Consider the following 59,727-nt stretch of genomic DNA (forward strand, 5'->3'; position numbering starts at 1 on the left):
CTAGGGTAACACAAAATTTAAACGAGCTGCTTTTAAATCATTGTACAGAAATATTTTATTTACAAGACCTTACCATGTACTTTGGAATCCATTTAGGAAATTACAATGCAGAAGTATAAACAAAAAAAAAATTTGGATATTTACCGGGCAGTTTAAAGAACAATTTAAATGGGGTTTTTTTTGTCCTTGCACTCATGTTAAAGCAACAGGAAACATCTGATAATCTGCAATATTTGTTTTGACTGTCAGAAAGACAACAAATAACTAAACTGAGTTTGAAGCTTCAGGTTCCAGTAATAAAACATAACATACTTTGTCATTCAGACACATTTTATTTCCCACAATAAAACAAAATGTACACAAAAGTTAAAATACATTCATTGTGATAAAAATGAAATACAGACATACAACTAAAAAAATAATGTGCTAAGAAACAAAGTTAACTTTCAGTATAATATAACAGTAAACAAGCCTATATGTTGGCAATGTAGAAAAAAACTGACCCCCAAGAGGCCTCTTACCAACAGAAACCAGAGCAGGGTGGTTTCTATCTATTTTTTTATTTTTCTGCTTCCAGGCTTTAGAGCCACTAGAGTATATCAGGAGGCTTAAAAAACAAAACAAACAACTATATAAGCTTAAAATTCAAGCATTCTTTGATGGCTTTTGTAGAAAGGAAGAGCCAAGAAAATCAAATAAAGGATTAAGTTATTTAAATGAACTAAATTAACTATTTAAAACCAATCAAAAGCTTAAAACATCAATCACTTTTGTAAATGGACTAAAATATAAAAAAAGCGGCTCACTGAGGCCAAACATCAATTAAAACACCCGGGGTTGGGGGGTTATTGATGATCATCTCCCTTTCTTTGAGCTTTTCTCCAGCACCCAGTCAACAACCTGCAAACACAGACAATGAATCAAGCAATGGGATGGGAATTATAGAAAGACAATCCAACTGGTGGATGATGGCATTACCTGTTTTACGTTACTGCTGGCTGCTTTTTTCATTTCATCATGCAGACCCCGAGATGTCTTCAGATCCTGGGATCAAAGAAAGAATACAAACTGATTATAGGAGGGAAAACTCATTAGAGGTGAATTATTCACACTCGGTCTAAGTTAAAACAACATGTTGCGAGTAGGTAAAATAAATTGATGTTAGCGCAGAAGCATTTGTGCTTTTTTTTTCTCTCTCGGTTTACTTTTGATCCAGAAAGGTGATTATTTCACTTTGTTCATGCATGTCATTATGAAGCCTGTGGTCGGCCTCGTCCCAAAACATGTCATTCATTTTCTAAATTTAAGCCCCTAAAATGCCAGCTTTAGTGATGAAAGATTTATGTTTTCAGAAGAATTTTTTACAGAAAAGTCATGAATAAATTGTTTTACCTGCGTCTCTTAGACAAGCAAATGTGCCATTTCAGAAAAAGAGTACTGAATCTTAAGAGAACTAAATTTTTTCTCTTTTCTTTTAAAAATGCAAATGTGATGTTCAGCTTTACAATAAGTAACTATTTTGGTGTTTAAGAAGCATTCTTTTTTTGTTTTCATAAAACAAAACATCAATTTCTCCTGTTACATACAAATAAGTGAGCATTTCTGGGTGGGTATTATGTACTTTTATGTCCTTTACTGTGACCTACAGGATATTCTGCCATCAACTCTCCTTGAATCTGTTGAGCCCAAAGACTTTTATAAACACGTTCTGCCTGAATATGCTAACTTTTATATCTGTATAAAGGTGGATAGATGAATAAGTTTCCTGAGGAATCCCTTTTGCAGCTGTTACTAGGCCTCAGTCATGATTGTACAAAGAAAAAATAAATTAGCATTTTAAGCCTTTTTTTAAATAAACATTGCAAAACGCCATGAAAACACCTTTCAAGACCCAGGAAAAAAATAAACTGATTTTAAAACATCGTGACTATAACTGAAACAAATCACAACTGAAAAAATTGAAGGACATTATTTCCACAAAAGGTTTAGCAGGAAGTGTGCCAGGAGCTGCTGTCGTTTCGCCACTTTTATTAAGTGAAAAACACTTTTTTCACTAAAATGGAAATCTGGTCGAATAGAAGTACTGATTTCCACTGCAGGGCTCCTCCTGCAAATGGCACAATGCATTAGCATACGATTTACCCCATGACATAAAAATCAGTAAAATGAAAGAAAATGACCTGAATTATATCCGTTTCCCTCAAATATATTTAAATTCCATTATTTGAGTCGCTATTGTTTGCTGAATCAATGAATATGTGAATGACCTCATCGTCTCCTGAAGAAAACTGCAGAGTGAATAATTTTCAGTGAATAAGCCATGTCTAAAGCACAGTATTATCTTTATAGTAATTTGGTAACTTTTTCTAGAAATATTAAAGCCCAATTAAATATAGATAAAAAAAAATATTAAAAATGTGACTATGTTTTGTGTTTGACAATGAAAAATATCATCTCATAATGTGCCTGGGGGGGTAGGCGGAAGATGTTAAACAGGCTGAGATTTATTTTCCTAATCCGATTTCATCGACAGCAAAACCGCAGACATTTATTTTCTTCTAGTGATCATCTTTCTAGTAACTGATGAAACCAAGCTGATTCTACATGTTTTATATAAATATATGAATAAAAACAGACAATATTTGAGCACCAAAATGAAAAATGGCTGTGATAAAAGTTAATGGGGGAAGAAACTTTCTTCAGTTTCCACATGGGATCATACATGTTATGCATCAATTGGCATTTTCTTCCAAACATAAGTATATATTCATTCATTCAGCTGTTAAATTATTATAACTAAATCATTTTTTTTTAGCTTAACATAACAATACCTTTAATAAGGACCAGAGTGTTCATAGGACTTGCATTTATGTTAATTGTTCCATTAGACCTCATTGTAAAGTCTAACCACATGTGAATGAATATATATTATTAAAGTAAGGTAGATTGTCTTGATTTCCATAAGCTGGAGAAAGTGATAACAAGAAAATAGCTGCAACCCTAAACATGTCCATTTCAATGGCAGGGGGGGGGTTAAGCTGTGTAGGGCAGAAAAACATAAACCTCGACGGTTTGGAAGATTTTCTCCCAGTTGTTTATGAAAGTAATATAATTTTAAAGACAAGATTACTTGGAAGAAATGTATCCAAACCTGTGATACATGAAGCGACTAAATAATTTTTAGGAATAAATGTCTTAAGAGTTGCCAGGTAGTGGCAGTACAGTATGTTTGCATATTTTCTACACAATTAATAGCCTGACCAATCCGACTAATGTACAATGGGTACACAGGAGTTTATTTTTAGTCTGGGAAGGAGTGCGTAGAGCCCGATTTCAAAGATGGGACTAACAGAGTCAGTGAAAACTGTTTCGATTCAATATGATAACTCTGGATATGATGCATAAACATTTTTTTCGTTTAATAGAAAAACAGAGTTAATGAAACGTTAATGATCTAAACAGCTCTTTCAGGACATAATAATGGCCATCATTAAAAAATTGCTCGGTTGCATGCGCAATTGTTAATTGATCGTTTTGGTTACAAAAAGCACTGTTGCATTATGGGCCTTTCTTCTGCACTGTGACTGGTCCGAGTCTGAGCAATACAGGAACTAATTTCCACCATGTAGGCCAGTCTGGCTTGCAACGCTAGAAAGTTCTACCTTGCTGTGAAAAGTAAAAAGGAATAAACTTTTCTGTAATATTAATAGTGGGGCTCAAATTCTGGGATTTGATTAAATTGGGGTATTACAAAGGGCGCCACAACCTACCTAAAATTATATTTTTTATCTACTCACATTTGAATTTCCCTTTAATGTTGGATTAATGCTATAAGAATGTGAAAATACAAAAAGTTGATATATATATATTTCTCCAAAAGCTCCAGTTTCAAACAGTCTTCTAAAAGGATCCCAAACAAACAAGATAAAAGCCTTTGAAGTACAAGAGTCACATAAATAACGTTTTAAACAGAAGGAAACAATGGCACGATAAGGACAGCAACAAGACAAACCTTAAGGTAGAACTTGGAGATATCAAACAGCCTTTTGCTGCAGGCCTCAAAGCACTCATGCTCGCCTGTGATCCCATGGCTTTTCAGCGTTTTAGCTACAATCTCCTGCAGCATCTGAGGACAAACAAACAAGTATTAATACAACAGTGGGAACATAAAAAGTAGCTCTGTTTATTCCCCAACCACTGACTGCAAACTCAGTTCACAGAGATTAATTTTAGCACAGCTTTTCTTTAATAAAAGAGAGAATGTCAAAAAGTCTTTACTTTGGGGGGACGTCCATGCGTAAATAATCGCCTTTTACATTCATAGCCTGAGCTTGCAGGTACAAACATGGAAATATTTCACTGGTGGTCCTGACAGGGGAAAAACATTCCTAAAAGAAACGGATCCACCTTTTAATCTCGTCAGAGCAACGGCTCTGAAGAAGCACCATAAATTATTGTGAGAAATCATCAGTCGTTTCAGTCTCAGGAGGAGTGGAAAGGAAGCGTTTAATCTCTGTCCTGAATAAAGAGAGTGATCATTGTTTCCGAATGGGGCCAACTCTTCTCCTCTTCAGTTGCATTTTGGTGATAAGCGTGTTAGCATAGTAATCAGAAATCAAATGGAAGGGAGGTCGGGATGCAGGGTGTCCACTGAATGTGGGACCAGAGAATCCATGCAGAGTCCTGCCTGGATAGCAGTGGAAGCAGGGAGTAGGTGATGGTTAACTATATGCTGCAGCATTAAAATGCAACCCACACACTCAAAGTGATCGTGGAGGAATAAATGAAATATTTATTTCTACTGGAGCTGTTGCATGGCGCTCATCTGTAGCAGACAGACAGACTGTGGGTTTGATTGTGTGTCCATCTGCTACTAGAACCAGTAGCAGACTCAGGCTGGTGGGGGAGGAATATTCAGCTGTTTGCAAAACAACAAAAAAACAATAATATCAATGTAAAAAAAAAAACATTTAAATACTGTAGAAATTTCAAAGAAAACAAATCTGAATCTTAGATTCAAAATGACCACAACCAAAGAACAAATGAAGCTACAGGTTTTGCTTCAAGGTGCCAGGTTTTTTAAAACAAAAAGGGAGAGAATGTTTTCTTTGTGCTGCTTTAATGTACTGATATTACACCTTATATAGCTCGAAAGACTTACATCGTTTGAGGAGATGTTGTTAAAATCATCTACTAAAACTGTTTTTAAAATGCCTTTTTTTTTCTGAGAACATATTGCTGAGATAACAATAGGAGCAGAATGAGAGCCAGTTATTGACAATTTTAGTGAGATTCTATCAGACTCTTAATGCTGTAAAATCTAGTGATTTTCTTTCTATAAACTGAATATTGTTTATAATCTCTGTAGGTGGAAAAGAAAAATACTTGATTGATCTAGTGTTCAGTTTAAGGGAAAATGAAAAGGCTTTTTGTTTTCACCCACTGAAGTCTAATAACAAATGTGCTTCACAATTATATAAAAAAAAATAATAAAATGTAGGCCTCATTCTATGCTATTGTCCTTCCTAAACATATTACATATATTTAAGTTGGGCATTTTTAGTTGGGGACTTTAAATTATGTATTGAAGTGGCTATTTTTCAGGGCTTAATATTTACAAAACAAAACGTTCAACCTTTTTAAAAATCATAAACAAGGTGAAAGTGTTTTTTTTTTTGTGTGTGTGTGTGTGTGTGTCTTTCTCAAATAAACAAAAATGTAAATGTAGATAGATACACAATTAAAAAAGCCACAACAACAAAAAACTACTTTATGTAGCCTTTTGTAGTTTTAATGTGCTAGGATAACGGTTACATAATTATGAGTTTGGGAACAATCCAGAAAAAATAGCACTAACTGCTATAACCTAGTAAAATGCATTTTTTCCCGCTTAATGCGAAGAAATGTACATCTATATTTGGGAAAAAGACTCACAGACCGAGCATAAACCAATGGCTGCAGGAGATGTTATCTCTCCTCCCTCTGGAAAAAATCATGTATATATTAAAGGAAAAACATGACCTGTTTGAATCTATTTGAAACTCCTTCATTAATTATGTTAAGACTCTGAATATCTAAAAAAAAAAAGTGCAAGTGATTGAAGAACAAGTGATCCGCAGTTCCCCAAGACAATTTATTGGAGGACAAATACTGTCAAATTTAATTCTCATTATAAGAGGCTAAGCATGAAATGTGATGAGTCGCATTGGAATAAATGTTGTGTGAGGCAATTGTTGTCTGTATTTTATTTTGACTTGAACAGTAACATTACTGTTGCTGTGATTATATTCTGTATATTGTTCAAGATGTTTGTTTAAATTGCTAAAATTTGAATTAATATATTTGGGGATCCTTTTTTAGGGTCAATACGTGGTCTCTGCAAAATAGAAAATAGTCACCATTGTCATCATTAAGCAGTTAGCTTCAGTCTAAACTTTTATTTACTTCTTTCTAACATCTGCTAACTGCAGAGGCTCCATTTGTTGCTCTGTGAGTAAAAATCATCTTACAATGATAAATCATAGCAAAATAAAGAAATGCATTTAGATTTAAGCTAAAGTAAAGAGTATCTGTGAGCTCATAAATGTTGACCGGACAGCATAAGGACACATGTATTACTCACCCTATTGTGCTTTTGGGAGCGGGACTCTTTGGCAGCTTTGTCCTCAGCTTGACCCTGATTGACCTTCTGCTGCTGGACTTTAGGCCTCTCAGGACCTGGCAGACTTGCCAAACCTGCCCAGTAAAATTGGACATTTTAACATAAAGCAGCCAAAATGATAGAAGAAAAAGGACACAGTCTGGTCTCTAGTTTCTTCCAATGCTTCAGATTGACTTCTACCTGATGGCCGTCTGGTGGCTGAGGAGGTTGAGGCAGATTGGGATCTGTTCGCTTGCTGCCGTAAACACCTTATAGCCGGATGTGTACCGCTGCTGCCACTGCTCTGCGAACACAGCGAGTCACTGCTCTCTGACTTCACCAACCTGGATAAACACACAGCAGTACTTTTAATCTTATTCAATCATCTCATAATCCACCTGCTCACACTAGATCCAAATATGACATCAAACCTCTTGCGAGGGTAACCTCCTGCTATATCGGTGTCCCAGGACCTGCGTTTCAGAGAAGCTACATCATTGTTCTGCAGGCTCTCCCCATCTGGAACACTTCCTGGTTCTGACATAACAAAAGGTGAGGGGGCAGGACTTAGGGCAAAGGAGAGAGCACAGGGCTCCTTGGAACAGGTCGTCTGGGTCTCATAGCGAATCAGTCGAGACTGGAGACGTAAGAAAGCCTGGTCTCTGTCCAGGGATCGCTGGTTATCCAGGCAGAATCTATAGAAACAAGCTCTAAATCTAAGCTTTTAAAAGTGGTTTTCAGGAAATTGTGATGAGGGCTCTATAGAGACTTACTCTATGCCATGGTAATGAGCTGATGAGGCTTTGCTGAAGGGCATCCTGCTGATCCTTCTGGGAGACAGGTCTGGTGATAACTGGAACATGTTATTACTGCAGAGAACAAGAAGAGAGTAAAATTTTATGTCTTGTTTAGGCTTCATTTACACATCTACTGATGATGCTCAGTGTTTTTTGCCAAACCCTAAAGGCTGAGCATTTGTATTGAGTCCTCCTGATTCTGATACACTAAGAAAAAACAGGGAAAAAATCTGTACACTGCTGTAACACTGCTCAAACTGTGAGAAAGTCTGTGGAGTGTGCTTTTATATGAATATCTGGGAATGTTACGTATCCAAAACTGAAAGCTGATTTTAAAGCTTCACATTATTTCTAACTCTAGAGACGGTTTACAGCAAACCAGGGAAAAGAAAAAGAAAAAACAAAAATGATCTGAAACAGGATCACTGAAATCTACCCTCTGCTGATAACCAGCGGTTGTAAATCCCCGATAGGCAAGCCATCAGATGTGAAGTGCTTTAGAAGTTCTTTGGCATCTAGTAAAGCAGATGAGGCCCTCTGGCTGTCTTTGGGCCCCAACAGGCATTCACTGGATCCTGGGCCTAGCAGACCAAGCCTAAAACATGTATACATATCAATTATGTATACAGAATTATTAATTATGAGCTCATTTTAAAGGAAACTATGGCTTACCTCTTCCTCTGCCGTCTTTTCTGCAGGTTTTCGATGTTGTGAAGGACAGTTCTCTCAGGCCAGTCAGATGGCAGCTGGACACTGGCCTTTAAATCTGAAATGAAAATGTGGAATTTAGTTAGAACAAATGTAAAGAGTAGTAGGAGTCATCAAACCACATTTCACAATTTCAATAAGCTGAGTGGAAACCTATAAATGTATGTGGTCAGAACAGCTTACATCAAACAACTAGAGAGGAAATGTAGACTTGTTGATAAATATATGACATAAGTATGCACATTCCTTACCTTTTACCCCATTTGTAATATCACAAGTTCTACCTTTTTGGATTGTGTTTTGTTTGGGTATTTTCATGACAGGCTAAAGTGAAATGAGTACAAAATCTCAGAAGTGCAGTGCTGATTTGTAGAAACCCTTTCTGCTGGAATTAGTTTGCCTTGAAAACTTTAACGCATCTAAAAACTGAAAAATGTCCATTGTTTATTGGACAATAACTCAAGCTGATCTAATTTAAAGGAAGGGAGCCTGGGAATATGTTCTAAACTAAACCAATCCAATGCAAAGCCAGCAAAAGGTTTTAGATCATTACCTTTATTGAAGATGAACTTCCAACCTAGGCTCAAATCGCCTGCAGCCTTTAAAAAAGATTTTCTTGCAGGATTGCCCTTTGTGTAACCCCATCCATGGTCTCATCTACTTTCCTGTGCATGCTATAATGCATCCCCACATAGGATGCTGCAACCACCATGTTTCATAGAGTCCTTTTGCATATGGCATGCTAACCAAAGCACATTCTCTCACATGTAAATGAACATGTCTTTTAAGAGTTGAAGCCCTTACCTACTGTGATACCTATACCTGCAGCCACAGTTGGTAACCCCATGCACAAACACATTTTTATTTTTAGTTTGTTTTTTTTATATATATTGCACACTCACTGTGGTACAGATAGCATTTGCATTTTGATTTATTTTGCAGTATCAAAATACATTCGTTCTAATTGTAGCACCTTCATTGAGTTAATTCTATTAAACACCTTTCAATATTTGTTCTGTTTACTGTTTTGCCAGTGCTATGGGGGGGGGGGGGGGGGGGGGGGGGAGAATGAAGGACAGAATAAGAACTAGAAAAAGCTGTTTCGGAGAAACATCAAAGTGGGAATGCTTTTGCTGAATGAAAAAAGCTGAAATTACCTGAAGAACATATGAAAATGAGATAGGAAGTCATCAGAAAATTCAAACTGCAGAAAACAATTGAATCATCTGAAGATTTTGTAGGGTAGAATCATTTGGCAGTAAAATGGCAGAAACAAACTCATCTTAAAAGCTGCACAGCCAAACCATACATGATATCAAAAAATGTCTTGAATGTGGGCACTAGAAGGGTCTTAATATAATGTCTCCCAAGTTTCTAGAAAAATGTATAAAGAAATTTTGAAGGGGGGTTTACCTACTTTCCAGAAACATGTCAGGCGTGTTATGAATTAGCAGCAAACAGAAAAGCTTAATTCCTGTCCAGAAACAGAGCAGAATGAAGCCAAAGTTCACAACATAGGCTGAAAAGTATGAAATTAGCTGAAGTAGAAAAGAAATTACAAAGAAAAACTTTAATCTTATCTGGTTGAAGAAAAAATTAGTAGCTTAAGGATGGGAAGTAAAATGTTGAGGACGATGGTATTGAATAAGTATTAACATTTTGAAATCATATGTGGAAATGTCAAGACTTGGCAAAACAATTGGAAAATTATTTAAAATGTGTCGGTTGATCAGCATAAAGAAAACAGTGTCATCCTTAGAGGATTGAAAATCTACAAACCTATGTGCAAGACTGACCATGAGAAGCAGAGGAAGGACAGAGAGAGAAGCTTATAGAAAGAGAGCTAATACCACTTAAGGAGCTGAATTTATCAAAAAATTGAACCTGCATGTTACGAGCCGCTGTGGTGATGAAAGCACCGTTGGCAGGCTTAGGCTGCATGTTACAAGGTTAGCAGATGCTTTATTACAGTGTAAATCTTAGAACCTGATTAAGAAATATGCACTGAGGTGTGTGGTCAACAGGCCTTGGTAGTGTAATTTGAAGAAATTGGTTGACTTTGGGTCATAGCTACAAGCCATACGGCACAATGAATGAGTGTGCGTAAGGAAGAGGCTTTTATTTTGTAGGTTCCCTTTAGTCTTATTTTGAAAGTCTATCATGGATGTGTGTCAAGGGAAGGGTCATGCCCAGCAGTGATATAGAATCCATTTCCAAGTATGAAATCACTGGTTTTCCATGTTATTGGGTGAATAGATGCTGTATTAGAGCATAAATGGGAGACTTTTATTGTGAAATTTGCTCTGGGGTATGTTTTGAAAAGGTCCCTAGAGTCTAATAGAAACAAGCTGGTAGAGTTTGGGTCATAATGCTGAGCCATTTGCATCAATTAATAGGCGAGTATAATATAGAGGCTTTTATTGTGTAGGGTCACTCTTATTTTGAAAGTCTAGCAGGGTTGTGTGTTGAGAAAAGGGTCAGACCCAGCAGTGATACTTGATGACTTTCCAATCATTAAATCACTCTTTTCCCTTGTTATTAGGGCAGTAGATAAAGTGGCAATGGGAGGCTTTTATTTTGAAATTTGCTGTGGGGTGTGTTTTGAAAACCCCCTAGAGTCTCATTTTTAAAAAAGTGGTTGAGTTTGGGTCATAATGTTGAGCCATATGCTGGGAAAAAAATATGAGTTTAATTTAGGGGCTTTTATTTTGAAGGGTCCCCGGAGTCTTATTTTGAAAGTCTATCAGGGTTGCGTGTGAAGGGAAGGGTCATGGCCAGTAGTCATATTGTATCCACTTCCTAATGTTAAATCAGTGTTGTCTCCCTCCATTAGATTAAAATGTGCTGTTTAAAGTGGTGGAGGTAAAATCTCTTTGAAGCACGGTTACCTTGACGACGTTAACGAGCCTGTCAGTGAGAGAGAGAAACGCGCTTCACTTTCGTTCCTTTCCTCTCAGGCTTTTTTGAATGGGAATAGCAGCTCCGAACAAACGAGTGCTGAAGACAAACCGTAAATGGTATCTAAAAAATTCTTTCAGTCTAAGCGAGAGCTATCCTTTGTCTCCAATTGGGGTAACTTTCATGGCTGTAGCTCATTCACAACCTTAATGGGAAGGAGGAATATAAAGGTTTGAGAAATCCTGCTGGTCTCATTGAATAACATGGAGTTCCACGGTAGAGCAGAACTCTCAAAAGCAAAACTTTCCCTCCGAACAAACGAGCAGTGAGCCAAAACCGTAATAGGTATTCAAAAAATTCTTTCACCGTGAGCATCAGCCATCTTTGGACTACAACTGGTGTAACTTTCATATTTCTACAATATTTGGTCTAGGCGTGGTGACGATGTAAAAAAGTGTATAATTGTCAAAATCTTGATTTTGAGGTTCGGACAGATTTGTTACCCCCGAACAAACCTTTTTCCTAGCTAAACGATAAAAGATATCGACACACTTCCTTCAATGTGAGTGCTAGGAAGGTCTGAGGAACAACTTCAGCAAGGCTCATGTTGCTACATCGAACGGTGCCCAAATGGGAGCGATACGAAAAAGTCTGTTGTTTTGAATTTTCAGTTCGGATTTTCAGAGAGCTCTCATTGGATTTCTATTGGGGAAGTGTGGACTTCTTCGTGGTCTGGGCCAAACTGTCGGAAAACCGTAAATGCCACACAGATGAGAGTTACATTTCCTGAATCCTGACAAAAATCCCTACGTTTTGATGTAAAATTTATCTAGATAGAGTAAAAAATGAGCGAGTGAGTTGAAGCTGTTCGGCATGAGTGAAATGTTTGAAAACGCTAGAGTGGCACACTCTAGCTGCTGAACATTCCGTCCATAGACTTCCATTATAAATTTGAAAATCTGTAAAAATTGTTTAAAAGTTTGAAGCTTCACTGAAGCAAAACTGTAAAAGTTAGCTGAAAGCCGAGTTAAACAGTAATAGCAGAAAGATACGGAAACATTTTAAAAGTTGAATGGTGTTTCTAGCTGAAAGTATGCTGAAGTAGTTAAAGGGCAAAGTAGCTGAAGATTTAGTGGAATTTTTGAAGTTTTACATGTATTTCAATGGGCCAAAAAAAGTCATAAAAAGCTAAATATTTAAAAAAGTATAATAGCTGAAGTTACCAAAAGTCATAGCACACTAGCCCAGAAGAAGCTGAACGTTTTGATACCAAATTTGTTGAAATCGGATGAAGTATGAAGGAGTTGAAAGAGTCCAAAAAACGTACGGAAAGTATAATAATAACTAGAAAAAGCTGTTTCGCAGAAACAGCAAAGTGGGAATGCTTTTTTTGCTGAATGAAATAATAAAAATTAGCGAAAGAAACTGTGAGAAGGAAAAGAAGCACAAATTAGCTGAGGAACATATGAAAATGTAAAAGGAAGTAATCAGAAACTTCAAACTGCAGAAAACAATTGAATCATCTGAAGATTTTGTAGGGTAGAATCATCTGGCAGTAAAATGGCAGAAACAGACTCATCTTAAAAGCTTCACAGCCAAACCATACATGATATCAAAAAATCTCTAGAAGGGTCTAAATGTAATGTCTCCCAAGTTTCTAGAAAAAGTTCTAAAGAAATTTTGAAGGTGGGGCCACCTACTTTCCAGAAACATGTCAGGCATGTTATGACTTAGCAGCAAACAGAAAGCTTAATTCCTGTCCAGAAACAGAGCAGAATGAAGCCAAAGTTCACAACATAGGCTGAAAAGTATTAAATTAGCTGAATTAGAAAAGAAATTAAAATAGAAAAACTTGAATCTTATCTGGTTGAAGAAAAAAGTAGTAGCTTAAGGATGGGAAGTAAAATGTTGAGGAAGATGGTATTGAAAAAGTATCAAAATTTTGAAATCATATGTGGAAATGTCAAGACTTGGCAAAAAAATTTGAAATTATTTAAAATGTGTTGGTTGATCAGCATAAAGAAAACAGTGTCATCATTTGAGGATTGAAAATCTACAAACTTATGTGCAAGACTGACCATGACAAGCAGAGGAAGGACAGAGAGAGAAGCTTATAGAAAGAGAGCTAATATTACTTAATGAGCTGAATTTATCAAAAAAACTAACCTGCATGTTACGAGCCGCTGTGTTGATGACAGCACCGTTGGCAGGTTTAGGCTGCATGTTACAAGGTTAGCAGATGCTTTATTACAGTGTAAATCTTAGAGCCTTATTAAGAAATATGCACTGAGGTGTGTGGTCAACAGGCCTTGGTAGTGTAATTTGAAGAAATTGGTTGGCTTTGGGTCATAGCTATGAGCCATACGGCACAATGAATGAGTGTGCGTAAGTAAGAGGCTTTTATTTTGTAGGGTCCCTTTAGTCTTATTTCAAAAGTCTATCATGAATGTGTGTCAAGGGAGGGGTCATGCCCAGCAGTGATATGAAATCCATTTCTAAATATGAAATCACTAGTTTTCCATGTTATTGGGTGAATAGATGCTGTATTAGAGCATAAATGGGAGACTTTTAATGTGAAATTCGCTCTGTGGTATGTTTTGAAAAGGTCCCTAGAGTCTAATTGAAACAAGCTGGTAGAGTTTGGGTCATAATGCTGAGCCATTTGCATCAATTAATACACAAGTATAATATAGAGGCTTTTATTTTGTAGGGTCACTGGAGTCTTATTTTGAAAGTCTAGCATGGTTGTGTGTTGAGAAAAGGGTCAGACCCAGCAGTGATACTTGATGACTTTCCAATCATTAAATCACTCTTTCCCCTGTTATTAGGGCAGTAGATGAAGTGGCAATGGGAGGCTTTTATTTTGAAATTTGCTGTGGGGTGTGTTTTGAAAAACCCCTAGAGTCTCATTTTTAAAAAAGTGGTTGAGTTTGGGTCATAATGTTGAGCCATATGCTGGGAAAAAAATATGAGTTTAATGTAGGGGCTTTTATTTTGAAGGGTCCCCGGAGTCTTATTTTGAAAGTCTATCAGGGTTGCGTGTGAAGGGAAGGGTCATGGCCAGTAGTCATATTGTATCCACTTCCTAATGTTAAATCAGTGTTGTCTCCCTCCATTAGATTAAAATGTGCTGTTTAAAGTGGTGGAGGTAAAATCCCTTTGAAGCACGGTTACCTTGACGACGTTAACGAGCCTGTCAGTGACAGAGAGACATGCGCTTCACTTTCGTTCCTTAGTTCTCAGGCTTTTTTGAATGGGATTATCAGCTCCGAACAAACAAGTGCTGAAGACAAACCGTAAATGGTATCTAAAAAATTCTTTCAGTCTAAGCGAGAGCTATCCTTTGTCTCCAATTGGGGTAACTTTCATAGATGTAGCTCATTCACAACCTTAATGTAAAGGAGGAATAAAAAGGTTTGAGAAATCCTGCTGGTCTCATTGAATAACATGGAGTTCCATGGTAGAGCAGAACTCTCAAAAGCAAAACTTTCCCTCCGAACAAACGAGCGGTGAGCCAAAACCATATTAGGTATTCAAAAAAATCTTTCACCGTGAGCGTCAGCCATCTTTGGACTACAACTGGTGTAACTTTCATATTTCTACAATATTTGGTCTAGGTGTGGTGACGATGTAAAAAAGTGTATAATTGTCAAAATCTTGAATTTGGGGTTCGGACAGATTTGTTACCCCCGAACAAACCTTGTTCCTAGCTAAACGATAAAAGATATCGACCCACTTCCTTCAATGTGAGTGCTAGGAAGGTCTGAGGAACAACTTCACCAAGGCTCATGTTGCTACGTCGAACGGTTCCCGAATGGGAGCGATACGAAAAACTCTGTTTTTTTTTATTTTCACTTCGGATTTTCAGAGAGCTCTCATTGACTTTCTATGGGGGAAGTGTGGACTTCTTCGTGGTCTGGGCCAAACTGTCGGAAAACCGTAAATGCCACACAAATGAGGGTTACATTTCCTGAATCCTGACAAAAATGCCCACGTTTTGATGTAAAATTCATTTCAATTGAGTGAAAAATGTGGGAGTGAGACGAATTTGTTTGGAAAAACCAGAACAGCTCAAAAGCTAGAGCACGCACTCTAGCAGTTGAAGAATTCCGTCCATAGACTTCCATTATAAATCTGAAAATCTTTAAATTTTCTTTAAAAGTTTGAAGCTTCACTGAAGCAAAACTGCAAAAGTTAGCAAAAAGCTGAGTTAAACAGTAATAGCAGAAAGATACGGAAACATTTTAAAAGTTGAATGGTGTTTCTAGCTGAAAGTATGCTGAAGTAGTTAAAGGTCGAAGATGATAAAGTTTTAGCTGAATTTAGCTGAAATCTAAGAATTCTACATGCATTTCAATGGGACAAAAAAAACGCAGAAAAAGCAGAATATTGCGAAAACTACAAAAAATATCTTTACCAAAAGACATAGCACAATTCTCCTGAACAAGCTGAACGTTTTGATACCAAAATTGTTGAAATCGGTTGAAAACTGCCGGACTAGTTAGAGTCAGAAAAATTTGAAGTGAACAACAATAAGTGGGAATGCATAAGCATTCCCACTTGATAACTAGAAAAAGCTGTTTCGGAGAAACAGCCAGTGAGAATGCTTCTGCTGAATGAAAAAAGCTGAAATTACCTGAAGAACATATGAAAATGTGATAGGAAGTCATCAGAAACTGCAAACTGCAGAAAACAATTGAATCATCTGAAGATTTTGTAGGGTAGAATCATTTGGCAGTAAAATGGCAGAAACAGACTCATCTTAAAAGCTGTTCAGCCAAACCATACAGGATATCAACAAATGTCTTGAAAGTGGGCACTAGAAGGGTCTTAACATAATGTCTCCCAAGTTTCTAGAAAATTTTTAAAGAAATTTTGAAGGGGGGGTCACCTACTGCACAGAAATATGTCAGGCGTGTTATGAATTAGCAGCAAACAGAAAAGCTTAATTCCTGTCTAGAAAGAGAACAGAATGAAGCCAAAGTTCACAGCATAGGCTAAATAGTATTAAATTAGCTGAATCAGAAAAGAAATAACAAAGAAAAACTTGAATCTTCTCTGATAGAACAAAAAAGGAAAAGCTTAAGGATGGGAAATAAAATGTTGAGGAAGATGGTATTGAATAAGTATCAGAATTTTGAAATCATATGTGGAAATGTCAAGACTTGGCAAAACTATTTGAAATGATTTAAAATGTGTAGGTTGATCAGCATAAAGAAAACAGTGTCATCCTTAGAGGATTGAAAATCTACAAACCTATGTGCAAGACTGACCATGAGAAGCAGAGGAAGGACAGAGAGAGAAGCTTATAGAAAGAGAGCTAATACCACTTAAAGAGCTGAATTTATCAAAACAAACTAACCTGCATGTTACGAGCCGCTGTGGTGATGAAAGCACCGTTAGCAGGCTTAGGCTGCATGTTACGAGGTTAGCAGATGCTTTATTACAGTGTAAATCTTAGAATCTTATTAAGAAGTATGCACTGAGGTGTGTGGTCAACAGGCCTTAGTAGTGTTATTTGAAGAAATTGGTTGCGTTTGGGTCATAGCTACGAGCCATACGGCACAATGAATTTGTGTGTGTAAGGAAGAGGCTTTTATTTTGTAGAGTCCCTTTAGTCTTATTTTGAAAATCTATCATGAATGTGTGTCAAGGGAAGGGTCATGCCCAGCAGTGATATAGAATCCATTTCGAAATATGAAATCACTGGTTTTCCATGTTATTGGGTGAATAGATGCTGTATTAGAGTGTAAATGGGAGACTTTTATTGTGAAATTCGCTCCGGGGTATGTTTTGAAAAGGTCCCTAGAGTCTAATAGAAACAAGCTGGTAGAGTTTGGGTCATAATGCTGAGCCATTTGCATCAATTAATACGCGAGTATAATATAAAGGCTTTGATTGTGTAGGGTCAGTGGAGTCTTATTTTGAAAGTCTAGCAGGGTTGTGTGTTGAGAAAAGGGTCAGACCCAGCAGTGATACTTGATGACTTTCCAATCGTTAAATCACTTTTTTTCCCTGTTATTAGGGCAGTAGATGAAGTGGCAATGGGAGGCTTTTATTTTGAAATTTGCTGTGGGGTGTGTTTTGAAAAACTCCTAGAGTCTCATTTTTTAAAAAGTGGTTGAGTTTGGGTCATAATGTTGAGCCATATGCTGGGGAAAAAAATATGACTTTACTGTAGGAGCTTTTATTTTGAACGGTCCCCGGAGTCTTATTTTGAAAGTCTATCGGGGTTGCGTGTGAAGGGAAGGGTCATGGCCAGTAGTCATATTGTGTCCATTTCCAAATGTTAAATCAGTGTTGTCTCCCTCCATTAGATTAAAATGTGCTATTTAAAGTGGCAGAGGTAAAATCCCTTTGAAGCTTGGTTACCTTGACAACGCTTAACGAACCTGTCAGTGACAGAGAGAAATGCGCTTCACTTTCGTGTCTTTCCTCTCAGGCTTTTTTGAGTGGGAAAATCAGCTCCGAACAAACGAGTGCTGAAGAAAAACCGTAAATGGTATCTTAAAAATTCTTTCAGTCTAAGTGACAGCTATCCTTTGTCTCCATCTGGGGTAACTTTCATGGCTGTAGCTCATTCACAACCTTAATGGGAAGGAGAAATAAAATGGTTTGTAGCACCTGCTGGTCCCATTAAATAACATGGAGTTCCATGGTAGAGCTGAGCTGTCAAAAGCAAAACTTCCCCTCCGAACAAACGAGCGGTGAGCCACAACCGTAAAAGGTATTCAAAAATTTGTTTCACCGTTGGCGTCAGCCATCCTTCGGGTTCGACTGTGCCAACTTTCATGTTTCTACTAAAAACTATTTGGCCATGGTGACGATGTAAAAATGTGTTTTTTCTGAGTATGAGGATTTTTCGCAGAATCAATGTTTTCCCATGCCCGAACAAGTCAGCTAAACAGCTAAACCATAAATGATATTGAAAAAATTCCTTCAAAGTGAGTGCTAGAAGGGTCTGAAGATGTTCTATACCAAGTTTCATGTTAGTACATGAAATGGTTAAGAAATAGGAGCGATATGAAAATATGTATCGTTTTGGATTTTGTCTGTGATTTTTGGAAAGTCTCTCATTGGATTTCTATTGGGGAAGTCTGGACTTCTTCGCGGTCTGGGCCAAACTTTTGGAAAACCGTAAATGCCACACAAATGAGGGTTACATTTCCTGAATCCTGACAAAAATCCCTACGTTTTGATGTATAATTTATTTCAATTGAGTGAAAAATGAGGGAGTGAGAAGAATTTGTTCGGAAAAACCAGAACAGCTCAACAGCTAGAGCACGCACTCTAGCAGTTGAAGAATTCCGTCCATAGACTTCCATTATAAATCTGAAAATCTGTAAAAATTCTTTTAACGTTTGAAGCTTCACTGAAGCAAAACTATAAAAGTTAGCAAAAAGCTGAGTTAAACAGTAATAGCAGAAAGATACGGAAACATTTTAAAAGTTGAATGGTGTTTCTAGCTGAAAGTATGCTGCAGTAGTTAAAGGTCGAAGATGATAAAGTTTTAGCTGAATTTTGCTGAAATCTAAGAATTCTACATGCATTTCAATGGGACAAAAAAACCGCAGAAAAAGCTGAATATCGTATAAGCTGAATATATAAACTAAAAAATATATCTTTACCAAAAGACATAGCACAATTCTCCTGAACAAGCTGAACGTTTTGATACCAAAATTGTTGAAATCGGTTGAAAACTGCGGGACTAGTTAGAGTCAGAAAAATTTAAAGTGAAAAACAATAAGTGGGAATGCATAAGCATTCCCACTTGATGATGTCCTGTGGAAAGGCTCACTTTGATCCAAGCAGACCTGATTGGTAAAAGATCCACCGTTGGGGAGCAGTGAATTTTTGAATCTTTCCATAAGGGCTTTGGTTTTGTTATTTGCTTATTTGGTTACCTGTATAATTAGCTATTAGTCATTTAATTAATATTTAAGTTAACTGGGTGTTAGGTTCATTTTTGGTTACATATAGCATCAGTTGATGTTTCCCCTTCCTAAGTGTGTCAGTGTGCATCACTTTCTTTTAGATCCTCAAACACAGATTACTTTGGAGGGGTTTGTCACCTAAAAACATAATATAAATTATGCTGTTTCACCATCAGAAATAAAAGGCACTGCCCAGAGCTCTGCGAAACTCAACCTCAGGTGTTCACTTGATAAGTTATTCAAGGTTGGAGCATACAATACAGCAGACTAGAAAGAAAAAGGAAGCAGGACATATTCATCATCTTGAGATGTGGATAGATGGCCTTTCACAGCTCCTTACAAGAGATAAAATTCCTACTGTCACAAAGAATAAGTAAGGCATTATACAGGTGGCATTATATATCAGAGGTGAGAAGAAATCTGTCACAGATCATGAAAGCAGTTTCAAGGAGCAGAAGCTGCTGCATCATAAACAAACAGAGCGACTTTGCCATGAGCTGTATAATTTAAGCAACAGAGCTGCTTGATGGATTAGAAGAGTATCTGAACTTTCCCTAGATACATGTCAACACGCAGAGCTTTTGGCAGAATAGGGTTCTGAATGAAGGAATTCGGGGCATAATATTACTAGCTCTGCACATTTTCTTGTACTTGGACAGGAAGAGCATTAAACGGCATTGAATACGATGCTGGCAAACTGCTGGAATGTACGCAAGCGCAGGGAATTGCCTGAGGGAGGAAAGTTTTCTTGTTGGATGAAGAGATTACACTTTTCCCTAAGAGTTTATCAACCCACCCTTCCTCTAACAGAGGATGGAAATGGATATATCGGTAAATAAAACTCTGCCCTTTAGTCTGCTCATCTGTACGCACTGTCAAAATCTTATCAATAATGCTCTTTATTCTTACTGGTTGAAACATGACAAAAACTCAACTGCTTCTCTTGTGTGATGTTCAGGAAACACTTCATTTATGCAAGCGGTGCAGAATACAGAATATATAAGACACACATTAAAAAGGCTATTCCTGAGAGAAATTTAGATGATTAATTGCTCAGCTGAGGCGTTTTTTCTAAATGCCATCACACATGCAGAGTAAAGGCCTCAACCTGCAAGCACAGAAGATTACACAATAAAAATAATGATGGACAGTAAAGCAAAGGCTCATTTCCAACTAATGCAACACCATTTATGAAACGAAAACAGCTTGTCATCTGGGTCATACAGCCCTAAAGCGACATTTGTAGAACGAATGCTATTTAGCTTTAATTCCCTTCATTCCAGTTTATTTGAAAACCATAAAACCTTTCCTAAAATGGTCACCTGGAGAGCTAACATGATGTAAAGGCTGATGTGCTAATATGCATCCAGCATAGTAAATAATATGGTGGGCTTCTTGTGTTCTAGTTAGAGTAAAACCGACTGAACAAACTAAATCCTCATAAAGATAACTCAACTTTTTATACATGACAGGATGAAAGGACAAAAGAAGTGTGTAATTTTTGTCTGTGTTTTTCCCCTTGTCGGTGGGATTTCATTGGTTCGTACCTGCAGGTTCAGCTGACTCACTGTTTGACAGACATGTGGCCACTGTTGGAAGAGTGGAGTCCATAATCTTCAGGTACTGCTCCCTGGCAAGGTTCAGTATGGCCTTCAAGTGATTGATGGGGACCGAGCACACGCCAGAAGCTTCTGCTTTCTGTCCTGGTTAGAAATAAACAATCAGAAGCAGGTTTTGGTTCAGCCAACATGATAAAGTTAAATTCCTTTAAAAACATGTAGCTGCATGTTGGTGAAGATCATTCTCTACAAAGTAACCCCATTAAAAGAGTTTTTCCTTTTTCCTAAAATAAGTGCGTTTTCTTTTCTTGAACTGAAGAAGTGAGACACTTTGCCAATGGAACAAGATAATTTATATTTAAAATAAGAAAAAACAATTTTATTGTTTTATTTCAAGTGCATATTATCTAATTATCTTACTTTAAGAGTAAAAATACTAATTCAACAGGCAGATCATCCTATTTACCAACACAATTTAAGAAATGTTGACTTATATCTGGGTTGTTTTTGCATTGTACAGATTCCTCTCTCACACACAGTAAGATGTTTCCTCTGTTTTTAATACTGATAAGTAATGATGGACCTCAGTAAGCAGGCTAGAAGAAATTGACCTCTTTTAATAATAGTTTTTATAAAGAAAACAGAATCAGCTAAACATGGTATTAGCAGGATTAAACAACAACATTAAAGAGGAGGCTGCTTTAAAACAGTAGAGATGAAATAGTTTTTGCAACATAAAGATTATCTATGCTCTATGGACTTGCAAAATCTATAGAGTAGGAGTTAGAGGGATTTTTGTCATTTAATGGTTAACAAAGAGCTGGGAAAACATTAAGAGAATGGAAAATAAAGCTCTGGAAACACACAGGCTTCAGCTCTTCTCGTGAGCCCTCCCTCACCAAACACACACAGCAGAAATACGGCGATGAGCAAAAAAGGCCCATCAAAGATCGAGAGCTGCCATCAAAATCAGAAGCAAATGTCAGAACTTCTGCTACTTTACTATTTAATGTCGTGTCTGAAAGAAATGTGATAAATTTCATTAAATCTGGGAGTCTGTCAGAGGCTTGCATTCTGCCCATGGCCTTTTTAAAAAGCTCCAATGCTTTTTCCAAGGCATGAAGCTCAGTTTGCTTTAATCTTCTATAGTTGTATAGAAATGTCATCCAGTAAACAACATCTGTCATTTTTTCTTCAACCAGCTAAAATGAATAAAACATTCATACCAATTTTATACAAGCAGAACAATGGGGGCTTTTTATGTAATCTGACTGAAATTCTCCCTACAGTATCTACCAGCTGGTTTTACAAACTGACACCACTGTGCTGATCATGTTGATTTGCATGATTAGAATCAACATGATCAGCACAATTATCTCAGCAGAGAATTAAAAATGGCTCCAGCAGAATATTTTCTAAATAGATATCTTTTTTAACTTATACATTAAAAATAAAAATATTTGGTGCTGGAAGATAAGTACAGATTAATTTTGTTCTTTTTTTAATAATTGATAATGAAAAGATAAGCATAAGTTTATGTGGATCAAAAATGTTAAGATGTTTCTGTTATTTTGCTTAAGCTGCATCAATTTTGGGCTCTGATCAATGATTAAACTGATCCTCTACAGCAGCGCTTCCCTTTAATTCACAAGAGAAATTTTGTACATTACGTATTGCTAAAAACTAAACAACTATCATTTCGTTTACATCACAAAGCTAAACACTTTTAAAGTGTAACTATTGTTATTAAACTGTTCATTTCAATGTTTTGTTAAAATACCTCTCAAAATGAATCACTTATTCAAATCATTTCTATCATGCCTCCCCACTATACTTACATTGCAACCCCCTCATTTTGGGAACAACTGCTTTACAGGATTACTCAATAAATCGTTTCTTGGTTTATGCTGCACTATTTTTTTGTATTTCCATGTTTTTTCAAGTGTTCCACTTACTAAGATATTCTTTGAGAACCTGCGCCTGAACCTGGGCCACCTTTCTCTCCCTCTTCATGAGGGAATCTCCTTGGAGACACGTCAGAGGATGGAGGAAGTTCCCGTCGGCTTCTCCTGTTTTAAAAGAAAATAAACAGGAAATTAAACAAGAAGGGATTTAATAATGAATGCACTTGTGGATTATATTTTCTATCAAAGAAGGATTTGATTTTGTTGAAGTTTTGTCTTCAACTGCTTATTAAAGTTTATTTTATTGGGGGGTTTTTTGTTAGTTTTTTTTTTTTAAATCAAGGTGACCTGATAGTAAAAAAAAATACAACCTTGTCAGATGAGGAAACATTTAAAGAAACCATAATAAAACTTAAATCAATTAGGTATTACTACATTAAGACCCCTGCCTTACAGTGAGTGGTTTGTCTTTTTGCTGGCAAAGCAAGGAGAGACGAGAATATGCAATTTAATGTGAGGATTAGACTTATCAAGGAAATCAACGAGCTTAGATTCAGATCTGAGGATTGTCAATGTCATTTTAAGCATAAAACATTTGTTACTAAAAAAACATTCTTGCACCCTTAATCGTTTGTATTAACTGGCTGGAAATAGCCATGAAGTTATAGAGCAGTTTGACAGCAGAACAATAACCAAAGCAGCACACTTTCCACTCTGGAGTCCTTTAATTCACAGACAATGATTAAGATGATTAAAGAAGCAGGAAATATTAAGAGGGAGAGATGGTCACCTGGTTAAACGTGCATTCCATCCATTGAGCTTGTATGTTTGGATATTTTTTAAACAATAAGTTATAAATGTTATGAGAGTTTCATGGACTTGGCATAAAAATGTTCATAGGTTTCTACAGGATTATGCTTGAACCTTTCCTGGTGGCAGTTCTTCTGGGACTCACATCGTTTATAATGATATCTAAATTATATCGTATCAACAAAATGTTAAGAAATGTATCATCATATAAGTTTGGCTCTTGTCACCAGATGAGCCACTTTCTTCTACTCCTCCACAGTCAAGTTGTTTTCAGGTCCTCATAAGAAGGGATGGATTGTTGGGGCCATTTCAGATTAGAGAATAGAACAATAATTGGCCACTAAATATCCACAAAAAATTCAAGAAGTTTCAAGATAATTTCATGGACTTGTAAGTATCACTAAAAAAACAAAAATTAATGCCCCTGAAGAAATGTATTTCTGTAAGAAAAACTGCAAACCTGGCAAAAAAGTACAATTTAAACCATGCTTATTAATCTCAAGAGACATATCAGAACAGGCCAAAATCAGTAATGTCAGGTAAGGATTTAGGAAACCTGAGGTAGTGAATTTGACCGCAAATTATTGTAAAAATGGTACAGTACACAAAGAAAACTTCTGATTCAGATTTTTCCGGCAATCCCAAGGGCACCTTTCGTAGCCTCACTTTGCATTTCAAAGCATTCAAACTACAAAAGAATGTCTTCAAGGTTATATAAAATGTTAGCAACAGTAACAAGCCATTTGGGGAACTTCACAGCAGGACTGAGAGCTCATGTGAAGCCAGATAGAAGGCAGAGAAACTTTATTCCACGTCCACTTTTCTAGATATTTGTGACCATAGCAAAACCAGACCATCAATCTAGTCACTCCAATTCTAAAGGGCGTCCTTCCTCTACTTCAATAGTCCTTATTAAACCCTTTTTCAAATTATATTGTTAAAATGACAGAAATAATACCAGCAAACATGGTTTGAAAGACATGAGGAGGAGGAAAGAGGGAAAAAAAAATGGGACATGTTGGTTTATTCAAGGGAATCTGTTGAGTCCAGATATAAGCAAAAGTGGTGAGCAACAATGGCACTTCCACCTTAATACAGGTTACAAGGTTGGCATGTGAAGAACTTTTGATTGATTGTCCGTATTTTACTCAAAGTGGAGAAATTGACTCATTAAATCAGCTCAAATAGTCAAAGGAAAAGAAAGAGGTGCCAAAGGAAGAAAAAGGTGCATGGATATGGATGTATTATATATATATATATATATATATATATATATATATATATATATATATATATATATATATATATATATATATATATATATATATATATATATATATGTTTATTAGGGATGGGACGGTTTATGAAAACCGTCCGAACCGTTCGGTTCGACTGTCTCGGTTCGGTTCGTGTGTGTTGCGTTCGGTTCATGCACTGCTCCTTTTTCTCATAGGCGACGCGTTTACACTCCAGAGCAAAAGGTGGCGGTACTGCGACCAAAGCCAACCACCAGTAGTAAGCAAGAAGAAGAAGCGAAGCAGCGTAGCCGAATGTAGCAGAAAAAAATCAGGTGTTGTGGAGAATTGTGTGGGTATGGCGAGTGGGAAAGAACAGGAGTTGGAAGACGCGCCAGCAGCACTTTATAGGTCTGCTGTATGGGACCGCTTTGCATTTAGACTGACCGACGATGACGGCGGAAAGAAAGTTGTGGATAAAAGTGCAACAGTGTGCAAGCATTGTGCAACACGTTTTGTTTATGCTAACAGCAACATGACCAACATGTCATGCTAACCCCGAAATCCCACATACTCCGTCAGCGCTCCGCTCTGCCCCGCCCCGCTGCGCACCAGCAAAGCCTACAGCCTCCGCTGTGGCTCCCGTCCGCTCTGCTCTGAGTTCCTGGAAAACCTTTCATGCAAGGTTGAAGGTTTAATCATCTCGCGCGTGCTCATCGTAGAGAGCATGCACAAGATGATTAAATTCAAAGCAGCAAAACATGCGGAAATTATCCAGGGTTTCCGCGGATCATTAAAAATAATTACAATCCATTAATTTTTTTGAATTTTTCATTAATTTTTATGGGATTTTGGTGTAACAATCAACATATACCGAACCGAACACCGTGACCACGAAACCCAGAGATCCCATCCAGCTCTTTTGGGGGATGCCTAAGATCTTCCAGGGATGCAGAGAGACATAGTCCCTCACTGTTTCCTATGGACCCCTTGGCCAACTCCTCCCAATGTGGAGTATCTGCCCTACTCTGAGCCTCTCCAGATGGCTGAACTCGCCCCCTTAAATAAAGGTACTGATAAGCCACCCTATATAGGAAGCTTATTTCAGCCGCTTGTATCTAAGATCTTGTTCTTTTGGTCTTTAGCAAAATTTCATAACCATAGAGAGCAGAAATGTAGACTGACCGGTTAAAACAAGAGCCTCACAAATATATCTGTCGATCACCTGCTCCATTCTTCCCTCAGTCACAAACAGAACCCAAGATATGTAAACTTTTCCACTTGAGGCAAGAACTCCTCTTTAACCTGTAGACACCCTTTCTGAATTGAGAACCAAGGACTTGGAGGAGCTGCTCTTCATTCTGGCTGCTTTGCTCCAAGTTGTAAACCACTCAAACCGCTTAGTGTGAACCTGCTTCACTCTGTGAAGAGCATAGGGCACTAGTGGCAACTTGCCACTCCTGGTGTTCTCTGGCAAACCACTCCAGCTCATGCTGTAGATCTTGGCTGGAAGGCGCCAGCTGAATGACATTATCCGCTAAAATTAGCTATTTTAAAACCACAGAGGAGCAGTGATTAACATAAAAAGGGGAAATGCAAAAAAAAGAGAAGAAACAATTGATGTTCCACATCCAAAATGACCAAGAACGCAATATTGTTTATTTAAGAATTTATGATTATTTAAGAATAGTAGGTGTGTTTAAGGCAGCTGCAAAGAAATAAGGTGGAATTAAGTCTCAGTGAAGTCCAGATGGACCTTTTTCTTCTTTAAATAAGAGATATAAAAAAATTATTTTACAAAATAAAAGCTGAATTCATTGCATACAAGGGGTGGCCGTTTCAGACTTTATGTATGCTGTATGTGATGGATGTTTTTACCACAAGCTTAGCCAATAAACTCACCCCTGTATGCTTTCTATCGGTCACTGAATAAACCGGAACAAGACTGCATTTAACCACTCTGTTCCACTTGAACCTGCACTGACACCCTTTCATGTCAGTACAGGCACACTTGTAGTGGACAACCTTTTATATCCTACCATTTGGAAGGAGCTGGCGTGTGCAGTCAGCAGCATTTACAAAAATTAAGTTGTGCTAATTCAACACTCTTGTCTTTTACTACTCACTCAAGTCCTCACTTTTTTAAAAATCAAATATTTTATTCAATTATGCCGAAAATTTTACATTTTTTTAAGTCATATAGATTTTCTTCTCTTGATAAATCACATAAAAGTCGGCTGCAAATCACCTTACAGACCTAAATCAATATGACTTTCTTCTAGCAAGAATTACTTTGATTTGTGAAAGAGAGATGAAAAAAAATGATGACGTTTTCAGCAAATAGGTAAAAATATGTAATTAAAAATGGCTGAGTAGCTTAATGATTTCAAAGAAGTTGTAAAGCTGGGAACGGGAAAAGGGATGTGGTCTGGGCGGATAAGTGACTGCAGTAACAACAATATTACTAACAATGAGTTACATTATTCCTTGGAATTAAATCATCACATATGAAAGCAGAAAAAAGTAAAGATATTTAAAAATATGTTTTTTATATTTCCAGGGTGTTGACTGGTTCTGAAATAAATTCAGACTCCTTGATGTTGACACTGAGAAAAGGCTGGGTAGAGTGCGAGCTGAGAACATCAAAGAGTGGTCTGGAGACCAAGAAGACCAGTTGCTTCCAAGGAAAACAAGTCAGACATAGAGCTAACTACAGGCTGCTCAGTTTCTAGCCTTTAGAAGTGACAAAGACCCCTGGATGTAGGCCTATTGAAGGCATCTGTTTGGAACATCTCCACTTAGTGTGTAAAGAAGAGTGTTAAGTGTGAACATAATGTGCTGCATTTACAGAGCAGCAATGGTACAGTGCAAAGTGCTGCGTGTAAATGGATTAACGAAAAAAAACACAAGGTGAAGGTCTTTGCAGGATTGGGGATTAAAGTGGGATACATGAGTGGAGACAATTTATTATATAATGCATCAGCCAGTAAACTAGCCCTGTCCACTTAATATTAGAATTCAATCTGAACATGAAATAAAAACATATGAAGGTCATTATTTGAATACATTTTGACAAACTCAAAAAAACCTCAGCAGCCATGTCACATAAAATACCTGATAGAAGATGCTTCTCCCTGAACCAGCTGGAGATGGTTGCCATAGCAGCAGCACCATTGAGTTGACTGTGTGAATGCATCATCCTGACCCTGCAGGTAGCAGAGCCGGCGTCATCAGTTCCCTGGACCAATAGGAAGTAGACAGCGCTCTCACCTTTCACCTCTACATCAGGCACTACAGGACAAGATATATAGAGGGTCAAGTCAGAGAAAAAAATGTTTTGGATGTTTTCAGAGAAATTTCCTCTGCATGACATTCTTTCACTTTGAATTGTAAAAAAGGTCTGCTCAGTTTGGTTTTGTAACTCTTTTGTCCAATTTTTCTGTAAAAATGTAAATGTACCCTAGGTGAAGGTGATGGTGATCATTTACTGCATTCTTTACTCTTACAGTTTCAAGACATGCTAGGCATTTTTGTTTGATTTTCCACAATAATTCAGTACATCCCCCTGCAAGGCTATAAAGTGCCTCAATAATTTAGTTTAGCTGCTGCTGATTTCAGAATATGTCACAGCATATCCCAGGTGCGAAAAGTCCTTTATTTTACAGCTAAAAAACCCAAAGTCATACCAAGAAAGGACTTTGGGGTTCGGGATAAACACTCCTTCCAGCGCTGCGAGCTTAATTGGCTGGCGGGAGGCTGGGCAATGGGAGTGATTGAACAGGACAGGCTGAACAAAGCTCCGACCTAAAACAAAGTAAAAAAAAAAAAAAAACAACCTAAGTCATTTGAATGGAAGGTAAAATGCATCCTTTTCACAAATGGATTTGAAAGCATTTTATGTATATACATGTCTGGATATTAAAATAAATGGAGGAAAGAATCTTTTAAAGGGTTTGTACATGTACATTACAAGCAGTTAGAAATACCTTTCCACGAAGAGCCCTCAGCTGGTCCAAGAGAAGCTTGGCTTTGAGCGACTTCCCAGACAGTCCTCTATTTGTTTGTTGTTAAGGATTGGCACAAAATTAGTTCAGCTTTAGTTACATTTTACCAGTGGACGGCAGTTTGATGAAAATTTGTTTTGTATATAAAATTACAATTAAAGTTGTCTAGGTCATAACAGCCATGTTATTGGTTATCAGGGGCACATGTTTTTTTGCCAAAAGAGATCATGTTGAAATGTCTGACTGTCTGGGCTCACTGGGAATGATGTGACTAAAAAAAAAAAAAGATTTTTGTGTTTTGGTTGAATGGGTCCTTTTTGGAGTGTGTGTCTAATCTTAAGGTATTAATGAGAGTTCATAATGGAAGAAATGATTATAACTAATATGGAAGTAATTACTCAATTAAATGTGAGATTTCTCATAAAACACTGCAATACTCAACCTTAAAAAAAAACTGTTTTAAAAAGATGGAGCAAAGACACATAGCCAGGAGGAGTAACACAGAAAAGAAATGTAACTCATTTTTGAGCAATGTTATGCTTTGGAGGGCTTTTTTCATACAATTTTCAAAAGTGCACATTTTTTGACCACTTCTACTATAACCTTTGCTGATGTAAACACAATTTCCCCATTGTGGAACCATCAAGGGATTTTCTATTCTATTTCAAATATATACCATGAAAGCTCTACCATCTGTCATCTGTGTATAGTCCAAAGCAATTGAAATATTCCCAGAAATTACAATATGAAGTTTAACCCTTAAACAGGCTTAAATAAGTTAGAAAAAAATATTTAATGTTATTACTCGTCTCTTTTTACCCATATTTCCACATTGATTATATATACTCTGCTCAAAAAAAATAATAGGGAACACTGAAATAACACCGTAGATCGGAATGAATGAAATATTCTCGTTTTTGCGCACTTCAAAAAAATTCGGACTACTCGTCGGGCGGTCCCAAACCCGCGCAGACGTCAAGCTGAAGTGCGCAGACAAAAAGCAACTGTGATTGGTCCTTGGTAGGCCTTTCCCGCTGTCTGTGTGGTCGTCCTTCTCGATTCTGCGCGATCCGCCAAATCACAAGGTAATAACTGTGCCCATTATAACATTATAACTGTTATAATGGCATCTGGTAAAATCTGGTACTTTGGTAATTAATAACATGCCTTCAAGTTTAAAGCAAAATTTCAAATACTGCACATTTACCAGATTTCTACCCCCAATCTGGCAACGTATCTAACGTGATACTGTACATACATTTCAAACGCTGCTAAATATCACCACAAACATGGTTGGAACACATTTTCTTCATCATGATGTTAAGACAGTTGTCCTAATAAATTTTAAGAATTTATATTACCCTTTCGCTGAAAATAAATGATTAATATATTATTGCTCAGTCTCAAGGAAGCAGGTTTGCCATCACATGCAGCCATGACATTTGCTGATGAAATGATGCAAGGTGGCTTGAACCAAGTCATTTGATATACATGCTAATAATAGACAAGACTTTTGATCACTGACAACTGGATTTGAGAGAACCTTCTAAAATAGCCCGTACAGGATGTTAAAGAGAGTATATCTCCTGGTGCACGTTGCCCATTTAAGGGTGAACATAAGTTATATCATCTGTCTTGTTTTAGGAACTAGGCAGGAAATTAAAGTATTGAAGTATTTCAGTTCTAATGAGGAAAGAATTAAAGCTACAATGTGTAATAATTACAGGGATATACAGTCAGAAATGTAATATATTATACATAACTATGTTATTTATCATCATCTACGAGCTCAGCCTCTTAACCTTAATATTTGCGTTGCCTTAGAATCCGTTATTTATAATTACATAGGAGCGGGTCTCGCAGCCATGGAGGCAGACATCTTTGCGCTACGGCAGCGCAGAGCCAATAAACTAGCGATTGCGAGATCGCCCATTACGCACGAAGTAACTACTGCAAGTTGAGAGAGATGAACTGAGACGGTACTGAACAATAGATGGCAGTATTAAAATTATCTATGTAAACAAACCTCATCACTTGAGAAGGTCCCGTAACACTCGCCGTACTGTTGGGGGGGAGAAGCGGTGGGGGGGAGATGTTCATGTTGCTGCGGTCTGCAGTCTGGACGTTAGATGTCGCTGAAAATTACACACTGTAGCTTTAAAATAAATAAACAAGCTAACCTGTGCGATGACTGTGTAGGGAGATTACATGCCAATTATGCAGATATGCAGGAAGAAAAAAAATCAATAGGAAGGATACAACTCAAACTTTGCGTTGGACATCAGGAAGGTGGGCAGGTTTGAAAGGTCAACCAGCTCAACCATGTCTAGAACTGGAGCATAGTAATGGAAGACCTGCAAAGCCAAAATGGATATGGGATAAGTGGGAATAACATTTAGAAAATATATCTTAAAAAAAATAAAAATACAAAGAACAGAATAAGAGATGTATAAAACTATGAATTCCAGTAAGCAGAGCAGGGACATGTTACACTTAAACTTGGGGTAAATCTGAGCTTCCCAGAGTCGAGCATAAACAGTCGTTTTATAGCCTCTGACTTTTCACCATCTGCTTCCAAGAAAAAAATAGTGTCTTTAAACAGAAGATTGTCTGCCAAGTGACCAGCTGGTTAACTTGAGATCCCCCCGTCTCCACTGTAATACTGTCACTGCTGTAATAACTGCTATAATATCAGACAAAAGTCCATGTTTAGGACCTTGCTAAAGACCTGACAGACACATGCTTTTACCTCCTCATTCTAGTCTATAAGTAAGCTAAGACACATAAATTCAGCCAATATCTCTAAACCTCCTGTTCACACTGGTCTCTTTCACCGGCGGTGAACAGATGTGCTAAACCACTAAAGCCCTTTTTAGCAGCCAGAAATGAACCTGCTGAAGCCTCCTACCTCCCCATGAACCTCTAAAGGAGGGGGCTCCACAGGAGGCACAGTGGTGTGAATTAGTTTAACCACAAGTTTAAGTTGTGAGAACAGAAAAGGTGTAAAAGTTTATAAAGAAAAATCAACACAAATTCATCATAATGTCACTTAAATAATATTTCCTGGCCCAGAAAAAAAGTGAAATAGTATGTGAGAGTTTGTGTGCAGGTTATTTTAGAGTCATTTTCCCAGTAGTGCTTAGACAGGATTGTTTTTACGGTTTTAATGCCAAAACAATCTTTGCCATCTGTTTTTCTGTACAGGAGACTGATGAGATCACAGACACATGTATTCTGCTTTATTCTCTATGGACGGGTTAAAAAAAATACTAAAACCTAGACTCATCTAAACTGAGGCACATACCTTCTATCACACACTGAACAAGGAGCAAATAAAATAAACACACAAACAAATTAATACCAACAGTCCTTTCGTAAATAAATAGTTGTATTAAAAGAAGTGATGCGCCCCATTTTAAATCTTCAGTTCACATATTTTTACTGCTCATCTAATGAATAAAACAGACCCATTGCTTCACTCCGCACATATAAACAGCTAAACATGAGCCTGCAGATTCTATGAGAAAGCTCCTCTTCTCTCATTTTTATTGTTGGTACTTATTAATCCATATAAGACGGTCATTACTGCACTCTGCTAGGTTTATAAAGTATTTTTTTTTTATAAAACACCATTTCGATAAAAAAAAAAAAAAACAACTAACAAATGGAACTCTTTAAAAGTTAAAACTGTTAATAGACAACAGACATTAGGAATATAGCGGCAATGTGCTGCAACAATAATGGTACTGCTTACTGAGTTTGGCCAAATCTCAGCAGAAGCAGCTCCTCTCTGAGCTGGTAGCAAAATGAAATGTGGATAAGTGTTGGATTTTAATGAGAAGTAAAAACATTTCTATGCGTTTCTCAGACAGATTTACTCTTGATGTTTTGTATCAGTTTGAGCCAATATGACTTACAAAAGCTGCACGTTATTGTTCACATTAACAGTGGACATTGTGCAGTTATCTAAGGTGCAGGTACTTCAGTCATAAATTGTGTTTATAATGCTGTGACATATCACTCAAGAAGGAATGGAGGCATCCTTTGGATCCATATTTAGTCAGAAAAGTAACTAAAACTGCATATTTAGATCAAACAACTACTGTTAGATTTAATTAAGTAGAAAGAAAAGATGCTTTAGGAGATCCTACAGATGCCTGAATTCCTTATTTGAGTGTACAGGCAAATTACATATTTTATTGAAATGAACTGGAGCCAATAACTTTCAAAGCAGAGCAATAATAAGATTCACATGAGCACTTCAAAAAGGGATATAAAAATAAAGTATCTTTCAAAAGTATATTTTCTCTTAATTTGAGCTAATATTAAAATATTCTGCCGATGGTCCTCTAAAATACAATTATTATATGTACTGCACCAGAAATATGATGATGATGAATAATATAATTTCAGTGACAGATTATTTTACTTACCAGCTAGGGCTGCAAAATTAATCGCATTTGAAATAAAATTGCAATGTATAAAAATATTTAAGCAATTTTCAGATCGCAGAAGCACTAATTTAAGTAGCTAAATGAAATGTATAGAGGACAACCTGTTATTTCCGTGTGGGTCATCTAAATAAGTGGTCCTCCTAATTATCAATCATTACGTAAGGCCGTTCTACGTGCTCATCCTGTTAGCTATCTTTTTCTGCTCATGCACACTTTCAGGCATGAGCAGAAAAAGCTTTGGTTTCAGCCCAAATTTCTCACTGCAGTTTTTGGAAAATGGCTGAGGGTCATAAGAGAAAAAATGTCTACCAAGTTTATGAGAAGAAAAGAAAGGCTTCAGAAGCCTTTTATGGGATTTATTGTCACAGTGGCCCACTGTCGCCATAGGCTGCTGTTACCTGACAGCGGAGACTAATAACAGAGATGGCGCAGGCACTGCGCAGTGGACCAACGGGGAAGTGATCATCTGTCCGAATGGGAAATTGACTGAGTTCACTATATAGACCCCGCTCTACATAGTGATACAGAGATTCAGGGGATAGAGCAGACATGGGGCTCAGTAAGCTTGTATGAGCTATGAGAACATCGAACTTTTAGACAGAGCGTGCACGAGGAGAAATGGGCTCATGCATGCAAATTTTATTTTTTTTTTTTAAGTGGAGACGGCGGGTCTTTTAAAAAATTCTTCACAATATCTTTCATTAAGAAGCTAAATTTCTTATTCCAGGCCTTTAGGTGCAGTAATGTGCTTAAATAGGTTTGGAACCACACAGAAGAGAAGAGAAAGATCCAGCTAGTTCACAGATTTATGCCTGCAAGTTGAATTTAGCACTTTTTTAAACAAAGGTTATAGTTAAGTCCTGCAAAAATGGACTTTGGACAATCAAGCTTCCAAGGTAATGAAAAATCCTTTAATAAAACATTTACATGATTGAGGTTAGTGAAAGGGAAAATCAAATAAAATCTCAATTTTAATTTTTGGCAAAATCTTTTAGGCTAATTACTAGCTGAAATCAAAGGCAAACACACTCATTTCAAGTTATTATTTAATATAGTCTTACTTTTATTTCACTTCAATTGTTACTGAAAGACAAATTTGACTTAATCACTTTCAGATGTCGCAACAACTGAGCACTGACCGAAACAAATAACTCAATCTGAGAGAGTGAACAAAAGGTGATGGAAGAATAGTATGAATAAGACCACATGGACAAATGGTTTGAATGTATATAATAAAAATGTAATTTTATGGCTGAATGGCCATGAGGGAGAATAGGGGTGAGTCTTTCTTTTCTTTCCTTTTCTTCTTTTTCCTTGATAAAAGCGATTTGATTCAACTGCCTGAATGTTACAGGTCCCAGTGTGCGTTTAAAAGGACAACAGGAAAGTGACTGTTTTGACCTCATCTCCTTGTAGCCATCAGAAACCATTAGGAGAGAGAAGTGCAGAGACTCTATTCTACTAAACACATGGGAGGTAGGATCAAGAATAAGTGGGGTCCTAGGAAGAGTCAGAATATCTGCCATCCCAATATGAAACCTTCCCTAAACTTCAGAGGAACATACAAAAACGCTAACAATAGCATTACAATATGTCCACAGGAACAAAAATGGAAGTTCAGGTCTTAATGCATGCTTGGTTAAATTAAATAAAATTAGGACAAAAGGAGAAAAAGACATAGTGTGAGAAAAATGTGACATTAATGCTTCTCTTCAGGGTTATCACATGTTAAAAAAAAGGTCAGCAATGCAGAAATTTGGTTTTGAGAGACTTACCTCAGAGTTTAGTTTGTGATCTGTGCTAGGAGCTGGGATGAGACCAGAGTCTGATAGCTGATTCCCAGGAGAGCGCAGGGAAAAGCCATCAAAGCGAAGTTCAGATACATACTGAGGCAAACACACAAGGGAAGAAAGAACATTTTAAATTACTAACAAGCTCCTATCATGCATAGCTCCAGTTAGAAATTAACTGCCATTCCACAAAGATTACATAAACACTATCCTATCCTTGTTAAATTCTTTTTATAAAGTGTGTTGTTGTTTTTTTTAACTCTGTATTAGCTGGGAAGAAAAAGCAATGTTATGCAACTGCCACAATATGTTGGAGTTCGGTTGCGGGTTTACAAAGACCAGTACATACACAGATACAAACTGCAGCACAAGGCGCTGTAAAATTGCTCTTTCTTTAAAGGCTTTCTGTAAAGACTTCTGCACATTCTCTAGCTATGCACCTTCAGCAAGTGGCAGCTGGAGCCCACTTACTTCTGAAGGAAGTAACTCAGAAAAGGTCACTTTAGTGAAGGAGAAGCAGGATGCTTGCCTCAGCAGACTCTCAGCTAAACCAACTAAAATGGAAAAAGGAAAAAAAAAACACAGTCTCCTGCATGCAACTGAATAACCGGTACACAGGGATATGGATGACTCATCTATAGCAATTTAAACGCAGAAGTATGAACTCTGTTGATGATGTAACAATTCTGGTAATAACCAGTAATAACTAAGAATACTTAGCATCTACAGGTACAACAGGGTTTTTGCAAAACAACCAGAGTGAACAATAATGACTCAAAAGGTTTCTATCCAGTCTGCTCAGACACCAAGCTCATAATATCTTATGGGTCAGGTAGTAAAGGACCCACCAACCTATACCTTGACTTCTCAAGCTTTTATGGCTGCAGATACTCATTATTTGTATTTATGTATGTATGTAACCTTTATTTTTACAGCTAGACCTCACTGAGATTAAAACTATTTTTCAAGACAGACCTTTGCAGCAAAGTCATAAATTGTGCACCAAGTGTATAATTACAGCCATATTTTAATATAATTACCTGAGCACTCAATTAATAAATTAGATACTTGACATTTTTTTTGCCAAAATTTGTTTTTGTCAAACATTAGAGGCTAATTGATTTGACAGAAAGCAATTTAAGTTCTCCCATCAAATCCAGGTACTTGAGTCTCAGAATTAAACCAATAAATGTTTAAAAAGGGTCCAGATGGATAAACTCTTCTGTGAATAATGTTGCTTCATCTGTGATATACCGTGCAGATCAAATTTCTAACAAGTGGGGAACATTTTTCGTTCCCAAACAAGAATGGTATTAAAAAAAAACTTTGATGGTAAATTTAACCAGAGACAACCGCATTAAATAGTTTTAAATTTTAATGTATAAGACAAAGCAATAAATGTTATAACTAAATACTGCAGAAAACTGAATACTACTGCATCTAAAACCTCAAGAAGAATGAGCATATCAAAATTGGGCATGTTAAGAGCAGGCTAGAGATTTGGTTTAATCTTCTTAAACATAAAAATCTTATTAAACAATGAAACTGCTGTTGTAGTGTAGACATATTTTTGAACACAACTATATTTAAATTGCGTTTTAAATCCTTTTTGAAGTGTTTTTTATATGCAGATAATGAGTTGTCCCTGAATGCACCATACCTGCAGACCCACCTGATACAGTGTATTCATACATCGGCTGTGTCTCTGCAGCTATAAAATCCTCCTGAGAATTTGAGGTTAGTTGAATGCTGCAGCCCATTAAATTTGAACAGTTATGTTTACATTTTTTTAAGGAAAGTAAATAAGTATAAAGCAAACTTTCTTTATCAACACCACTTTTGAATGTTTTATAGTCATAGCATTGGAAAGGGGAGGTTCAAGCCGTGCATAGTTTTTTTTGAATCGGTTTCAGTAAAATATGTAATCCAAGACTTTAGCTTCTCCTATATTGAAAATGAAAACTTTTCTACAGAAAATGTATTAAAATAAGTAGCAAAATGTTATCTCCAAATCCTGAAGACTCTCCCAGGATACAGAAACTGCTTTTTAAATATATTTTCACACTTGCGCCTCGATGAAGCAGAACTGTCAATTCCCTGAGCTATGTTTGGAGTGATCCTTAGTGAATAAATCTGCCAGGCTGTGTTGGTCGAGGCCAGGCAGAAGCAGCTCTGCCAGCGTAGTGCTGGCAGCACTAAGATGTTTCCCATGACCTCTGGAGGACCTGCAGTGATTACTCCGGATTCATTCAGCAGCAGCAAAAAGACCACTGGCCTCCAGAGGGAGAAAAAAAAAAAAAGATGACGACCTGTAAAAATTTACCCCGTGGTCTGGTTATACTAAATGATTAATTTGGTATTGAAAGGGCACATAAAAAAAAAAATTAGTCTTGGTTCGTAGAGATCTTTACTAATAAGGATAGAGAGTACATCTGTTCACAGAGCTATAAAGTGAGTTTTTTTTTTATACCTTATAATGATCCTATTTTAACACATCGAACTGTTAAAGATCAAAAAACATTTCAAAATCATCCAAAAATGACTGAACTATAGAATATTGTATTTATTCATAACAAAGTCGTCGCCACCAACCTGATCCCGTGAAAATGTAATTGGTCACTGAATGAATCTAACAAAAAAATCATCAAGGGTTGGTGAAAAGTGACAGATTTCTTTGCAAAATGGTTATTTAGCTGGCTTAGTAAACTAGCCCCACCCGCCAGAGGCCAAAATCATTTTTGCCTGCGAGTGGTCTAGCCTCGATCGATGCCCCAGACCCTAGAACATGCGGGCCAATCACAAAGCAGAAATGTGTTTTGAATTTCTGGATGCAAAGCGGCAGGGGTTTTTCAGGGCGGGACGACAAAGCCGCACAATGCTGGAGAAAGCACAACAAGGAAGATGGCCACAACTATTGAACAGTTCTCGTTTGACTCAGCTTTGGAATCAGTTTTGGAAGGATTAGTCTTGGGTTTTTTGTTGAAATGTGAGCCGGAAGAGGCTCTACGCTCATTCCTTTTTAACAAGGACGTATTTGGTTTTTTTTCCGACAGGCTGTTTGTTTACACTCCCCCATCAGCTTTCTGTTGCGCTTACTACGTTATAGTCAGTTGCGCTCATTGGTCAGAGCGTTGGCCAATAGGCACAGGCATGGTTTGAAAGACAACGGGTTGTTCTCATCAACAATCTTCCAAAGTCTCATTCATCGGGGCCAGACTAAATTACAAATTTAATATCACATTTAGTCTGGTTTATTAGGCTATTATTCAGCCACATTGGAAAGTTTTTCAAAGTCTTGCCACAGATTTTACACAGATTTTAGTAAACCTTAGTGAACCTTTTCCAAAGACTGCATTTGGAAATTTGTGAACTTGTTTGGGTCTGCAGTTCTCCAAGCTGGGTTCTGTTTTGACCTCCTGGGTGAATAGTCAATGTGTTTTTTGGAGTAATTTTGGTAGGAAAGTTTGCCTAGGTAAATAATGGTTCTCACAGCGTGGGAATGAAATCCAAAAGCCTTTCAAAACTCTAATCGGCCAAATAGATGTCATTGATTTATTGCCTTAACTTTCAAAATAATTGAGCTTACTTGATGTTGCTTGACAGGTTCTACTTAGGGATCCTTGATTATACAAGTTAGGTAATAATCAAGTTGTGGCTAATAAAACTGAACCAAAGCTAGTTAATGACAGTTAGTTCTTCACATAACAAAGGAAGCTATTTTTTCTATAATGGATTGGTGTTTTTTGATGCTTTTTACCATAATAAACCTAATAATCTTCTCTTGAAAACAACATGTGTTTCATGCTGTGTTTTGGTTTAACAAGAGCAACAATGTGTTGGTTGTTTTTAACTTTTTTTGAAGAGCAACAATATAAAAACAAATCTATTAGTGGCCAAATACATTTTTAGGACACAGTAGATTCTTTCTTTAGCTAAAACAAGTGAAGAAATATTCTATATTGCCTATTTTTATTTGTTAAAACATCCAATAGATTGATCCGGTCTCTTGATCTGCGTAGTTCTTTTCAAAAAAGCAAACAAAAAATTCCACTGGATTTGTTTAGCTTACAACAAAATATAATGTATTTTGTTTGACTTAAACCAGGGAGTTCTTTAGCTTCTCTGCGATAAAATTGTATGACAAAAACGTATAGACCGTTACCGTAACTCTTCCCTCTACTGTGGATTTATGCACATGGTTTTTAAAGCATCCTCTCCCTGTGTGTGACTTACTAGAAACACAAAACTGCTGAGATATGCAAACATCATCTAAAGAAAACTTTTTGCTTCTTTATCATCCTTGTGGATACCTGTACCACCTACTTTGCTGTAGCACTTTAGTTTAACACCAATTAAATAAGAAAAATATGTTTTTAAATCGCTTAATGTTGCCATCTTTCTTAGCTTTTCTTAAAACTATGAAAGGACACCAATGATGTTTTTTTAAATGAGCTGTGTATGTTTTGCTTCCACATTTTAGTGCTTTTCCATTCAAGAGGAAGCAAAGGCATTCAATATTTATGCAATGATTCACAACAGCTTCTTTGTTCAGTAAAACCTGCACCTATATAACTAAAAGGATTATCAAGTATTAGTAGATAATGCTCATTAAAGGATTATGGGTAGTTTTGAATAAAAACATTATTTGCCTCTTTTCCTTCTAGCCTGTAACAAAATGAACAGTGGTTTAGGTTTTCTTTCCAAGTCTGTTTCTTCTTTATATTTTTCACTTCACTCATCTTTAAATCTCCTTTCCAACAACACCTTTTTTCTCACTTTTTGATAAGTTCTATTGTTAAAAACCCCATTCCTCACCTTCTTTTCTCTGATAAGCAGGCCTCCTCTCCACAGCTCCCTGTGATCGATGCAGCTGAACAGGTCAGCAGGTTCAATCAGACCAGCACTCAGAGAGGACGCCACCTTCTCCCACCTGGAATAGAGGAAACAAGGCATCCATATTGATTTCAGCTAGCTTTAATATTTCCAGGCCTGGTTTTTCTTCCCCAATCACAAAAGTAATGGTTATTTTTCAAGGGTTGTGTTTTACTGAACTGAAACTTAAACAAAGACTGAACAGACTAATAATTAAGGTAACAGTTAGCTACACATGCTCTTTTTTACTCTTCTAACTCCCCCTAGTGGTAAAAGAAGTACAACTAATTAATTTAAATAATCTAGGTTTATTGTGATCTAACATGTGTGTATACATATATTCGCTTATTATGCAACACTGCTTTGTTTATACATTTTGGGGTTTTTTCTGTCTTGAGTTATGTGATGTTTTGTGCAATGTTTTGCCTCCTCACCCACTGTTGTTCTGTGTAACAATATTGATCTTTGCAGCATGCCAGCAGGCCATGTGTTTTAGGGCTCCCAGCAAAGGCAGCAGATCTTTAACTGAGGGGGACTTCTCAGCTGAGGCCAGCAGCAGAACATCCAGCAAGGCTTTACCTAAGAAAAAGGAAAAAGACCTGTCAAATAGAGGTACCTTCTTCTTTAAAATGCTATTCTTATTATTACACTTTTTCAAGCAAAAATACAGTTAGCGCAGTTTCAATTTTGAAACTACTGTCTTGTTTACAGCCGGACCTATTCAAAGCAAAATTAGAAACATTAAAATAAAAAATAAAACTACAATGGGAAAACAGTTCTAGAGGCTGGGAGCTGGTATTTCTGTAGAACTTGGTTTATATTTTATCTTTAACGACAAAGAGACATCTCAACAACAAGGAGCGTCTAAAAGGTTCTAGGGTGATTACACGTGACATTCCCCTAGGGTTTATCTTAGGGCCAATCCTATTCAATATTTATATGTTCCTCCTAAGCACGATCACAATAAAAAAATAACAGAAGTTACCATTGCTATGATGATGACACACATTGTGAAGTCACTATGAACCCATTCAAGTTCTTGGTAAATGCGTAAAGACAAAGCATGGCTGTGCAAAAGCTTAGTCGAATCAAAACTGAATTAATAATTTTTAAACTAAAAGAAAGATTGTTCAAAAGCTCTGAACTTCTTTTGTTTCTACTAAAGCCTGCCTATGGAGAAATCTGTTTTTAATTACTATATGTGAGCTACTTTGGCTTTAACTCATACCTCATGACCAAAGAGGAACGGCAGAACATAGGCTGACCAGAAAACAGAGCTTAAATTTTTGGCTCCATTTATCTACAATACTGCAGAAGAGGCAAGAATTCCAGATCTCAAACCATCAGATCAACTTTTCACTAAGCTACAAACCTCCAAGTCAAACAGTTTCAGCCTTATTTCTTTATCACAGCTCGAACCAAGGTTTAGATTATTCATGTTTGGCGACCTTTATCATGTGGTAAGTATTTTCTTAGGAGCAAAATTTTGAGAGAAAAAAAACATCAAAAACATTAAGAGGAGCCCTATAAAATACTTTCATAGAGAGACACAAACAAATAAGTAACAGACTTGACTAATTCATGCATGCAGATCTATTGCTAGACAAAATATATATGTGAAAGGAATTATAGTTAACAAAAAGTAAAGAAACACTTTAATAAAAGTTACCATAAATGATTGTAAAGAAGAAGCAGCAGCGTTGTTTTGGGATTTTTTTTTTAGGGTTACCTGGTGGAGGCAGCTTGTCTGTCAGCTGGTGAAGTCCATCCACAGCCTCTTCCAACAGCCTGATGAAAAAATTCCTGGTAAATTACTGAATTTCTATTTTTATAAATATAGACAAACTCAAGGTTATTTTGTCTACTTTAAAAGATGTAAACCTTCATGAGAAAAGAAAAACATGTGCTTATGTTCTGAAAAAATAAAATTTACAAATACAAAATATAGGTTGAGTCCATACTCTCCCATAGTTGGCAGATCATCTCTGTTGTCTGCTGCCTCCTGGTTATCAAGAGAGGTCAGACATTGTTCAAGTGTAGTAAGGCTCTGCTCCTCGGTGTCACCTTTCTGCTGGTTTGCTCCTAACTCTTCCCAATCAGAGCTGCAAAACTGCAATACAAGTGACAGAGATTTAAGGATGAAACTCATATTTCTAAGCTTGAATCAGAAATCTAAAATCAATGTTTCTGTGAATTTTGTACATAAGTAGAATGTATTTATTTAGAATTGTAGAAATAACTTTCCATGAAGAAATGTTTTGAACGTCTAATTTTCTTACTTGTGCTGCCTTTTGGCACGCCTGAGCTGCAAAGTACCACCTTGGGGTTGTTGGGCTGCCACCAAGGGAACAAGCTGGGGAAACAAGAGAGACTGCCTTAAAAACAACATATGCATAATTAAATTATGTTCACTGTTATATATCATTTACCTGGAAACTCAGAGTTCAATGTTACTGAATGCTGGGCTGAGATCTCTAAGAGTCTTTTATAAATATCATTTACTGGCTCCAGACCTAGAAACAATAACAATAACAACAAAATATCGGTCAAGCTTCTTTAATTACTGATTTACTTTTCAGCAAAATACAGAGCATTTCTTCCTTTGTGAGCAGTGAGTTGTAAAACCAGTGCTGACTTAACTGTATAGTTTTTACTTAACTTGAAACAAGTGTTCTCTGATGTTTAGATGCAGTCAAAAGCAGCATTCTGCAGCTTGTCAAGATATTGTTTTTAAACTCAAGCTGAATAGCATATTTCTTTACAACGCTACGCCTAAAAGCTTTTAAAGACCAACATGTTAAATAACTTGTGTTATATTGTGGGAGGTTTACTATAAACCTCACGCATCCATATATCTTTATCTTACACTTCTATCAATACCTACTGTACTAAATAATTTCAAAAGGCATGCTGCTGTTTGTAGTAAAAGAACTGTTTTATTGCAATTCACCATTTATTTAGACATTTGGCTAGCTTAACACGGCTCGACCAATGACTTTTTCGACGTAAATATAGTCTATTTAAAACTAGAACTTACATTTATGATAGTCCGTACAGTGCTCTTCGCTTTGACAAAGGGATATGACCAAAACATAGCGGTCCATTTTTTTACCATATAAAAAAACATTTAAAACTATAGCTTCTTTGCTGTGTTAGCAAACTTTCCCGCAACGTCAAATTTCCCACCAGTTCTTCCTCTTCCTCAGTTAGCTGTGACGTCAAAGGAAAATTGCTCGCCAGCGCCCCCTAACGGCCCAAGTCTTGTTACAAAGTGACTACGGCTTTCGCCCTGTCAGGTTTAAATAAATGTACTAAATCCTGGAAAAATAACTAATCTACAGATAATTTGGAATGATTTAAAGTGAGACTATTGCGAACACAAAGGAAAATTGGCTTCAAACTGTTTTGGAGAGCCCAGTTAATTTTAGTGCCTTACCTGTAACATGCTTTTTTGTTAAATGTAGGCAAATCTGTGAATTTAAGCAACAAATCAAACTCACTGTTTTCTTGTGGGGGGGAAAAACTGTGTAAAGTAGAAAGCTCTGGACATGCACAAGTCTGTTTTATCCTTAACCCTTTATAGGGCACTCAGTGAAATACTTTTGAAAATCAAAATTTCAAGCCAATTATGTTATTGGACTCCAGGACTAGACCGTATTACCTTTGTAACATTAAAAAAAATATAAATATTTTGATGGCAAAAATGAATGTCAATGTAATATCAAGAAACGCCAACTTGCCGGAATATATTAGGAAAAATAACAAAAGTGCTTCTGCAAGAAATTAATGAAAAACACTCAGAGAGTGAAAGAAACACATTTTTTTGGTCCAACATAACTTTAGAGGCATTAATGCTGATACTGGCACTTACTTTCTTTAGTTTATAAATCTAAATATAATTGTTAACTAGGCATATTAACTTTTTAACTTAACGTTTTAACTTTTCAATTAGCTTTTTATGTTTTTTTTCCAACTTCATTTACAGTAGGTAATGTATCATTTAAGGGTTCATCTAATTGGTCAATTCCCAAAATAAGATGTACAGCCATATAGCAGCATTTTTGCTGAATGGCTGGATATAGATCTTGTGCTTCTAGACCTCACTGAGGGACGGGGAGGGACTCCATTTTTAAGGGGGATGCAAGTGATCAAAAACGGCAACTTTCCCTATAAGGGGTTAAGTACATTTCGTAAGGTGAATAAGGCCTCAACCCCATCATGAAATTTGACAGATTGAGTGTCAAATCTTTGTGCCACTCTGTGTTGCGGTCTTCCATAGGTCATCAAAGGTAAACCAGCTCCCCTTATTCTTTTATTATCTTGGAAATCATAGCTGCATAAACCCTTTTTTTGCTACACAAACCAGCACAAAAGTAACCAAATCAACAGACACTAATTTTGTTTGGTTTGTTAAACTTGGGGCAGGAGGTTGATTAACAATTGATGACCCCTGGAAAACTTAGTTTATGTATCTAAAATGAGGGTGACACAGACAAAAATTCACAAAGACAATTTTTAGATGCCAGATGGTTTATAAATCTGTTCAAATGAATATATGCAACCACACTTCCAATGGGAATTTTGCAGCAATCTTACAGTGCAGAATGAGGCAGGTTTTGTATTTTAGTGCAAAATGCACAATCACAGAATAAAATAAAACGACCCTGCGAAGATTCTAAGACAACAGATTGTGCTTATCCACAGACTTAACAAAATCCTGATCAGTCGTAGCCTTAATGAAAATTCAGCAATAAAGAAGTCCTGTCTCAACCTCTGGAGACATGTCTTGCTGTCTGATGAAGCCAGAATAGAAGAGTTTGGTCCCAACATGTGGAGGAAAAGGAGCAAAGCATAAAGAAAAAAATAAACACAAAGAGGCAACAGGTCCAATAAGAACCCCCTCACATTCCTGTCTCCAACGAAAGCTCATTCTGGGGGATAATAAAAGGTGTTTCTGGTCTCAGGTCTTCCTAAAGGTTTCCTCCCATTGGGATGTAATTAGAAAAACTACAAAGGGGGACATCCACAGAGCATCCTGATCAGGTCCCCAAAACCCAATCTGAGACACATTACACCAAGAAACAGAATTATCTTAAGCAAAACTGTAATCTCTGCTTGATGACATATAATTCTTGACAAATGAAACCATACTTGTGAAGGAAAATGTTATTACTTTATTTTGTACAACAAAAAACCCAAACTGCAATACTTATTTGGAAGTAAAATTGGACTGATAAAAAATCAGTCTTGATGAAGAAAAGCATCCATTCAATACATTTCTTTATTTTTTCTTAAAGCAAAAATGTTGCTGAAATTTGAAGACTCCTAGATAATCTCCACAGTTTGCTCCTGGATGTATACGATGTAGTGGTGTGTGTTTTCTCCCTGAGTGAGGACGGTCAGAGCATCCAGGCCATGTCCATCCTCCACCACCATCACCTGGTTGCCATCAAGTCCCTCGTCTGCATCCACAACCATCAGCTGGTTGCTGCAGTCACCCACTTCCTGTTCCTCAGCCACCTGCAACTTTACACACAGCTTTAGGTCAGTACAGGCTTAAAAAAAAAAACACCCAATTCCAGACAGTGTAGTTACCATGTTTACCTGCTGGACTACAGCCACAGTGCCTGGAGCCATTGCTACCATTGAGGCTACAGCATTGTGAGTCTCTGAGCTCAGTTCAGCAATCTGCTGGACATTACCTGAAAAGAAGAGACATATGAGCTCTGTCATATTTACACAATAACACACTACTTTGCTGAAAGCAGTTGTATCCTTATTAAAAAAACAACAACCAAAAGCTTGCATGTTTCCATCTGTTGACTGGATGGGATCGATACAAATAAGTGTTTTTTTTTGTTTTTATTTTTGCTAAATAACCTGATTACTGTGAGATTGGAACAAAAGGTACACTGGGTCATTTTAACTGACAAATATCCTTTGTTATTAACTATTTTTTTGGAGGTCTGGTCATTGTTAAGTGGCATTGTCCTTCTGAAAAATAAACTCACATCCCAGTCAAGTATCTTTTCTTGAAGCCTGTAAAATCTTCTCTTCCAAGACAGAACAGATTCCATGTCCTGGTTGAATAAACATATCAGCACAGCATGCTGTTGGAGTTTTTACCAGGTGGATACTATCGCTTTTCAACAACACAACGAATGCAGAGCAAAAGAAGTTACATCAGAAAGCAGGAGTTTAGCTAATTCAGCCACTTATTGCAATTTTTTTATCACGGTTACCATTGTCCTCCAGGACTTCTAAAGATGTTTCAGTGAGATGTTCTTCATTCTCTACAGAGACCAACTGGGTCTCTGTTTCCTCAGTCACCTGCACAGGCACACAAATATTAGAAAGAGTGAAAAAAATAGATAAGAAAAACACATTATTATACAGTCATATTGCAGGAAAGAAAGGAACAAAGGAAGGTGCATGCATGGATGGATGGAAAATTATGCAGAGAAAACATTTGTTAAAACTCATTTCAATAATTTTCCAGGCTACATAGAAACCCTGTTTTTTTTGTTTGTTTTTTTTTGTTTCATCTGTGATATTTTTTACCTCCCAGTTTCCTTCTACCACTTTCAGATTGTGTTTGGTCTTCAGGTGACGGGTTAACTCCCATTTCGTTCCATAAACAAACTCACACTCAGGGCACTTCATCCCACCTGAAACCAGGGATAAAAGAAATACGGTACATCAAGTTAGACTGGATGTACTTTGAAGCACACATTTTACACATCCAAAGTGTTCTATGTTCACCCTTCTTTTTTCTTCTTTTAAAAGGATGATATGCTGCTAAATGTGAGCTCGATTTCTGAGAAAAGGACAGATATGCTGACAGCGTTTGGAGGACGGCACCTTGCTGTTTCAGGGTTTCAGGTGTTGGCAGTCCAGGTCCAGCCTTCTCATAGGTTTCCTCTGGATGCTTGATGTTGTAGTGTCGCTTCAGAGCCCTGGCGATGTTACACGAGTACTGGCAGTGAGCGCAACGATACGGCTACAAACACACACCAAGAGGAAGTTAATTAAGAGAAACAAAATGCAATTTGAGCCTAAAATTCAGGGGGCTTATTCAACGGGGTTTTATCTTAAATGAACTGTTATAAGTCTCAGATGTTTCCAGTTACAGGATGAAACCAAATCTGACAGATTAGTCGGTTTTAGGAATTGTACCATTTAAAATAATCTTAGAATATGTTCAAATAAGCATTGTTCTTTTTTCTTTTTACAAATTTAGATGTTATGCAGGAAAATAAAAAATGTTAGAATCAGAAACTGTGGCTGTTTGTGGATAGGTGTGCTTCCTACCTTAAACTTAGCATGCTGCTCCATGTGTCGCAGCAAGGAAGGTTTATAGACCGACGTAAATGGACACTCTGAACATCGAAACCTCCTCCCTGTACAGACACACAGTGTCTCCCCCTCTAGATTATGACAGCTTTTTTTTACGGTCTTATGCTCCCCCATGTCAACAAACCCTCAGCCATTCACAACCTACCCTCATCTGTGTGGCTCAGTCTGTGGCTTTTCAACGTCAGTTTGGATTTGAACTTTTTACCACACAGATCACAGAGATGATGCTTTTCACTGTTGTGCCGGTTCATGTGGGTCTTCAGGTTACTGCGACTGCAGCTGGAATAGTTGCACACGCTGCAGGTGTACGGCTTTAGACCTGAACCAGAACAACACACATAAAGAGGATCTAGAATCAAACACATGAGCAGTATTTTCCTCATTGGCAGAGCCATTAAAGCTGATAAAAAAGGCTTTCTAAGTTTTTCTCCATTATAGATATAAAGACAGTACATGTTTGTGATTACAGGCCTTGCAGGAGTATTCATAAAGATATTAGTGATAAACCAGCAATACATAGTGGATAATTACAAAGTAAAAAGAAAGTAGACATTGGTTTTAAATTTGCTTACAAATAAAAAAATCTTAAGAAATTGGTATCCATCCTGGTTTACTGTAAAGCCCCAGATTTAAATTCATATAGGAACTTCAGTTTGTCATATAAAGTCCTAATAACACGTTAACTTATGTAGTTGCAACATAGAAATGTTAAAAAAAAAAGGTCCAAAATTCCTGTATTGTAAGTACTGTATTGAAGGGACTGTGACCCTAAAGGGCTAAACATATAAAGAGATATATAAAACAGAAGAGCTTGTTTAATATGTGCAGCCATCGATATAAATGAATGTAAAAAAAAAAAACATCACTGAGCAGCAGAAATGTTAGAAAGTTGCAGAGATGTTAGAAACGCCATCGTCCTCTGAGACCTTCACTGACACCTGTGCACAATCTTCAGCCGCATCTCAACCTGAGAGCAGCTGGAACTTCAAGGTAAACAGCTCTTCAAGGTAAAAAAGGGAGGAAAACATGTGGTAAAGATTAACGAGCAAAACGAACAGCTGCTCAAGCTGGGATACGGGCTCATGGCGAGGCACAGGAGGGCGAAGAAAAACATGGTGCAATATGCCAAAAAAGGCCAAGAAAAAGCTACATAGACTCTTAAATCACATCTGGAGTGTTTTTAACTTCATGCTCCTTCCCTTTGGAGGACAAGCAGAAAATGATCACAGAAAGATGGAAACTCAGCTCACAAAGTGATGACATACAAGCCATGCAGAATAACTGCAATGTGTTTTATTTGCGTCGCCAGCACACCTTGATGGGCCCAGATGTGCTGCTGAAAGTCACTGCTGTTCTTCAGGAAGTAGGAGTCACAGTAAGGGCACTTCTCTGCACGCTGCACCATCACTCCATGTCCTCCAGCAGGTACTTTATCTGTCAAATGAGAAACATCTACTGGTCAACACACACTAAGAAACAAGGCAAATGATAAGACTCCAAATTGTTGGATATTGTGTTTCTTATATATTTCTTTCTTTCACCTGGGTGGGATGATTTAAGGTGGTGCTTTAATCTGTGCTGCGGGTAGCTGCGCTGACATATGGGACAAACAGCACGCCTCTCCTGTAAATAACAACCATAACAGGGCATCAAGAAAAATTTAGAGAACATTGCCAAACTTTCCACACCTTTTGAACTCTATAAAAATGTTTAATGCAAACAACATGAAGATTTATTGTGTTTTCTTATAAATAAAACTTTGTGCGTTTTTATATACAGACATTTAGTGATTTCCCGCATTGACAATAGTTCAGCTCAGGCAGTCTGTATAAGGAGCATGCAAACTTAGTACTTTACACAGATTCTCAGTGAGATTTACATCTGAGCTGTGACTGGCCAATTCTAATTAGATGGAAATTATTTAGTCTAAAATCTTTATAAACAAGATCCCCATCCTGCAAGAAGGCGAGTCTCCATCCCAGTGCAAAGGGTTCCACTGCTTCCTTACACTTTTGCACTGGGCTCCATTTATCCTCATATTAGCTGTGATCAGGTGCTCCAAAGCATGATGCTGCCACTACCCTTTTTTACAGCAGTAAAAGGCTGTTTAGAGCAACGTGGAGAGAAAGCTTCTTCCTTTCATAGCGACTAGTAGCCTAAAACATCAACATCTACAAACGTTGTTCTGCGGTCAGATACTTTTTAAATGTGAGAATCTCAAAAAACAGAACTGAGATTCTAATTGGGGTTTTCAGATAGTCTATAAGAAATTGGTGCGATACAGCAGATGTCCTACCTGATCATGCCGAGTCCTTATATGTGCTTGTAGCTTGTATTTGTCCGGTGTGGAGTATTTACAGCCAGGAGTGGAACAAGGCAGCAGCAGACCGCTGTGCTTCTGGATCTGATGCCGCTTCAGCGAGCTCTTGGTGATGGAAGAGTAGCTGCACTTGGTGCAGTAATGCAAGTGCTCCTTAGTGTGTGTGCGGACATGGACGTTGTAGTGGACTTTGTACCAGAAAAGTTTACCTTAAAGGAGAACAAACGGGATTAAAAGCAGAAAGCAGCACAATCCATAAGCAAGGGAAAAGAAGAAAAAGTGAACACAAATAACCACTATGGTCTCACCACAATATTGACATTCCAGGTTTCCGTACATTTTCCTGAGCTCCTGATAGGTCTCCATATCGAGGCGCGTTTTCTGAAGAGATGAAACCACCTCTTGGAAAGCACTCTGATGGGGGGGGGGGGAACACAGTTATAGAGGAAGTAAAGAGAGAAATGTCAAAACTAGACTGAACAGGGTGACAAATTTAACCCAAATTTAATCATGGAGGGCATTTCTAATGATTTAACTGGTTCCTTTTGAGTAAATAATAAAATCCTGTGTATGCTTCTACTTCAAGCCTCCTTAAAAAGTTTCACAAAGTGTTCCAGGGCATTTTACATTACCGGTAAGTTTCACATTTTAGATCATTTCTTTACTTGTTCAATCACTCTTACTCTAACTTGAAATATCATCTAGCTTTTGTATAACACATCTCAGTTTCTTTATAGCTAAATTTTCTTTTCATGTAAAATGCTTCAGCTGCATACTGACGCTCTTTTTTTAATACAAAAGCATTCAAATTGAGTTTTATTAGTGTTGGGGTTAACTGATTCCACTGTAGTTCTGAATGTACCTTCTCTGTGGGTGAATTTTGGCTTTTTTCCATCAGGATATTTGCAGATGAATGCATTTCAACTGTGACACCAGATACGTTGTTAATTCCTGATGCTGAAGATGAAGCTGTGCTGCTGGCTGCAGATCTGTTCACAGAGTCTCTGTGTGTATTTTCTTTACTCTTGTCTTTTAGAGGTGAGGTGTGGACGACCTCTGGTGATAAAGGCGAGTGCGTTATCTCTACTCCAGCTGTGTTCTCAGCTGCTGCTTCATCACATCTCTCCTGGGAATCTTTCTGAGCTTCTATGTTTAATCTTTCTTCTTCTTCTTTCTCCTCTTCCGTCACCTTCACTGATTTGGTTTGTTCTTCCTCTTCTTCTTCCAGTTGCTTCTCATCTTCAATCAGAGTCTTTTCGTCTCCCTCGAGGTCTCCTACATTTGTCCTGTCGCCGACGGCCTCTTTAAGTGTGGCTTCCCCCTCTCTTTTCTCACCCCCCTCACTTCCTCCAACTTCTTTCGGGGGAATCAGACAGTAGCTGATGTTGATACAGTCAATGAAGCTCTGCTCCATATCCAGCTCAGAGTGACTCTCCTCCAGGTGAGCCCTCAGTCTCTGTGAGCTGACCAGTTTTTTGTTGCACACGCTGCAGATGTAGAGGAAGAGGTGCTTCCTAACGTGGGCGGCCAGAGCAACCATCTTGGTAGCTTTGTGGTCACAGAGCTGGCAGGCGAAAGGCGGTTGAGGCCCGTGGATCAGCAGGTGGCGCTCACATTCCTGCTGGTTCTTGAAGCGCCGGTTACATGTAGGGCAGTGGTAGAGGAGCTGCCTTAGGCCCTGACGAGTCTTTAACCTGCAGAGTACCCACAGAAAACTGGTAAAGCAGGAGATTTAAAAAATTGCTCTATTTCTCCCAAAATATGATGCCTTGATTTGTTGAAATAAATGTAAACTGGAACATAATGGAAAAGTCAGAAACTATTTAAGGAGCTAGAAGTCATTGAATAATTTTTGAATGCAGGCAAGGGAAACCAATCAGTGTAAGGCTCAAAGAGAAAACCTGGTCCTTGAACTGCTGCCTTGAATGGATATAGAAATAAATTGGAAGATAACTAAACTATAATAAATAAAATGATAAGAAACTCCATCATGGATTTCCATTCCACCATCTATACCTGCAGGATCACAAAATAAATATATATGTTAAATCAACATGGGCTTTAAAAGCCTAAATTGAAAACCTCCTTTTTTCTAAATGGACTGAAGTTACATGAAATATAGATAAGGGGTTTGGGCTTAAGAATCTGTACCCGCTGCAGACGTTTAATGGAAAGCAGACACTCTTTCACAGACTGACAATAATATGCAAACAGACTCAAATCTACCCAATTTATCCCCCAAATAATTTGATCAACAAGATTCATTTCAGACCTCTGACTGGATATTTGACCATTTTCCTTAAGTCACAGAGCTCAATTCGCTGGTTCTTTGGCACAAAACTGACTTTTAAGAATAAACTATTCATGTCCAAAACTGTCTTTGATGCATTTTGGTTCAGTTGACTCTTGGAAGAACCAACTGTGATAAAGTTTTATCAATTAACCAAAACTGCCACTTCAGAGGAATCAAAATCTAGTGTGGTTGTCCAGAAACCGAACCAGAGTTAAGCTATAAAATGCAAACTGCAGGAATCCCAAAGTGAAACAAGTCTTAAATTGGACTGAGATGCTAACCATAAAGGAATCTCCTCAGTCCTACTGACACCTACATCTTTAGTTGGCCAAACAATGGACCTAAAGATCTAAAGCGTCTCCTAAATCTAATAAACTTAACTGAAACAACTGTTGAGGTGCAAGGATTCGATGCAATTCAATCAGTTAGAGACATTAAACCAAAATCAGACCCAACCTGAGGGTCTGTTTTATACTATCAGAGATAAAAGACCAATGAAGAACATGGAGGGAATAATGAAGGAGGACGACCTCCCGATTTTAGGTCAGGGAAACTTTAAAGCAATCCAGAATTTCCAGTGTGATGAAAACACCTCCCAACCAAACTCTGATTCCAAAATATTAAAGTCTAACTTTGTGTTATCATTTGATCCTGAGAAATAACAGCCTGATAACACTTAGAATTAAATACAAAACTGTCCCCATTTACAAAAAAAAATAAAAACATTTAATTTTCCTTCGGAATCAATGAGGTATTTTTAATTTTTTTTTTTTTTTTTTTTTTTTTTTTTTTTATGAACGGTTAAAGTGGGTAACTTATCAGCCTCCCTTAAGGACCAAACCTTAGCTGCTGGTAGGTCTGGAGAACAGCAGCATCCTTCAGGTTGTGCCTTTTTTCCATGTGTTTAAGCAAGTTCTTCACGTCGGAGTACTTTTTCTCACAGAAGCTACAGTGCTGCTTCATCTTCAGGTGGACTCGCTCTATGTGAACCTGCATCAGCAAGAACAGAGAAAGATTAGCAATCATCTCACACTCTACAATAACTTAATCAAAAACAGACTTAGATGGCATAACCAAATTAATATGACATTAAAAAGTCAAATTACAAACAGGTGTAATCTTACAAGTTACATTACATTTCTCTCCATCTCACAAGCATCATAATATACCACCTTGAGGTGTCCTGGGCTGAGGCAGCTGAAGTCGCAGTGCTCACAACTGAACTTCTCCCCAGTGTGTTTCCTTAGGTGAACGTTTAGGTTGGCTTTAAACAAGCAAAAAATAAAAATAAAAATCAGAAGAAATAACACCTTTTCTTCCTTCTCAGAAACCAAACTGCTCCCGTTTCTTCCACTAACTCAGTGAATTACCTTTGATGGCGGAGGCGTAGTCGCAGTGCGGGCAGTGGAAGGGTTTCTCCCTGGTGTGTGTTCTGAGATGGGCGACCAATGAGTGTCTGAACTTAAAGATCTTATTGCAAAACTCGCAGGCAAAGATCTTCAGCTTGCTCTGGGGTAAACTGAAACAAAGACAGGTTATATTTGTTAAGCACATTAATGTTGACGGGAACAGTTATCTAACTTTAGAACTGCTTTATGTAACAACAGTTAAATTTTTAACAGGCAAAATAATCTGTGAAAAAAAAGGCAAACTGTAGTTTTCTCCTCATTTAACAATCTGAACTTCAAAATAAAATGAGCAAAATGGATTTGGATGGATAATGAATTATATCTTACTTTGCAGCTTCTTGTTCGATGGAATATTCCTGGAATCCTCTGGTGGTTGATGCTGTTTTTGGTGAATTTACATCAGATCTATATGGAGAAGAAAACATCAAATCAGTAGAATTTGATGTTTTTGATGTAAAAAAAAAAAAGAAGACACCACACAATCGAAAGCAGCTTGATTTTATTTAATTTTTTCATTTCTGTAGGGCTACAACAATAAATCGGATTAGTTAATTATTTAAACAATCATCAACTAATTTAGTAATCAGTTAATAATTAGGTGGAGCATACAGACTCTAAAACATGCCATTTACTATCAAAGCAACTCACATAGAACAGTAACTAAACAAAAATTGCACAAAAAAAAGAAAAGTTTTAAAGATTTTGCATTCAAGATAGAAAAAAAAAAAATATCTGTCAAAATCCTCTATCCAGAACTCCCTAAATGTATTACCTAATTTACTGGTTTCCATTCTGTGTGAAGGGTCCTTAAAGGGACATGTTGTTATCCCATAATTAATCGATTAATCAAAACAAATTACTAACAGATTAATCAATTAACAACATAATTATTATAACTTCCTTAAACTTGTGCTTTTTTTCCCAGTTTTTTATAATCCAAAGTTATGATTTGCTCCTGAAATAAGAGCGGAGAGACTTTTTCTGCTTACCTCAACTCGTCTTTAGTTGTGGGGTTATTTTCACAGGCTGTAACTTCTCTTGAGAGGCCCTGATTAGACAAAGCATTCTGTTTATACCTGAATCAATCATATAGTATTGTTCATAGATGTCAGAGCCATCCACACTACATATACTTTTAATCAAGAAAGCAAAAAAAAAAAAAAAAAAAGAATACAACTTAATTAACGAAAGGTTTTATGTTTTTATACTTTTTGTTTTGGAGACTGAAATAAAAAAAAAAACTACTATAAGTGAGCAGATGTAACCATTTGACATCTAAATGTTTCTAGGCCAAAGTAAGTAATGCTTTTTGCATAAACGGTACCCTGGTTAATCCCCTCCCTTTGCTCTTCGTGATATATTTAGAACTTTAGATGATCAAACACAGAGCAGATCAATTAAGCAACAAGAGTGAACCCCCCCCCCCCCACTGTCCTCCCTAGACTATATAACCACCCGATCACAAACACTGCAGCTGGCAGTTAATCTTCTGCTTACCTGATGTTGAGTTTGGACAGCTGCAGACTCAGTTTCTGCTGAAATATCTTCTACTGGCACCATTTTACAAATGCCTGCTGAAATGAAAGCAATGTTATTTCACTTCTAAAAATTTATTGTTTCTTTATATCAAAGTAACAAAAAAAATATCTTTAATTTTAACCTGGAAGTATTTCATCTTCTGTCAGAACGACATTAATAAGAGATTTTTTCTGTCCTGCTGGTTTTCTTCTTTCGCTCCAAACTTCATTGGCTTTTGAGGGTTTAGAGCTGGCAGTATCTAAATGTAGGAACAAATAAATACATTTACTGTTTCATTTGGCAATTAGTTACTAGAAAAGTATCTCTCAGTGTTATGTGTTTACCCATTTGTCTTTTGAGTTCAACTCTTGCTGGTTTTTGCTTTGTCTGGTTTGAATCTGCTCCTTGGAAACCTTCCTTTCCTTCTGCATCAAAAGTTCTTCCTAAAAAAGCTCAAATTGTTTATTGCTGTAACTTAACATTATATCCTAATTAATCTTTTGTGTTTTTAACAATTGTTGGAAATCTGGATGGTTAATATTCCTTGATTAAAACAAACATCCCTTAACAAAAATGGCAGCAGTAACACATAAACAGCCTAAATATTCTGTCTGCCCACTCCGTCCTCACCGGTCTCTTGGTCATCCTCCTCCTCATCGTCCTCTCTGAGGCAGATGTGTTTCAGGATCTGTCGTTTGTTGCTGAATGTGCGATGGCAGTTTCTGCATTCAAGCCCTAAAACCCCATCCTGGCTGTCACCTTAACAGAAAGAAAATGAGCCCAATCAGAGGGCAGTGAGAAAAGCATATGCTGCATGTTTAAACACTAAATACATCAGTTATATCTGGGCTATTTGGGTCAAACCGGGATTTAAAAAATGACAGAACTCTCAAATGAGTACTGTACCATCTTTGACTGAACCGAGCTGCTGCTCTCCCTCCGTGATTCTTTGTTCCTCTCTTTTCTCTCCACTCTGGGTGTCATCACTTTCTGCCAAGTCCCTCTTTAACTTCTTGGTAGAACCTTTTGGTCTTCCTCGTTTCCTCTTAACTGGACACTCTGAAAGCCAGTAACAGAAAGTAAGCCCACTTAAACTGGGTTTCAGGTTGACGTCTTTCTGTTTCTTGGTTCTCTTTTAAATCAAATTTGATTCAATGTTCATTTATGTGTTAAAAAACTTGTAGGTGTAACACCATGGTACTTTTACCTTGCAGCTCCTCCACAGGCGCAGTTTTAAGTGGAGCCAGTGTAGCAATGATGCTATCTGGAGACTCATGTTCAGGGTGATTCTGGGTGCAGTGGGCCAGTAGCTGGGAGTGACTGGGAGAGAACAGGTTGCAGAGGCGGCACATGAAGACAGAACCAGCTAGGTAAGCAGAAATAAGAAAAGAAAAAACAAGGTAGAAGTTACAGAGGTCAGCAAGGGAATACAATGATTAGGCTTCTGAAGGTATCCACATCTACTGATCTTTAGTATTTTGTCATGTAATCAACCACTTACTTTGATGCACTTTATTGCAACTTTATGTTGCAGAGCAGTTTATAGTAGTAGTGCATAGGTGTTGGGGAGGAGGAATATCATATATTTGAATGGGTCAGATTGTTTTATAGTAATAAAAAGCTGTAATTTTGGGGCATTTGTTTTATTCAACCCAACTGAGTCGACCCTCCTACTGCTGCAAGAACATCTTTGCAAAGAGGGAGATTAGTCAGACAATATATTTGTTTCCTTAAGGTCGTCATCCTGCTGGATGGTAAACCTCTCCTCTGGTCTCATGTCCTCTGTAACTCTTTATATTCGATCAATTCATCTTCCCATCAAGATAGCTTCACTTTCTGGTGCTGGGCAATAATTCCATTTATTATTAATTTATTTAAATAACATTTCTTTTGTTCCAGAGCAATCCTTTTGGCTTCAGTAGTCTGTCACTTTATGTTCTTATATGTGTAGTAAAAATTAACAAAGTTAATTTGCTTAAAACAATCTTAATTGGAAATTAGCATAAAGACTCTAAGCTATTCCAGGGTGCTGGAGGGGACAGTCCGTCTAAGTGTGATTCATGTTCCAGCCATGGAGCCAGTGGACCAGCTCTACACTCTGCAGAGTTCTGGAGGCCTCGTGGAAGTTTGCCCAACTGGTCCACATGTGCTTTTTGAACATGGAGAAAACATTTGACCAGTATGTCGCTCCCGGTGCCTTGTGGGAGGCACTTCAGGAGTGCAGAGTCCTGGTTCTTTACTAGGGGCCATGTAGTCTCTGTTTTAGCAGAGTTGGATTCACATCGCCAGCATGAAGTTAGACCTGTTCTGTTGCCGGTCCTTTTCATAACCTTTATGGACAGTATTTGCAGGGGCAGCCTAGGGCAGCTGGTTAGGGGACTTGGGGATCTCATCCCTGCTTTATGCAGATGACGTGGTTATGCTGGCTCCCTCCTGCCAAGATCTACAGCATGCACTGGGGAGGAGAGTTCCTGTCTCAAATGGAGAAGTTCAAGTCTCTTGAAGTCCTGCTCATGAGTGAGGGGAGAATGGAGAAGGATATTAATAGACAGATGAGGACTCAGCTGTCTATCAATAACATACTGGATGGACCTTGTGTCTCGGTTGGCCTAGGAATGCCTCAAGCTTCCCCAAGCAGAGCCAAATGAGGTGTGAGGGGAGTAAGTGAGTTTCTGCTGTTCCCCCCTCATCGATCCCGAAAAAACAAGAAGACAAGCTTCAAAAATCTGACTCATCAAAAACTTGATTTGAGGAGTGCACACTTTTTTAGTCAACCTGAGTTGTAGATCTCTCTAGCTTCTCCCCTGGTGCACAGATATTTCTTTGCTTAATGTTTGCCAGTTTAATAGGACATGGAGGACGAGGCTAAATAAAGGATTTAAAAATACTCTGCAACATTGTTAAAATCTAGGACATTGTTCTTTGACCCTCACTTTGCACTGCAAAAACAGATCTGAAATATTTTAATTATTCTTAAAATGAGTGTATTTGGTCAAAATTTGAGCAGGTAAATAAAATGATCTGTCAATGGGATTAATATTATTGCCATTGAATAAGACAATTTGATATTATTACATGAAATAATAATGGAATCATGTTTTTTTTCCACATACTATGTATCTATTTATCTATATATCTATATATATATAGATATATATACTTTTTTTTTTTTTTTTTTGCATTTACCTGTCTGCTGTCATTTGATGTCTTCTTCACTAAGGTTCTTTAGCAAACCCCAGAGTCACAACAGCTGTTTTTAAACTGATGTAGAGGCGGATTACCTGCACAGTTCACATTTTTCACAAAAGCATTTGTAAAGCTAACCCCATTTGTAAAGCTTTTTTTTTATTACATACGCATAGTTTATCGAGGTAATGTGACAAAATATAAACTAGTTCAAAGAGAAGTTATACTTTTGCAAATGTACACAGATATAAAAACAAGTTGAGGACGCACCGACATATTCGAGCTGAAATTCAATAAAATTCTTACCCGTTTTTTCTCCATTCATTTTTTCACACGAGTCAACAAAATATCAAGAAAAGTACTACATAGAATGATGTGGGGCAACTACTTATAACCGCTGAATGAATATTTACAATCTACATTTACTATAGCAAAACGCGAATATCTGTCGAATCTGCGACACAAGTCCATCCAGACAGCGGAAGTGAATGGGCTCAGAGCCTGTTCGAGTTCGAGCTGTTAAACTTCGAGCACCCCTTAGTGACAGGAGGACAGTACTGCAACTATACAATGCAACGAAATATATTTTAAAAAGAGAAGGAAAATTTTAAATAATATCACAGTATATATATATATATATATATATATATATATATATATATATATATATATATATATATATATATATATTCTTTTTTTGTATCATAACATCATTTTATAACAGAGTACTGTGATGCGTTTGCTGAAGTTAATAATAATTATGGTGTAAGAAGCCACAAAAAGATGACATATCTGTGATGACCATTGTTGCTGTCAAATATTCTGGAAAGAACATAATTTTTTTAAACAATTTAGAGTCCTTAATTCAAGAAAGACAAACACTTCCCCAAAAAGATTCTGTTAATAATCACTCTGGTCAGAGTCGTCAAAAACTCACCCTACTACTGGAACATCAAGCAAGCAAACCCTGGGCCTTATCTTTGCAGGCCTCCATCAATATGTTCAACATCAAATTCAAGAAAATGACCCAAAAAAGGACTGAAATAAGTATATAGTGTGGTTTTCTTTTGTAAAATGGGCAGATGAAATCATCTGAAAGAAATGAAGGGTAGAGCACTATGACATTGGTTTTGAAAGTGATATCTGATTGTTTTCTCAGCAAATGGCAAATGAAAACAAGATCAGGTCACAGATGCTCAGAGCCGTGAAGAAACCCTGTCATATAAGCTTAAATCATTGTAGTGGAAATATGACGATCTGGATATGTTGGCACCAGACCTGAATATCCACGTCTGGTGCCAACATATATTGGCATATATTGATCAAAATCTTTAAAACAGCAACAAAATAAAAACTGAATGGCCGAGAATAGATTAATGCTGCATTCACACTGGACGCAGCTGGCGCGACAGAAGCAGCGAGTTTACATGCAAAGTCAATGGTTGACGGGCGTCAAGGCACAGCAATTTTTGCTGCTCGACGCGCTGCGTCAACCAATCAGAGAAGCTGATCTGGGAGCTGGCAGGGAGAGAGACACAGCGCTGATGATCAGAGCGCTATGATCACTCCTCAGTTTATTGACGCCTAAATTAACTTAAAATGCAGAAATCTGCCGGCAGAATATGTTGGCTTTTATTATCCTGCTGCCTGCAGTTTGGATTATTTAGATGAAAAACACCTACCAGCTGCTGCGGTGAACCGCGAGGAGGCGACCCGGCCAGAGGCTGCTGATGAAGGGATTCCTACTGTCGGCACACCGCTGGTATGTGGGGGTCTGAGCGGCTCCGACAGAAAAAATATTGGAAGGCAGGATGATAATCTGAATGAACTGGCTGCACTGATTACGTTTTCAGGTGTATTTTCTCACTTAAAAACATACTAAAACTACTTTATTCCCACTGATCACAGCAAATATAGCTGCAAGGCAGAGAAAGGATAGTGAAGCTCCGCCCAATGCGCGTCAGACGGCACGTCAGAACTAACTGGTACGAGCAGCAAAAATGAAGCAGCAGACGCGATTTTGCTGCTTTTGCTGCGTCC

At 37.4% G+C, this 59,727-nt stretch overlaps 2 protein-coding genes across 4 annotated transcripts; both read right to left on the minus strand.

Annotated features, from left to right (window-relative positions):
* Window positions 1-312: 312 nt before the first annotated feature.
* LOC119791352 (MDM2 binding protein) lies at window positions 313-42,810 on the minus strand. Its single transcript, XM_038297423.1, has 23 exons — window positions 42,643-42,810; window positions 42,035-42,118; window positions 41,885-41,958; window positions 41,567-41,715; window positions 41,335-41,393; window positions 40,040-40,184; window positions 39,549-39,663; window positions 34,719-34,829; window positions 30,749-30,843; window positions 28,472-28,538; window positions 28,172-28,289; window positions 27,600-27,776; window positions 22,492-22,605; window positions 20,525-20,680; window positions 8,110-8,203; window positions 7,874-8,032; window positions 7,414-7,509; window positions 7,072-7,335; window positions 6,842-6,984; window positions 6,623-6,735; window positions 4,013-4,126; window positions 979-1,044; window positions 313-900 (listed from the first exon to the last, which is right to left on the minus strand). The coding sequence occupies exons 1-23, from the start codon at window positions 42,707-42,709 to the stop codon at window positions 856-858; spliced, it is 2,625 nt and encodes an 874-aa protein (XP_038153351.1). The 5' UTR covers window positions 42,710-42,810; the 3' UTR covers window positions 313-855.
* Window positions 42,811-44,868: 2,058 nt separating this feature from the next.
* LOC119791353 (zinc finger protein ZFAT-like) lies at window positions 44,869-57,925 on the minus strand. 3 transcript variants are annotated; one of them, XM_038297427.1, is made up of 24 exons: window positions 57,688-57,925; window positions 55,709-55,867; window positions 55,408-55,560; window positions 55,132-55,260; window positions 54,846-54,944; window positions 54,644-54,760; window positions 54,481-54,557; window positions 53,973-54,031; window positions 53,311-53,388; window positions 52,945-53,093; window positions 52,747-52,838; window positions 52,416-52,564; window positions 50,144-50,975; window positions 49,590-49,695; window positions 49,258-49,490; window positions 48,503-48,584; window positions 48,276-48,395; window positions 47,107-47,280; window positions 46,917-47,005; window positions 46,467-46,605; window positions 46,167-46,273; window positions 45,848-45,935; window positions 45,210-45,307; window positions 44,869-45,125 (listed from the first exon to the last, which is right to left on the minus strand). In XM_038297427.1, the coding sequence occupies exons 2-24, from the start codon at window positions 55,851-55,853 to the stop codon at window positions 44,931-44,933; spliced, it is 3,510 nt and encodes a 1,169-aa protein (XP_038153355.1). In that variant the 5' UTR covers window positions 55,854-55,867; window positions 57,688-57,925; the 3' UTR covers window positions 44,869-44,930. The 3 variants fall into 3 exon arrangements, with proteins under 3 accessions (XP_038153355.1, XP_038153354.1, XP_038153352.1); XM_038297426.1 differs by having other exon boundaries at window positions 44,869-45,131; window positions 54,481-54,554; window positions 57,688-57,924; XM_038297424.1 differs by having other exon boundaries at window positions 44,869-45,131; window positions 57,688-57,924.
* Between the last annotated feature and the right edge of the window lie 1,802 nt (window positions 57,926-59,727).

This window comes from Cyprinodon tularosa, unplaced genomic scaffold (assembly GCF_016077235.1).
Source record: "Cyprinodon tularosa strain WSP-4 unplaced genomic scaffold, ASM1607723v1 ctg387, whole genome shotgun sequence".
Lineage (NCBI taxonomy): Eukaryota > Metazoa > Chordata > Actinopteri > Cyprinodontiformes > Cyprinodontidae > Cyprinodon > Cyprinodon tularosa.

Excerpts from the sequence above, each read along its gene's own strand:
- LOC119791352 (XM_038297423.1), bottom strand. The coding sequence starts at position 42,709 with ATGGACCGCTATGTTTTGGTCATATCCCTTTGTCAAAGCGAAGAGCAC. Across the intron at positions 30,844-34,718 it reads ATCACAAACTAAACTCTGAG|GTCTTCCATTACTATGCTCC; the intron begins GTAAGTCTCTCA and ends TTGGCTTTGCAG. Across the intron at positions 22,606-27,599 it reads GGAGAAGCATCTTCTATCAG|GAGAAGCCGACGGGAACTTC; the intron begins GTATTTTATGTG and ends CTTTTAAAACAG.
- LOC119791353 (XM_038297424.1), bottom strand. The coding sequence starts at position 55,853 with ATGTGCCGCCTCTGCAACCTGTTCTCTCCCAGTCACTCCCAGCTACTG. Across the intron at positions 54,945-55,131 it reads GGAGGATGACCAAGAGACCG|GAAGAACTTTTGATGCAGAA; the intron begins GTGAGGACGGAG and ends GAGCTTTTTTAG. Across the intron at positions 49,696-50,143 it reads AAAATTCACCCACAGAGAAG|AGTGCTTTCCAAGAGGTGGT; the intron begins GTACATTCAGAA and ends CCCCCCCATCAG.